Source organism: Lathyrus oleraceus, chromosome 6, assembly GCF_024323335.1.
Source record: "Lathyrus oleraceus cultivar Zhongwan6 chromosome 6, CAAS_Psat_ZW6_1.0, whole genome shotgun sequence".
Classification (NCBI taxonomy): domain Eukaryota; kingdom Viridiplantae; phylum Streptophyta; class Magnoliopsida; order Fabales; family Fabaceae; genus Lathyrus; species Lathyrus oleraceus.
The window spans coordinates 38,103,845-38,175,301 of NC_066584.1; the positions used below are offsets into that span (position 1 = coordinate 38,103,845).

At 34.0% G+C, this 71,457-nt stretch overlaps 7 protein-coding genes across 10 annotated transcripts; 2 read left to right on the top strand and 5 right to left on the bottom strand.

The window, feature by feature from the left end:
• Window positions 1-1,254: 1,254 nt before the first annotated feature.
• On the bottom strand, window positions 1,255-6,114 carry LOC127090979 (casein kinase 1-like protein HD16). Of its 2 annotated transcripts, none has more exons than XM_051029463.1 (16): window positions 5,559-6,114; window positions 5,330-5,440; window positions 4,789-4,862; window positions 4,630-4,699; window positions 4,491-4,546; window positions 4,306-4,377; window positions 3,878-3,972; window positions 3,707-3,773; window positions 3,483-3,612; window positions 3,176-3,394; window positions 2,954-3,096; window positions 2,695-2,869; window positions 2,389-2,479; window positions 2,075-2,232; window positions 1,800-1,988; window positions 1,255-1,719 (listed from the first exon to the last, which is right to left on the bottom strand). In XM_051029463.1, the coding sequence occupies exons 1-16, from the start codon at window positions 5,889-5,891 to the stop codon at window positions 1,663-1,665; spliced, it is 2,040 nt and encodes a 679-aa protein (XP_050885420.1). In that variant the 5' UTR covers window positions 5,892-6,114; the 3' UTR covers window positions 1,255-1,662. The 2 variants fall into 2 exon arrangements, with proteins under 2 accessions (XP_050885420.1, XP_050885421.1); XM_051029464.1 differs by lacking the exon at window positions 5,559-6,114 and adding an exon at window positions 4,947-5,152 and having other exon boundaries at window positions 5,330-5,428.
• Window positions 6,115-29,685: 23,571 nt separating this feature from the next.
• LOC127097737 (uncharacterized) lies at window positions 29,686-34,088 on the bottom strand. Its single transcript, XM_051036234.1, has 10 exons — window positions 33,792-34,088; window positions 33,665-33,709; window positions 32,644-32,700; window positions 32,213-32,282; window positions 31,857-31,898; window positions 31,622-31,695; window positions 30,927-30,997; window positions 30,450-30,535; window positions 30,205-30,314; window positions 29,686-29,975 (listed from the first exon to the last, which is right to left on the bottom strand). The coding sequence occupies exons 1-10, from the start codon at window positions 33,957-33,959 to the stop codon at window positions 29,913-29,915; spliced, it is 786 nt and encodes a 261-aa protein (XP_050892191.1). The 5' UTR covers window positions 33,960-34,088; the 3' UTR covers window positions 29,686-29,912.
• On the bottom strand, window positions 29,686-50,252 carry LOC127097738 (uncharacterized). Of its 2 annotated transcripts, XR_007793146.1 has the most exons (11): window positions 49,832-50,252; window positions 49,705-49,749; window positions 48,684-48,740; window positions 48,227-48,296; window positions 47,871-47,912; window positions 47,636-47,709; window positions 46,941-47,011; window positions 46,464-46,549; window positions 46,219-46,328; window positions 45,838-45,989; window positions 29,686-29,798 (listed from the first exon to the last, which is right to left on the bottom strand). XR_007793146.1 is itself a non-coding variant. In XM_051036235.1 (10 exons), the coding sequence occupies exons 1-10, from the start codon at window positions 49,997-49,999 to the stop codon at window positions 45,927-45,929; spliced, it is 786 nt and encodes a 261-aa protein (XP_050892192.1). In that variant the 5' UTR covers window positions 50,000-50,252; the 3' UTR covers window positions 45,705-45,926. The 2 variants fall into 2 exon arrangements, 1 of the variants encoding a protein (XP_050892192.1); XM_051036235.1 differs by lacking the exon at window positions 29,686-29,798 and having other exon boundaries at window positions 45,705-45,989.
• LOC127097739 (probable NADH dehydrogenase [ubiquinone] 1 alpha subcomplex subunit 12) lies at window positions 34,022-35,839 on the bottom strand. The gene is made up of 4 exons (XM_051036237.1): window positions 35,699-35,839; window positions 34,402-34,511; window positions 34,284-34,306; window positions 34,022-34,088 (listed from the first exon to the last, which is right to left on the bottom strand). Exons 1-4 carry the CDS (start codon window positions 35,832-35,834, stop codon window positions 34,022-34,024), a joined length of 336 nt encoding a protein of 111 aa, XP_050892194.1. The 5' UTR covers window positions 35,835-35,839.
• Window positions 36,607-39,304, top strand: LOC127097736 (uncharacterized). The gene is made up of 6 exons (XM_051036233.1): window positions 36,607-37,002; window positions 37,083-37,159; window positions 37,683-37,748; window positions 37,828-37,902; window positions 38,007-38,081; window positions 38,554-39,304. The coding sequence occupies exons 1-6, from the start codon at window positions 36,681-36,683 to the stop codon at window positions 38,914-38,916; spliced, it is 978 nt and encodes a 325-aa protein (XP_050892190.1). The 5' UTR covers window positions 36,607-36,680; the 3' UTR covers window positions 38,917-39,304.
• On the top strand, window positions 39,968-43,286 carry LOC127097734 (glutamate--tRNA ligase, chloroplastic/mitochondrial). Of its 2 annotated transcripts, XM_051036231.1 has the most exons (11): window positions 39,968-40,107; window positions 40,400-40,559; window positions 40,698-40,877; window positions 41,015-41,133; window positions 41,216-41,264; window positions 41,374-41,475; window positions 41,848-41,950; window positions 42,044-42,107; window positions 42,393-42,507; window positions 42,628-42,728; window positions 42,827-43,286. In XM_051036231.1, exons 3-11 carry the CDS (start codon window positions 40,710-40,712, stop codon window positions 43,206-43,208), a joined length of 1,203 nt encoding a protein of 400 aa, XP_050892188.1. In that variant the 5' UTR covers window positions 39,968-40,107; window positions 40,400-40,559; window positions 40,698-40,709; the 3' UTR covers window positions 43,209-43,286. The 2 variants fall into 2 exon arrangements, with proteins under 2 accessions (XP_050892188.1, XP_050892189.1); XM_051036232.1 differs by lacking the exons at window positions 39,968-40,107; window positions 40,400-40,559 and having other exon boundaries at window positions 40,738-40,877; window positions 41,004-41,133.
• A 16,158-nt stretch (window positions 50,253-66,410) lies between the features above and the next one.
• On the bottom strand, window positions 66,411-68,111 carry LOC127093880 (uncharacterized). Its single transcript, XM_051032776.1, has one exon. It carries the CDS (start codon window positions 68,109-68,111, stop codon window positions 66,411-66,413), a length of 1,701 nt encoding a protein of 566 aa, XP_050888733.1.
• Between the last annotated feature and the right edge of the window lie 3,346 nt (window positions 68,112-71,457).

A 71,457-nucleotide genomic window follows, 5' to 3' on the forward strand; every position in this document is an offset into this window, starting at 1 on the left:
TCCTACTATGTGATAACACATTGTCGGTAGGGGTGGTAAAACGGACCGCCCGCCCCGCCTTAAATCCGCCCAAAAAGGATGCGAGACGGGTGAGTCCACAAAGTGAAATTGGACTTAAAAATCAATACGTTGCCGATCATAAATAGGCCTTGCTGCCAAAATTGCTTCCAAAAACAGGAGACATGCAATATGTGCCATGTAATGAATGTTTTTTTTAGCAATTGCCTTCAAAATTCAAAACTTTAAAGAAATGACTCTTCATTCTATGTTATCAAAACACAGCCATTATGCACAACTAAAATACTCTCTTCCATCAGAAAAGAAGTATTAAAATACTCAAAAACATGAACTATAGCCAACTGTAAGGATTATCCTGGCTAGCACTAGTCATCCCGATCAAAACTAGCTGATATTGATTTGATATTCAAAATATCACAGCTTGAAGTTAGCTTCATAATTACAGCTCCCTAATTTCCCCCAAAAAGAATAATTAAGTATCTTAAAAGGAAAAGAGTCACTTACAAAAGCTGGCTTACCATGAATAGCTTCCCCAAGTGAAATAGGGCTGCTCCAAAACCATAATCATGGCATGACCAATATGTACAAATCTGCAAGTGACCATAGCTACTGAACTTAAGTTTCCAATGATGTAAATAAACAGCAAATGAAGTTTTCTGCCATCAAGCCAAATGGGTATACATTTCATTGATATAAAGGCATATCTAAATCAAACTACACAAACAATAGCTACAGAATCAAATACCTGACTTAGATGCTCAATAAACTCAGGTGATTACAAATCAAATAATAAGGAACAACAAATGTGTTTAACGTATCCCAACAGCTGATCTTCCAAGTCAGCCAGTTGCCCGTCAGAATCACAAGTTCAATCAGATGAACCTTGTTAACATTTAATAAGACAGACCAATGAGAAAAATCTGAAATCAAATTGCATGTAACTGGGGCAAAGCCTTTCCTCACTAGATAGTACAGATGTTAAGATAAAACAACAGCCGTTCTTTGACAACATAGTTTTATGAAACTAAATATACAAATAAAATTACAAGAGAAAAATACAAAAGTTAGTTAAGAGAGTAACATACTCCTCCCAGACTATACCATTGTTTTCCATCTTTAAAATAAGGTCCCAGACTATACCATTGTTTTTCATCTTTAAAATAAGGTCAAATTCAAGAATCTAAGAGGCCAGAAGTAGCTTTAGGTCAAAAAAGGAAAGGAGAAAAAAGGTCCAAGTACAAGGAACACACAGTTGAATTTATCCAGTGCCCATGCTGGAAAAGTATAATAGCACATTTACAAAATACCTTCAATAAACAACCTAATCTGAGTAAATATATTCTTCACATTGTAATCATTATTCAAACCCCTACAAACTTCCTATTGACTCACCCAGGTGGACAAAAAATTATCTAAAGTTGCTCGCGAGTATTTTGATACATTTGACATACGGTGCATAGATATTGTATTATATGATAAGTGATTATAGCCATAATAAGAGGTTACGCATACATCAATGCTGAAGGGCTTTGTTCAGTAAACTTGTCAGAGAGGATCACCAGTTCCAAAACTAGCAGATGTAAGAGAAGGCGGTGTGACATGAAAAGTCAAAATTATGTCAGCTGAATCTCAGAAGATGGCTCATCAAACTGTTCTTCCATAACAAATAGATGCAATATAGAGGTTCTTTGACCATTTTTCCTGCACAAACAACATATAAAAAATAAGTATTCATGATCAGAAAGGACAATGTACACAGCACAATCAACTGCAGTGTTTACCTTGACATGAGTACTAGGAAAGTCAGATGTTCGGAGTGTTTCTTGAGTTTCATCAGCCAGTTTTTTTCTTGGAATACTAAGAACAAAAGCAGCCTGGTCATATGTAGCAGCAGTTGAGGTGATGCGGTAACCGTTGTCCCATCTTCGATGAATGCCTTCACTAGGATACAAGAAATCAAGCTCCACAACCTGGAACGAATTTTAGAAAAACATCAAATATTATTTAAGCACACATTATGAAATTAATTCAATTTATTTAAATAAAATATTAGAACCTGATCTGAGAATCCAGCACCACGAGACATAACAATTGCCCATCTACTTCCAGAAGTGGCCATAGCAGTGACAAAAAATCCTTCTTTCCATTTTTTATTAATCCACTTGAATGGAAATGATTCACTGACCTTGTAAGATTGCTGCAAGTACTGGGTCCCTGAAACCAACAAACCAACAATAAAAGTGAGAGACAGTCTCACACAGGAACTAAACTCAAAACTACAAGCCAAAATATGCAAAATATCCTAAAACAATCTAGTCAACTATTGCCACCAAAACCCAATGCCTGAAGAATAGAGCTTTAAGGACTCACCTTTCGACATTACAACGAACGAGCTCCCACTATTAGATCCTGCTATGGCGCTAATGTAATAATTTTTTTCCCACTGTTCCATAATCCATTCCTATAAAAACAAAAGTGGTTATATTAGTTCTTCCACATGCATTAAGTTCCAATACAATTATAAATACATCATATCAAATGTGAAGTATTACTAAATTTTACAAACATCAAAAACATAATACCACATATTATAAATACAATTATAAACAAAATATTACAAACATCAAAGACATAATACCACATATTACTAAATTTTAAACAAAAACAAAACACAACCTTGTGAAGAAAGTAGGATGAGAGTTCATAAACTTGTGCAGTGAAACCAGTGCCGGCATCCATAATCAGTGCCCAAAGGTTAGAACAGCAACCTACACTGCTGATAAACAACCCGTCTTCATACCCCTTCTCAATGTGTTGGGACAACCGCATATCAGTAACATTGTAATGGTACCTAGAAGAAAAAGAAAAGAAAAAACTTAATATGTGATCATTTTAACATTGGCTATAAAGACTTTAATTAACTTCAGAAGAAAACCTTTGTTTCATAGGCCGGCGTGCACTGTACACACTAATCCATTGTGTTGCTGGCATTCCCACTCTAACTTTTTTCTTTGGATGCTCATCATCATCTTCTTCCATGGTCAACCGTCCTCTCTTCTGTCCAACCTGATATATAAGCTTAACAACACAAACCACAAAAATTAGCAACAAGACTCGGCCCTCATTTGTAATTTGTAAATATTGAATTATTTAGTACCTTTTGTGCACCATCGGTGTTTATGGGTCTAATGTCTGGATTTGGACCAACAATTCCATCGAAAAGTGATATGTACTTTGCATAATTTGGTTCTTCGTCAAACTTCAAATTCACTACGTACTCAATAAACTGCCGAAAAGGTGCAGGACAAAGGATACACATATTTTCTGGTGAGGTGGCCATTTTCTTCTTGCAGACAAGAAATCCTTTATTTTCTCCCTGCAGATAAAAAATTTTATTAGAATAAAGTATTTTATTTACTATTACAAGTTATAACTAATGTGGCTATATTAAAACCAAAGATAACCTGGTATCCTTGCCAAGGTAGCCGTCCACGAAGAAGGAAAATTAGTGTGTAAGCAAGAGATTCTAAATCATCCCTTCTGCTACCTGTCCTACCAAGATGAGCATGTACACTTGCATAACGAACCGTTCCCCTATAACAAGAATATGTCATGCAACATCAAAATAAACCAAAACCTGGATATTGGTAAGTAAGATCATCCTAAATTAGAAATACAAATAAGTTACCTAAATACATCTGGACGTTGATCGTACTCAACATGAAGACCAGTCGAATTATCACGCCAACGGGATGCTGTGTGGTAAAACAGATCAGATTGCATATACAAATTAAGAGAAATTAGCAAAGATCCAATAAAGTGTAAGTCCCAACTTCTCCTTGCAAGGTGGAACATTTACCTAATCCAAGATCAACCAGAAAAAGCTTTTTCTCTTCATGAGTTCCCGGACAACCGAGCAAAAAGTTCTCTGGTTTTACATCACCATGCACGTATCTGAAAAAAACATAAGCAACACAATGACATTCTTCACATCAATGAGAATCATGAGATCAATATTTTCAGACCATTGGTTTCCAACTGTTTTGGTTTTAGACCCTCAGATCCTAAAGACACATCCCAACTAATTTGAGTTGAGTTGAGTGGACCTATTTACGAATACAATAAGCTTAATCTAGGTATACATACTAACTATCATGAGTATGCAGAGTGCCCCTTCCCAAAGCAGCATAGCATGACTGGTTTAGCATGTTGGACTATGTTCAATCCGTTCCGTGAAAGAATAGACAAAAATAAATCAGAAAGAAGAATCAGGGAAAAGAAAATCACCCTCTAGAATGCATCTTCTCTAATATGGAGATAGCCTCAATTGCTATACACGCCACCATTTCAGCAGACATCCTAAAGCCACAAAATAGAAAATATAGTTACAACAAGCAATATGATATTCGGTCCAACGAAAAAACCAACCACATTGCATTGCACCCTGATTCCAGCACGAGAGATCAACTTACGTGTGTGTCTTGTTATTCCATACATCCCATAAGCTAGGGCCAAGAATATCCATGACCTGCAAAACAGTTCCACGTTACAAAAAACATCAAGAAATAAACCCCTATCCCTCCCTCAAAAAATGCCTTTCACACCACATACCATAATATAGAAATCACCTTGCCGTCCCTTGTAATGAACTCGTGGGACACCATGACTACCACCTAATACACTACATACAAACAAAAAAAAAAGAGCTTTAGCAACATACCATTATAATAAATCAGCTGAAGCTGAAAGGAAAAAATAGTCCATACTCACTTGTAAACCTGCCACTCAGAAGGAGGTCCATAATTACACCCTTTACTGCTTTTATGTTCAAACTTCAGAGCTATCTGCAAAAAAACAATGAAAAAATGAAGAATCTCAACTCAAACCCCAGCTACTTGCACACACACTAAGATCTAGTCTAAGAATACCTTATTTAAAAACAAAGCACCAATCATCTCTACTTTATCTACCCTTCATTTATTACCATTCACAAATGCATATACAAGGCAGATTCGCATCAATCAGTGTTGTCAAAATTGTCACCATGGCATTACAGAATGGCAGATTCTGTGCCAACCACCATAGGCCACAACACCATAATACTTATATGCCGGATCATGGCATCATGCACCATCTACCATGGACAACACTGACATCAATTTTCAATCATAAGCATCAATGAATAATTTTTATCATAATTTGAAAGTCCAGTCTAACCGAACATCGACATTGACAAATGATAATCCTTTATTACTCGGACTAATCTATAAGTTACCACCATCACACACAAAAAACACAAACGGTATCATACCTCAAGAGCTCCCGCTCCGGCACCGACACGGCGACCAACGTAAACTTGTCCAAACCCTCCTTTCCCAAGTTTTCTATCTACTCTATACAACGGTGAACCGCCTACTTGAACCTGTTAAAAAAATAATCAAAACAAAAATCATCATTAAAATTAATAAAAATATAAATCTCTCAAAACAAATAATAAAAACACCATGCAAAAATTGGTGGTAGCATGAAGAAAAAATTACTTTTTCAGGAATGGGAGGTGTACTTCCTTCATCTTCAGCTACCGGAGCTTTACCGGGGCTCCGACCACCGCTACCACAGTCATCATCCATAATATCCTGCTTAATATCTCTACAAAACCTAACCGGAGGCACGTGAGGTTCGTTTTCTTCGTTGTTGTTGTTTAGAAGGAAACGGTCATCGATTTGATCATCACGTGCGAAAGCGATGTTGCGGTTTCTCGCTGGTCTACCTCTTCTACCACGAGCGGTTTCGGGTTTTGTGATCGGGTTTTGATTCGGGTCCGGGTTTGGGTTTTGTTGTTTGGTTCTTCTGGTTCGGAGTTGAGGAGGCATATTAGTGTTTATGGGTTGATTTGGAGATGGAGGAGAGAGAGATGAGTATTGGTAGATTCATGGAGGTTCTAGAGGATTCTTCGCCGGAGATTATACGATCTGTGGGTGTAGAGAGTGGAAAGGAACCGACGCAGAGAGAGAGGATTATTCTGGAGATATGAAAAAATAACATCTACCAATGAATAATCAAATTATGAATTTTGCTTTCCTATATAAGTTTAATTTCATGATTTTCAATTGATATGAGAAAAATATATACTCCCTCCGTTCATAAATGTCACTTTCTTTATAAAAAAAAAAAAATATATATATATATATATATATATATATATATATATATATATATATATATATATATATATATGACACTTACAAATGAACGGAAGGAGTATATATAAATCTAAAATAATTTTAGAATTTCAATCAATTAATCACATTTATTTTATTTTTCAAAGTAATCAATTTATTAGAGTATCTAATCTATTTCGGGATTAGTTTTGACATTAAGTAGTTTTAATTGCATTTGTGGAATCAAAACGCTAGTGGTTCCTACCAAATTCAACAATAATCATCACTGCATTAATTAACGATTGGTTACCATATGTATTATCTATTAAATTCATTTATTTTTTAAATTAGGAGTAAACGATCATATCTATTTCATTTAAATTTGTCTCATAAAAACTCGTAAAAAATGAGGTGGAATGAATGGGGTGCGTATATTATTTAGAGTATGAGTCTAAAATTTTAATTTGTCATGAAAAAAAATAAGGGTAGGACAGTCTCGCGGATATTGCACCTTTTAAGTTTAAAATTTGTAACATTGTAAGTTAATATTTACGTTCGTAAAAACCATCAAAAATAGAACAGGACGGGCATATTAGAGGGTCCAAACCTAAAACCTTAGTCTTTTCTATAGAAAAGTGTGGGTAAAACAAACATGTTTGATGAGGCGAACACGTTTTGTCACCCCTAATTAAACTTAGTATACTTACATCTTCAATAATACTTGACATTTTTAACATTGCACTCTTTCATGTCAACTTAGTATACAGACATATCTCAAGCATAACGACCAAATCCTTGACATTTGTAACATTGCAAATCTTTCATGTCAACTTTCTTCCCCAAATACTTATTGCTCATGCCTTTCTTGGTTGAATTAGAGTGATTGTTTGAATTCTTGTTTGACTTCTCATCATTTTTAAGATTCTTTTTTTACTTCGCCTTTTCTTTTTCATACTTCTTGATGAATATTGCTTACAATATTTATTCAGCCACCTTCTCCATTTATGAGTTCTTCTGCTCTAGCCTCATCTCATTAGCCTCCAATAAAGCTTGAAGTTCTTCTAACTTCATCTCAGCTAGGTTGTTGTGTAACAGTTTCTTATTTTTATTATTAATAATTATTATAATAAAAATAAGAAATCGTTACATTCCCCCACTTGGTCCATAGAACTGATTATTGGCATAAATGAGTCATGGAAAACTTACTCAAGAAATAAATAATTATTAATAATAAAAAACCAATTTTAATGTGGTACATAGTTTTGGGATTTTGGTTCTGAAAAGGGTATGATTTATTTTGGTTTTAATGTAAATTGATATGACCATTTAATTGGGTGGTAATGAGTTTTAATGGCTTTAAATTCTTAATGGTAGAATCAAGCCTATAAATAGTCTTTGGTCCCCAAAGCTTTCTCTCATCGCAAAAGAAATACATCGTCTATATTGAGAGAGCAAGAGCTTGGAAGAATCAAAGGCAGTGCACTTACAACACTGCAACAATAACTGGAGGTAAAACCTCGCATATTGTTTTATTGATCTTGTTGTTCTTTTGTCCCTTTAAGATATCTCAACACCTTCTTTGCAGCTTTCCAGTGATCCATACCTGGATTACTCTAATATCTTCCTAAGATTCCAACAGCAAATGCAATGTCGGGCCTTGTGCATACTTGAGCATACATAAGACTTCCAACAACAGAAGCATATGGAATGTTCTTCATTTGTTCCCGCTCAAAATCATTCTTAGGACATTTATTCAAATTAAATCTATCGCCCTTGACAATGGGTGCAACACTTGGTGAACAATCTTTCATTCTAAATCTCTCTAAAACTTTATTGATGTAGGTTTCTTGTGATAGACCCAAGATTCCTCGAAGTCTATCTATGTGGATCTTAATGCCAATGACATAAGATGCCTCACCCATATCCTTCATATCAAAGTTTTTAGAGAGGAATTGTTTCACCTCATGTAGAAAACCTTTATCATTGGTTGCAAGTAGTATGTCATCTACATACAAAATGAGAAAACAAATTTTACTCCCACTGACCTTATGGTATATACATTGATCCATGGGGTTTTTAATAAACTCAAATGAAGATATCGTTTCATGGAATTTAAGATACCATTGACAAGAGGCTTGTTTTAAACCATATATGGATCTCTTAAGCTTGCAAACCAAATGCTCACCACTATTAGAAGAGAAACCTCCAGGTTGTTTCATATAAACCTCCTCCTCTAAATCACCATTAAGAAAGGTTATTTTCACATCCATTTGATGCGACTCAAGGTCAAAATATGCAACTAATGCCAAGATGACACGAAGAGAATCTTTCTTAGATACAGAAGAAAAAGTATTGGTGTAATCGATTCCCTCCTTTTGAGTAAATCCCTTAGCAACGAGTTTGGTCTTGTATCTCTCAATGTTGCCTAATGAATCTTTCTTGGTTTTAAAGACCCATTTACAACCAATGGCCTTTGCCCCATTAGGTAACTCTACAAGACCCCATATGTCGTTGTTTTTCATGGAATTCATTTCATCATTCATGGCATCATACCACAAATTTGACTCTTTGCAACTCATGGCTTGTCTAAAGCTCTCAGGATCATTCTCAGCTCCAACATTATAGTCAGATTCTTGTAGATACACAATGTAATCATTAGGAATAGTTGATTTTCTTGTCCTAGTAGATCTTCTTAATGTTTGATCAATATTTTCTTGTGGATCTTATTGTTCAACTAATTGTTCATCATCTTGATGACCAACTTGATTTACTAGATCATCAGTAGCTTGTGGAGTCTCGATGATTGGTTGATCAACATCCATTTGAACTTGAGGGATGTTGTAAATAGTAACCAATCTATTACTTGAAGTGTAAGGTTCATACTCTATATGATCATGCACAAAAATTGAATTTTTGATTTGATCGCTCCCACTAGTCAAATGATTTTCAAGAAACTTTGCATTTCTTGACTCCACAATCCTAGTTGTATGAGATGGACAATAAAATCTATAACCTTTAGACCTTTCAACATATCCAATGAAATACCCACTAATGGTCCTCGGATCTAGTTTCTTTTCTTGTGGGTTATAAATCCTCACCTCATACAGACATCCCCAAACGCGCATATGTCGTAAACTCGACTTCCATCCTTTAAATAACTCAAATGGTGTCTTTGGGACAGCCTCAGATGGAACCCGGTTTAGAATATACACAACCTTTTTAGTGCTTCATTCCATAACGATTTAGGAAGATTAGAGTTGCTAAGCATACTCCGCACCATGTTCAATAATGTTCGGTTTCTTCTTTCTGCAACACCATTTTGGTTCGGAGAACCGGGCATGGTGTATTGGGCAACAATCCCATGTTCTTGAAGAAACTTAGCAAATGGACCAGGTGCTTGTCCACTCTCAGTGTATCTACCATAGTATTCACCACCCCGATCTGATCTCACTATCTTTATTTGTTTTTCACACTGGTTCTCAACTTCAACCTTAAAGACTTTGAAGGCATCCAATGCTTCATATTTATTATTAAGCAAATAAATATTCATATATCATGAGTAATCATCTATGAAAGTGATGAAATATTTCTGACCATGTGCATCCATATCAGGACAGCATATGTCTGTATGGATTATTTCTAATATACTTGAACTTCTATTGGCACCTTTCTTAGACATGCTGGTCTGCTTTCCCTTAATGCAGTCAACACAAGTTTCAAAGTCAGCAAAATCTAGAGTATTAAGTACCCCATCTTTTACTAATCTTTTAATTCTCTCTATGGAGATATGTCCTAATCTCCGATTCCATAACATAGAAGAATTCTCATTAATATTACACCGCTTTGTGCCAGTTTGAACATGTATTAAACTATAAATGGATTTGATTTGTAAATTAATACGATAAAGACCATCACACAATATATCATTTCCAACACATTCCGAATTATAAAATAATTCAAACAAGGTGTCTTTAAAATTAAAGGAATATCCAAAAGGTACAAGTCTAGAAACTGAAATCAAGTTTCGTGAGAAACTTGGTACATGAAAGGTCCTTTCTAATTTCAAAACAAAAAGATTATTCAAAATTAAATTGCAAGTTCCAATAGCTTCCACATGTGAGTCCATCCTGCTTCCTGATAGGACAGTCCGCTCACTTCCTACTGGCTTCCTTAGGTTTTGCATACCTTGTAAGGAATTTGTTATATGGATTGTTGATCCAGAATCAATCTACCAGGTGTTAATATTAACATCGGTCATATCATATTCATAACAAATAAATGAGAATAAATTATCTTTCTTCTCAAGTCATTCTTTGAATCCAGGGCATTCCTTCTTCATGTGTCCTCCCTTTTTACATAAGTAACACTTTGCTTCTTTCTTGATATCACCTTGCGGTGGTATTTTGAATTTCCCTTTCTGATTGGCTTGTGACTTGTCAGTTTTGAAAGCTTTGTTCTTCCCGCGAGTGCTTGTCAGCAATGCACTCTCACTCTGTTCCATTACATGCCTTTCTTCTTCCCGAACACACATGGTCATTAATTCATTGATTTACCATTTGTCTTTATGTGTATTGTAGGAGATCTTGAAAGGCCCATACTCAGACGGAAGAGAGTTCAGAATATAGTGCACCAGGAAGGAGTCAGACATATCAACCTCAAGTTTCTTAAGTTGAGCTGAACTGTCACGCATTTTCATTATGTGCTCACGCGCACCTTTCACAATGGTGAGTCGGTAGGAGGAAAATTTCATAATTAATGTGCTTGCTAAAGCTTTTTCAGAAGTGACGAACTGATCGTCAATGGCTTTCAGCAAATCACAGACATTCTCATGCTGATCGACAGAACCACGTATTCCACCCGTGACCTTAGTCTTAATGAACATCACACTGAGCCGGTTGGATCTCTCCCACCGCTCATATAATGCGATTGCAGCTGGAGTACTTTCATCTGTAATTGCAGGTGGTTCGTCTTTCCTAATAGCATAATCTATGCCCATCCATCCTAGATGGAGGAGAATTCTTTCCTTCCACACCTTATAGTTATCTCCTTTGAGCTCGGGAATATCACATCGGATATCAGAAAAATTAGCAGGTTGAGAAGCTAAAAAGATAAAAAAAAATTGATGTCAAAATTTGAGGCATAAATATTATCCAAATTGTATGTATTATAAATATAAACATACTATAAAATAAATCTTGCAACATAAAAATTACTTGTGGGCTAAATTTTAATGTAATAAGATTTAAAAAAAATGCGATTGATTTTTCAAACCTCACACTTTATGTGCATGATATAATTTTGTTTTTCTATCCAAAGTTAATACTTTATGATAAAACTATCAAATTATGTACCAATTCATAATTCCCGTGGGCAAGTTATGAAAATATTTTGACATTTTATCCTAATTAATCATACAAATATAATAAAAATTCTTGTAGGATAAAATTCATTATACCACGTATAATTAATTACAATTTTATGTCTAATAATTTATGTGATCTCAAAACTTTAAGAAAATAATCTCAATTAATTTAAGGATGATGTGGCTAATCCAAATTAATCAAAATTATAATGATCACTATACATAGTAACTCAATTATATGAGAGAACAAAAATAAATAAATAAGATCTCTTATACAATTGCTTAACAAAATAATAACATTATAAATAAATTTTAAATTATGCACAAATTTAATTCAAAGATTAAATAATAAGGCATAATAATCAGTAAAAATGAAATCATTGGATATGAACAGAATTAAAATATATGTTTAACAAAGCAGCGCAGCGGTAACATTCATGAATGTCATGGATGAGTAGTTTGATACAAAATGTTAGAATAATATATTTAAGCTCTTGCTCTCTCAATATAGATGGTCTATTTCTTTTGCGATAAGAGAAAGCTTTGGGGACCAAAGACTATTTATAGGCTTGATTCTACCATCAAGAATTTAAAACCATTAAAACTCATTACCATAAATAAAATTTAAGGATCATGTAGAGAACATGGGACTTAGGTCCTCCTTATGATTGTATACATACAGTTTATTAATAAAACTCTTATATTGTGATGTTTTCTCATTTTCATGCGCACATCAGTTTGAGAAAATATGTTACATCTGGACCAAGAGTAAACATTGATTTACTCATCAAGTTAGTTACCATATTACAGATATATACTTGAAAATAGACATGTTGTAATACATAGACGAGACTACTCGCTTTAAGAGGGATTATCTCTATGATTCACATATTTGTTTATTGAGTAAGTTTTCTATGACTCATTTATGCCAATAATCAGTTCTATGGATCCAGTGGAAGAATGTAACGATTTCTTATTTTTATTATAATAATTATTAATAATAAAAAAACCAATTTTAATATGGTCCATAGTTTTGGGATTTTGGTTCTGAAAAGGGTATGATTTATTTTGGTTTTAATGTAAATTGATATGTCCATTTAATTGGATGGTAATGAGTTTTAATGGCTTTAAATTTTTGATGGTAGAATCAAGCCTATAAATAGTCTTTGATCCCCAAAACTTTCTCTCATCACAAAAGAAATACACCATCTATATTGAGAGAGCAAGAGCTTCGAAGAATCAAAGGCAGTGCACTCACAATACTGCAATAATGGTTGGAGGTAAAACCTCTAATTCTATTTCCGCATATTGTTTTATTGATCTTGTTGTTTTTTTTTGTTATCAGGAACATATGATCAATATATATATTATTCTAACATGTTGAACTCTTCGATATACACTATAATGTAATCAAAATTAGCAGTCGGAGGTCTCAACACTTTCTCAATCTTCTACAAATCATTGATTGATTCACCACATGCATTCATATGGTTCACAAGTGATATTAATCTCGAGAATAAATCAGCAACAATTTCATTTTCTTTCATTTATGTTATCTCAAACTGCTTTCTCAGCGTCTTCAACTTCACCCTCTTTAGTTTTTCATCTTCACCGTACAAGTTCTTCAACTTTTTCCACGCTCCTTTGGGCATCTCTTCTTCAATAATCTTCTCAAACACGTTATGATTCACACACTGATGAATCAAGAAAGGAGTTTTTCCATTTTTCTTCCTTTGCTCATTGTGCACAGTCTTCTGAACATCATTTGCATTCGCTTCCAACACAGGTACTCCTTCACTCGCGATTTCAACCATATTTTGAAATTTGAAGATAACCTTCATTTGCACAATCCACCTCTCGTAGTTCTCGCCTTATAAAACTGGTAGATTCGCTGGAAATTACATTGATGTTGTGTTACAGTTTTCCATTACAGATTCTCTCTAAATCGCAACCGAGCTCGTTAATACTAATTTATTGAAACAATTATGATTTTCAAGAAGAAGAAAAAGAAGAAAAAGAAGAAGAACAACAACAACAACAATAATAATAATAATAATAATAATAATAATAATAATAATAATAATAATAATAATAATAATAAATGAGAGAATATAAAGAAACTATATCATGAAAAGGGGATTTTATTAAAGGCAAAGTTGTTTACTTTGATTTAATATGTTACATCTCTCTCTCTCTCTCTCTCTCTCTCTCTCTCTATATATATATATATATATATATATATATATATATATATATATATATATATATATATATATATATATATATATATATATATATATATATATATATATATATATATATATATATATATATATATATATATATATATATATGAGAGAGAGAGAGAGAGAGAGAGAGAGAATTCACAAATTGTAGTATTCGACTCAATGGAATATTTGCTTACATATTTTGACACACATATTGTATTCGACTTTGTCAAATACAACAATGTCAAATACAACTTTTCTACTAAAACATTGAATTACATCTTCTAACATTATTGACACATCTAAACTTACATAGTAGCCTAAGTTTTGTAAGAATATTTGTTTAAGAAAACTTATGAAAACAACTTATGACATTGTTCATAAGGTGTTTTCAGTCTATTTTTAATAAGTTCTTCAAAGTAACTAAATTTTGTATTTTTAATTCAAAGTACAATATACAACATAACAATAGTAATAATAAAATTATTCGTATTGTTTAAATAGCTCAGCCAAATAGACTTAAAAGATATTTTTTATGGTCTGATACATTTTTAACTAAAGAGACTTATAAAAAAAGCTTAGGCATTTCCTGTTTAAAAACTATATGATCTAGCATAGACCTATGTAGGTTAGGTCGGGAACCTATGTTTGTTGATATATCATATTCCCATTAATAGTTGATATTTTATACCTTGAAATAAACTAATTTGATATAATATCAAATAACTTTTTTAATTCTATAAAATTGTATATAATTGATTTACTTGATAACCTCTCTCAATTCAATGATCATATTAATTTAATTTATCATTTACAAAGAGTTATTGAAAAGTGTAAGTTTGTTAATTTAACATTTGGTTTCAACAAATTATGACTATATTTTTGTAATAAAAACTAAAATTGTATTGACAACAATAATGATAGTTGAACTCAAGTTTTCGTGGAATATGAATCAATTCCTTATCAAGTAGATCAATCTTCGGTAGTTAGATATGATATCACTTGATTCAAAAACATATATATTGATTAAAATGTATATATGTTGATTATTAGGTGAATCATAAGAACAATCATTAAATACTGATTCACGTGAGGTTAATTTTTATACACCTTAAGATTTATTTAAAAATATTCAATGGTATAGATGACTTAAAAAAAAAAAAAAGAACACATGTATATTTTCTCATATAATTCCTATTTTACCCTTTTTCTCTTGTACTTATCCCCTCATATTTTGTTCAATTTCCCAATGTTTTTTAGCCTAAACCGATCCATCCACTGCCTTCTCTGCCTAGCCTGATAATTTCAAATAAAGTGACAAATCCTTGGCTATGACAGAAGTTACTTTTTATCATTTTTCTCAACATCCTAAAAATACAATTGTACTCTAAACACAGCGTAAACTTCATTTTGGTACTTAAAACCCTTAATTCTATGATGACTTAGTATTGTTGGGAATCCCCCAAAATCTATGGATAATTTCAATCAATATTTATGAATAAGATTGTTATTATCCACACAATAGCAATGAAAAAAGAAGAACAATTGAGAAAGCAAGAGTGTAAAAAACGATGAAGGAGAAGAGTAATAAAATTCTGCAGAGTTTCTCTCTGTCCACAAACTGTGGAAAACTTCTTATTCACTTTGCAACTGCAAAATACTGTGTATACAATGTTATGAATACTATATTCACTTCATTACAAAAATAAGGGTCACTCTCTTTATTTTTAGATTTAGGTTAACTTGGACCTCAAGCCAAAACCCAAAACTATAAAAATCCAAAATAGCCAACACTACTAAAATAGGCATAAGTCGAAATCCTGTGTGAAGGAACATGCTTCAACACACTAACACAACTTAACATACTAGGTGGTTCGACACTTTCTTACTCTGTCGAGCAACCTGCTTTGACACAAGAAATTACAATTCAACAAGTATTCCTTGAAACATATGTTTTGTATAATAAAAAATATTCATTTATGTTAACAAATTATTGTGTGTTGTTAGAATCAATTCCATCGCCTTCTTTGATTATTAATTCGAAGAAATAGTCAATTTAGCGTAGTTTTGTTTTAGACTCATATATCCAAAAAGTATGTCTCAAAAGGTTACCACTAGATTAATTGATGGGAGATGGTGAGATGATGACATCAAAAGGGCTATGTGACGGTTCATATGAAGACTTAGATTTCAAAAATAGGAAGAAGAAAAAAAAAGAATTGTGATCAAGTGTGTATGATGTATAATAAAAATTTTGAGCTAGATTTATCTAAAAGTTCTTCCTATTAGTTCATCCATGAGGAGTTCTTTGAGGTCTTCACCCTCAAGATCACCTGATTATTATTGTTGATTAATATTGTTTAATTTTAATTTTATTTATTTCTCTATTTATAACTAGTTACATTTATAAATAATTAATATTTTGAAGTCGTTATCGTAGTTAGATAAACATTGTAAGTGAGTTTGTGCGATTTTAGATCTTTCATTAATATATCATTCTATTTTTATGTAATTCAAACATAACCTACGTTTTTCTTACATATTTGTTTTGTGACACTTATAAATAAGTACCATTAATTTTGTTTTTGTGTTAAAATGTAACTTTAAGGGTAGGATAACATGTGTTGATTCTTTAGATGTCTTTTCATCTTTTTGAAATTTCTAATAGATAGTTATAACTAATATTGTATTTATTTGTATTATTGTTTAATAGTAGTAGTTAGCTACTTATCTAATAGGAAGTGACTGTGGATTATCCATCCCTAGTCTCAAGGAAGAACTCTATTAATATTTGGAGTTTCAGTTTCACCCCTATATTATAAATAGCCATCACTTTGGCAATTACAAAATATAAAACAATCATCCCTTTTAATTTCGTTATTGATCAAGTGTGATTTTTAGACTATATTTTGAATCATACTCTTCAAATCAATTTGATTCGTATACTCTTTAAAAGGTTTTTTTAAACATGTACTCTTAGAAAGTTAATTCAAATATCTACGGCTTCTATGTACAATCCAAATTTCAATGTGTTTATCATCCATGCTTAAATTAGTGATCCATTTAATTTTTATGTTTTGAATTTCTAACTCAATCTTTATCTAACGTTTTGGTCATAAATTGAGTTACACGACTCTTTTTTAAGTAAAACTAAAGCCATTAAATTCCTCACATCTATATCTACATTTCATATGAAGGCGCTAATACATGATTATGAGTTGGCACATGGAACCACTAAAATATCACACACTAGTTAAGTCTAAGCAAAAAAACTTGCATTATGTAATGCACGCCCAGAAAAAGACATTGTCTCGCTTAAGTGAATATTATGTATTTTGCGGAACTCATTATATTTATAAAAAAAATCTTTTTTTTTTTGCAATATCTCCATGTGAAATTTGCTTTAAATTCGATCATTTATTTTATTGTAATATATTAATTCTGAATCAAGTATCATTATATTGATAATTTATTATCTAACATATCACATCAATTAAAATCTGACATGACACTCTTCAAAACTTAACAATTTAAAATTTATAATATTCAATTAACCCTAATTTGTAATGTTTCATTCTTGACTTTTAAAAATATATATATATATGTTATATATTTCACAATTCATAATATTATATTTTACTCCACAAAATACAAATAAGATATTTTTGATAAAAAGATTGCATTCATAACTATAAGTTTTAAAATCATAGTACAAAAAGCCTTATTATAATACCTAAAATAAAAAGGTCAAATAATACTTTCAAATTTTTATATAACAAAATATAATTTGTGTAAAAAATATAATGGTTATTAAATACTATAAAATGAACCTAAAATATATTATATTACATTTTATTCCACAAAAGTGTAAATAAAATATTTTGAGTAGAAAAAGTTCATTCATACTTTTCAATTTTAAAAACGGTATAAAAAACACTTTATTGCAATGCCTAAAATAAAATAGTCAAACAATTAGATTATTTGATCCATAAAATATGAGAGAGAGAGAGAGAGAGAGAGAGAGAGAGAGAGAGAGAGAGAGAGAGAGAGAGAGAGAGAGAGAGAGAGAGAGAGAGAGAGAGAGAGAGAGAGAGAGAGAGAGAGAGAGAGAGATTAATTGTTATGCATTATCAGTGTAAAAAATTTTACACTTTCAATGCATCACAATCATCCGTTTATATATATTTAATTGATATACACTGAAAGGGTAAAGATTTTTTACACCGTCAGTTAGTCACAACCACTGATATATTTAAAATGTTTCTCTCTCTCTCTCTCTCTCTCTCTCTCTCTCTCTAAGTAAAAAGCTAATTTAACAATTAGATTATATTCAATTCAAAAACTATGATTTAGAGTAAACTAACTTAACCTCTTAGAGTAAGTTATATATATATATATATAGATAGATAGATAGAGAGAGAGAGAGAGAGAGAGAGATTAATTGTTATGCATTATCAGTGTAAAAAATTTTACACTTTCAATGCATCACAATCATCCGTTTGTATTACTTTTTAAATGTTTAAAATAAAAGTAAAACATTTTAAATATATCAGTGGTTGTGACTAACTGACGGTGTAAAAAATCTTTACCCTTTCAGTGTATATCAATTAAATATATATATATATATATATATATATATATATATATATATATATATATATATATATATATATATATATATATATATATATATATATATATATATATATATATATATATATATATATATATATTTATGTGGGAACGTTTAAAAAAATGAGTGAGATTAAAACATTACTAAGTAAGTCATGTGTCCTTTTTTTCTCATCAAATTTTCTCTCTCCTTCATTATTAAAATAAATTACTAAAATTAAAAAATTATAGTTTTGACTTTCCAAATCCTCTCCCCCCTCCCCATTTATTTAAATCTAATGGTTCAGATTCATTTATCATGTTTTCATCTAAAAATATTATTCTCATAATATATAATTATTGTTAAACTTTACAAAAATGAAGAATTTTTTTCGAGACGTTAAAGAAAATGAAAAATGAAACATAAAATGATTAGATGTGACACTTTTTTAAATATAATGATCCAACACTACTACAAAACATATTTATTATAATATATTATTTTCTCGACTATTCAATCAACCGAAGTAATAAGTGATGTTTGGGCGTCTGCATTTTTTTATTAAAAGACTTTTCACTACTATCCATAATAATAATTATGGTCATATGTTAAGGCTTACATGCTTCAAATCATAGCACCAACAATTTTCCATTTTTTTCTATACAAAAAAGGGTGTGCCCCTTTATTTCTATAGTTATACAAAAATTAAAAAAAAAATCACTCCGATTGTATTTGTCAATCGTGGTTATATATTCCCTAAAATTAATATGTTTCATTACGGTTGGTCTTTACAACCGTGGTGAAATGCGTTTCTTTGAAATTAAAATATATCAGGTTTAGTTTATTTTCTTCATAATACAAGATCCCCAATGAATGAATAGGCAAAAGTGATAGTGAAACGGAGGAAATCGAGTCTAAACTTCATCACCTCTCATTTATTTCACGGAACGTCCAAACTTCAAAAAGCTAACGCATAAAAATATCATTTATTGGTCTCTTCCTTTTCTTTCATTTATGGTATGTTATCTATTTCATCACCTTTATCACCATTCATGTTGAGTTTTAGAATTTGGTGTTATTATTGTGAATGAAATTGGATACCAAAACCATGTTAGTATGTAATGTGTTTATGAACCTCTAGTATGTTGAGCAAGCATATGTGAGAGTCTTGTTGTATATATGTGCATGTATTATATAACTGTATTAGTATGTTGTGTGTGTAGCATTAGTGTGTATTATTAATCTGGATCCAACATGTATGCCATAATGTGAACGAACTTGTGAATCATGTAAATGTCTTATGAATATACAAATGATGCAAGTGTGTTATGTGTCGTGTATATATAATATGAGTTTGTGAATTATGTAAGTATGTTAAGAAGATGTGAATTGAAAAACATGTTGTGAATTGTAAAATATATTCATGTGTTATGATAATATGAATTGTGTCAAGATGTCCAATGTGTTAATATGTGAATTATAATAGTTTAGTCCATGGCCGACGATCGCACTTCATTGTATAGAGTGATTTAGACTTACAATAATAGAAAGACATGTGTTAGGACATATAATGTTGATTATGTGGTTATCATATAAAAATAACATGCAAGCCTAATGATGAGGAACACATATTGTTTAAACTTGATGATGATGATGACGATGATGGTATACTTGTTAGATCACAAGGGTATATTGAGGATGAAATTTATAAGCAACTTAGTGTGTAATTTCCAAATATCGGGGGCTACCATGCAATTCTTATGTACATTAGTGTCACTTATATGGATTTTAGTCATGTATATCGAGTATATGAGAAATTGAATGTATATTCATCCAGAGTGAACATGGTAAAAAGTTCTTGACATATGTTCGGAGTTAAATGATACCAAGTAAAATAGAAGTGTCATGTGTTCATGCATATAACTTGAAATAAATGTGCATTATATGAAAGTGTTAAGCATTAACTGGTAAATATAATTATGTGATTAACTACATGTGTTTTTTCTACTTGTTGCTATGATTCATTTATTCACTTATTTGTTATTTGTATTTGTCGTTTGTGAAAAGATTGTCATTTGTTAATAAGTACTCTGGTTGGTGATACCAGTGACAAATGTGTATGTTGTATTTTTATTGAGTCTTGAACATAATTTAATTTTGTAAAATTATTCTCCAAATGTATTATTTTGTAATCTATGATTTTTGAAGACAAAAGTCAACTTTCTCTAAATTTTGCAAATAATTTTAGAAACAATAAGGTTTGATTACTTTGATTCCAAGAGATTTTAAATGAGAATTTTTAGTTTATTGTTTTGTGAAAATGTATAATATGACAATGTGAGTCTTATATTTGATAATAATTTTTGATACTTTATTTGGAGTTGTTGCATACTTTTACTCAAAACTAGTGTATTTTGTGTTATATTTTAAATTGAGACTTAGAATGTTACACTAGTGGTATCAATATAAGGTTTGTTTAATCATATCGTGTGAGTCATGTGTTAATCAAGTTTAAATCTTATGATAAATATGTTTACTTATATGTTGTATTGATGATATACTACTACAAAACTATATTTGTTGTGTTATATAGTTTTAGTTTTTTATATGAGAAGTTAAGCGACTTACAAAATAATATTATGATTGGGGTGAAATTACTAAATTTTAGTGAGTCTTCTTATCCTATATGGGTTAACTCGGCTCTATAGAGCTTTCTAGTCGATTCCTAACTCAAGTCTTCATCTTCATTACGTATGTATCACTCACACACCGTAACTAATATTTAATTAACTAAGGGATATTCACAATGTATGGAAACATGTCACTTGAGTTCTCATAACTCAATAAATCACTATTCTGATTCACAAAACATCGATTCTCGTCCGACCTACATCTAGGTCAAGCTCGGTTCACGTGTGCTTGTATGGTTCGACTTTCTTGGTGGATATCGGGCCCTCTGTGGGATTCAAACACTGTTCAAGCGACCGTCACTCGTATGAGACTCAACCCCACTTTGAGTATCTTTCAACGTATGAAACTCGAACCCACTTAGGTTTCCATCTTCCCCCCATGTTCGCCATGGTTGAGACTCAAACCCAATTGAAGCACAAATCATTGGTGCCACATCCCCAATCTTTACTTTACTTAAGCATCTCAATTGGGATGTGCACGATCATAAATAATTCCAAGTACGTGATTAGTTATCATCAATAATAGGACTTTCAGAGCAAAGCTCCTTGCCAAATGTCAAACCCATTTTTCATGGTATTCATTAAATACTAGGTGATACATTAATCAATCTCATATTATTCATCAAAATATCGGATGATTATATCTCACACATTCAAATGTATTCCACATGTTCCATACAATGCATATTGATTCATTAATCAGACGAATACTTGTTTGCGATACACATCGAGGTACCTTTGCGTCCAAGCATCGCAACCTAAGTCATTTTCATAACCTAAGTTATATTTCTAGTTCATTCTTCTAGTTATGCTCCCGGGTTTCCTCACTCATTATCATAGATTTTAATCCATTATTGTTCATTCAATGTAAGCATATTACAACATAAGTCATAAGGCACACATAAGAAAAGGAAAGTATATTCCATTCACCATAAATAAACATATAAGTAATTATCATCAAGCATCATAATCATAAATATATTTAATCAAGCTTTCCAACGCATTCAACAACGTCTCATTCCGAGTTATGGAACTTTATATACATTATTTTCAATATTGTTGAATTTATTATATCAATAGATTTTACTTAGCGTGAATCTCCCTCGTTTAGTGAAAATGATAGAAAAAAATTAAAAAACTCTTCTTTAGACTTACCTCGTTTCACCTCTAACCATTCAAACCATACCCAATTATGTCATAACATACACGAGCCTTCATATCATGAAACTAACGTTATTTTAAGCTACGAATCTTATTTTATGGTGGGAACAAGAAAACAAGTTATATTCATAAATCAGGGAACTCTCACTTAGCGAAGTCATAGAGAAGGCTTAGCAATACGAGGCATAAATTTCCTTTTTGCAAAATTTGGTCTTCTCGCTTAGCGATGACATAGCGAACTCCAATCGAGCTCTCACTTAGCAAGACATCCCTCTCGCTTAGGGACCATGACAGAAAATATCTCTATCAGGGAAATTGGGTTGCTCTCTTAGCAATCAGTTCCTTCGCTTAGCGAAACTTGCAGAATATAGACAAACAAAAACTTAACAAGAAGGGGAAACAATCATCATAATTCATATTGACATGTCCACATAGCATTTCAACATTACCTTAATCATGCCATTATACATAGACTTCTCATATTTTACTAATTATCATAAAAGCATGATATTTCTTCATGTTGAGATAAATCATTGGAATAACTTCCCAACACTTCCGACCATACTTCATTTCGAGTTGTAGAACTCAAGATACATCAATTTCAGTAACAACACAATTTTGTTCCAGTCTAATGTTTTCACTAAGTGAGCCAGAGTGTGCTAAGCGAGTGTGATAACAACTTTCACAAAAACTAGGGTGCTAACACCCCTTTTATCAACCCAACCCATCACCCATTCATCCCTAATATGTATTAGCATACTTGGGGAACCAAAGCAAAGGCAAGTTTAATAATCACACCACTAACAAATTTTAGGGAAAGTATCATAAACTTTCCCCCAAGTCCTAATTAAGGACTCACCACGAGATGATGCAGAATATGAGACGAATGATGGTGATGATAATGACTGCCATGGCTCATTCTCCTTCCTCCCATTCTTTTCCTCTTCTTTTTCCTTCTTCTGTTTCTTTCTTTTCTTTTCTTTTCTTCTTATGCTTTTCCTTTTTTCTTTATTTTTTATTACTACCACCATACACACACACACACACGCGTGCGTGCATGCGGACACACATACACACACACACACACACAAAGATATATATATATATATATGTGTGTGTGTGTGTGTGTGTGTGTGTGTGTGTGTGTGTGTGTTACATTATGAAATATTTAATATTGGTGAAAATATTATTTGAGAAATAAGAAATTATTTTCAAGACATGCATTACATTATGAAATATAATAATTTATTTTCAATATTTTTTTATTAAAATGAATTTTATTTTTCTTTGTAGTATGTAAGTGATGGACATACCCTATCAGCGTGACATCACTTGACATGAGCATTTTGTGATAGAGAGAAAACTTGAATATTTTTTATAAAATATTTATAAACTCTTTAATTAATAATTTAATTATTAGTCTCTATCAAATGGTGTCGCATCTCAAAAAATACGATGCTTCGTGATGGTCGCGGAAAAAAATGATTCGAACATAGTCGCCATCGAACTTTATTGATTTCGAAAAAGGAAATAAAAAATATCGATAAAACCCCTTAAAAGAAAAAAAAATGGTCGTCGCAACCAAGTTCGGGTTCGGGAGTCGATTATGCAAGGGGAAGATATTAACACCCCTCACGCCCGTTGTACTCAACGAGAACCTTTTAGTTAAATCCACGATTGAATGTTAGCTTATGTTAAATGTTTTTATTGAAAGTGCAAAATAAAAGAGGTCGCAAAAATGTTTTTATTAGGGTGCTTGAAAAGATTGTGAGTCTTGTTCCTACGTATCCTCGAGTACAATGAGGAATTTAAAACGACGTAGTTCTGGGTAAGACAAAAGATATTTTTGGTATTTTTTATTATAGTGTTTGACGAGACGTGAATCTCGGTCCTACTTATCTCTAGGTGTGATGAAGAAGTCAAAGCTACATAGTTCTTGGTAGCCAAGAGTGTTGGTTAATTAAATTTAGAGGACAAATGTTTAGGTCACATTCTAACGGTTAAATATTGGCTTGTTTGCTCGCGGATGGGAGACTTAGCGTTTGTTTGTTTTGCGATATAAGGAATTTTGTTTGATCGCACTCTATCAGTTTAAACATTTAGTTGTATAATCGTGCATGAGAGGCTTAAGCGCTAGTTTATGTACGCATTAGAATGGACCAAACAATGTTCGTTTTTGAAAAGGTTTCGATTGCACATGGGCGAGAAAAGATCGGTTTGATTGGTTGAGTGTGTTTTAATAAACAAATTCTTATATCGTATTCTAACAGTTAAACACGGGCTTGCATGCTTGCGGGGGAGACTTAAGCGATAGTTTGTATACACATTGAAAAGATTAAACAATGTTCTTTTGAAAAAATAGAGTTTAATGACTAAAGTTTGTTGGATTAAACATGTGTCTAGATTGCATTCTAATAGTAAAATATGACTTGCTTACTCGCAGCGAAGGCTTAAGCACTTGTTTGTACGCGTTAGAAAGGATTAGAAAAATGCTCTCTTGTGAAAGGTTTTTGATCGCACGGGGCGAGAGGATGAGTTTGACGTGTTGAAGTGTTTTAAGGAAAATAATGAATGCTTAATGAGAACGAGATGTGCGTGGTCGAATAACAGTTATGTAGCGGTGGTTTTTAGCGAATCGTGACTCGTATGGGGTGGAGGACAATCTTGTTCTGCATGTAGTCGAGTGTGGATGAGTTGTTTTGCTGAGAGAGAAGAAGAGGGTCAGTGGTGTAAAGGAATTCTCATTTGAGGGAGTAATGAAGTTTTTCTTTCACTGAAAACGTGAAAATGTGGGAGTATCAGTAAAAATCAAGAAAACTCCACACCAGAAAGAAATATTATCAAAATGTATTTTTTTTTCAAGTTCCGTGTGACCCTTCTCTTCAACGGAGAGAGTTTTTTTATTTCTTGGGCCATGTGGCACGCTCTTATTTGAGGGAGATAAAATTTGATGAAAAACAGAAAAAGGAAACAATCATATGCTAGATAACACGTGACTGGTGCTAGAGAGAGGGACTTTAGGAATGAGGCGCGTGGCATGCTCCTAATGACTACTATAATTAATTTTTATTTCTTAATTTTATTGGCTCTATTTTGTTTGATTTTGATTGGATAAGAAATATGTACAAGGATAGTTATTACGAGTCTTTCATCATTTTGAATTTGATGGTCTGGATGGAAACAAATAAACACAACTAATTTAAAATGCTAAGGTTGCCTCTTCTAAATGTTTAAAAAGATAAAATCAAATTAAATCAAATCAAATAACTAAAATTCACATCTTTGACAAAAGCCTGATTAATTCTATTTAATTTTTTCGAACACTTAAACAAAAGAATAAAAATAAAATGACTGAATATGAGTAAAAATCGAACGCAAAAGTGTCTGGAAAAATTAAACTGAATGCATTAAAACTATGACCGTTAAATAAACTTCTCGAAAACATACAAGTTTTTATTAAATTTTGAAGTAAAAAACATTCGGTTGAAAAGGCTCAAGCTGATCAAAATGTGACGAAAAAAAGAGTCGAAAAATAAAATTAGCATAATAGGTTAAACTATGCAAAACGTAGATTAATAAAACTGACGTATGCATGCCTGATCTTTAAGTTTTTTCATCCGTTAATTTTACGTATATTTGAGAAACGATTCAACTGGTCTGTCTGTAGATCTAAACATTTATTCTAGCCAATATTTTAGGCATTATGCATGATGAAATGCATGTTATGCTACACAGATGATGCAAAGTAAAGTAAATTCGGATGCATAAAAGTTTTAAAATTCCCTGACAAAATTGGGGTATGACAGTTGCCCCTATTTAATTACCTTGAACCATAAGGTATGAATGACAACGATCTTCATACATACATGGTAGAAGATTATTAAATACGAAAAGACCTCGAATTTTATCCTTCGTTATGCAGATATGCAATGTAGAGATGAAATGCAGAGAGACAATGCAATGCAATTTAGGAGAAAATATAGTGAATCAATGTAGTGAAGCAGTCATTTAAAGAAAGTGAAACAATCAAGACTTTCTGATAATCGTCAGAGCGGTATCTTATATGATATAACCGAGACTTTCCAAAGCTGGAATGAAATCCTAATTGTATCTAAGATACTTCGAGGACACTAAAGTGATGTCTTAAATAAAGCGCATGAGACTCCCTGAGGATCAATGAAACAGTACCTTATATGAATAATCGAGGCTTTTCAAAGATGGAATGAAATCCCAATTGTATATAAGATTCTCCGAGGACACTATATCAATAACGAAATGAACGCTTATGAGATTCCCTAAGGATCAATGAAGTAGTATTTTATATGATATAATTGAGACTTTCCAAAAAAGATGGAACGGAACCCCAATCGTATTTAAGATTCTCCAAGGATAGTAGAGCAATATCTCGAATAACGCGCATGAGACTCTCTGAGGATCAACAAAGCAGTATCTTATATGATATAATCGAAGTTTTCCAAAGATGGAACAAAATCTCAATTGTATATGAGATTCCCTGAGGATACTAGAAAAGAGAAAATAAAAGCTTAAGAGACTCCTTGAGGATCAACGAAGCAGTATCTTATATGATATAATTGAGATATTCCAACAATGGAATGATACCTTAATCGTATCTAAGATTCTTTAAGGATACTAGAGTAGTAACAAAACAAACACTTATGAGATTTCCTGAGGATTAAGAATCAGTATCTTATATGATATAATCGAGATATTCCAATAATGGAATGAGACCTCAATCGTATCTAAAATTCTCAGAGTATATTAGAGCAGTAATAAAATGAACACTTATGAGGTTCCCTAAGGATCAACGAAGTAGTATATTATATGATATAATCAAAATTTTCTAAAGATGAAACGAAATCTCAATCGTATCTAAGATTCTTCGAGGATACTAGAGTAGTATCTCAAATGTGTATATGTTGGTAAAAATAGTTCAGAAAAGACTCCCTTTGGAGGAGGTTTACTGACAAAGTTCTGCAGGGGGAAAACTCATAAGAGACTTTTTAGGGTAACCTCTGCTTGGGGAGCGACAATAGCGAAAATGCTAGGGAATATCATTATCAACCATAATGCTGAAGAATGACTTGTTGGGAAATAATTTCCATGAGCACGTGCGCGATAATAACTTTTTTCAAAGAAATATTTCTGGTTTGAAAGAGGACTGACCTGGATACTTATGATTGGCCCTGAATCCTGAATTGTGTTATGTATGATGTTTTGTAATGTATTCCACTTTGGGGGGAAGTACCGTGCATGAATGATGCATGGAGATGCACGTAGGATGCAATTGTTGGGGATTTTGTTAGGTGCATGCAGGAATGCGAATGATTTTTTTGTTCATTTTTGAAAGCTTTCCGATTCGGAGAGAATTCTATGCATGTATGCATATAATTGATAGGATTGTATTATTGAAACTTCCCATTGCAGCGAGAGTGTTATGCATGAAATGATGTATGTGGGAATGCAAATGGGTAATTGGCTTTTATATGGCTGTTTTTTTGGTTTCCAATGAAATTGGACTTTGAAGGTGAACTTCCATACGAGAACTTGATTTGAAGGATAAATTACCAGACGAAAACTTGTGAAAAGGATTAGGCTGTTAGACAGGAACTAACTTTGTTTTTGTGTCTGTTAGACGAGAACTGACTTTAAGATAGACTACCAGATGAGAATTGAATGTTTTTTGTTTGTCATATGGGATTTGACTTTTAAAATAGGTGACCATACGGGAACTGGTTATGGAAGACTGACTACCAGACAGGAACTGATTTAAAAGCTGTCTACCAGACATGAACTGGTATTTGTAAATGATTTGCTAGACGAGAACTGGGCCTTGATATGATTTTCCAGACGAGAATTGTACTTTGAAATAATTTTTCAGACGGAAACTAGGCTTTGAATTGACAATCGATGTTGAGCTTTGAGTGTCAGATCTTGTGTTACAAGGCTTTTTGATGCCAGATTCATGTTATAGGGTTATGCCCAATGAATGAGATGATATGCATGACTTTATGCTAGATCAAAGTGACATGAATAATGCATGAGAATGATTTAGGCAATGTCTTAAAGGTTCCAAAATGTCCATGTGTGAGTAATGGATGGAAGGGTTCCCTTGCAGTAAGACTTCTTGTCTGTTAAAGGTTATGAGATGGGGTGTTAGCATGATTCTTCGACACTTGTCTCAAACTCGACGGTTGCTGATGTACTACAAATTTTGCTTGAGAAACTTGAAAGTACGGAGAAGACTTGCCCAGTGTAGCTTATCTTGCCCAACCTGTTGGGTCTTTGAAGAAATTTACCTTGAAATGAGTTTGGAAGAAGTTGTACCATGATTTGTCTTGGAGATGGCTTGCTCCAGAATTTCAAGTCATGAAAGAATTTGTCCTTGATTAACTGACTCTTTGAGTATTTGGCTTTGATGTGCTCTTGAGGTAGCTTGCCCCGATATGAATGTTGAAGCTATTTAACTCATATTGATTGAGCTTTTAAGGGATTTTCCCTTAGTCAATAGAACCTCTAAGTGATATTCCTCTGATTGATAGAGTTCTGAGATGGTCTGCTATGGACCAACCGATTCATGAATGATTTGCCCCCCGATCAACATAATGAAACAATTGAGGTAGCATAACCGTTCACTCAAATCAACCAACACACTATCATTTTCTCCAAAGAACTACGTATCTTTGAATTCCTCATCGCACCCAAAGATACGTAGGAGCGAGATTCAACGTCTCGTCAAACACTATTACAAAAAATAGAAAAAAAAAATATTTTTCTTGCTAAGAACTATGTAGCTTTGAATTTCTCGTCATACCTGATGATACATAGGAGAAAGACTTGCAATCTTGTTAAACACCCTAATAAAAAACCTATTTTTGAGTCCTTTCTTTTTTTCTTTTAAACACTTTTAATAATAAGAAGAAATCAAATAACTTATGCTAATACTTATTCACAAAACTAACTAAATGGTTCCCGTTGAATACAATTGATGTGAGAAGTGCTAATACCTTCCCCTCACATAATCAACTCCCAAATCCGAATTTATTTGTGACGACCATTTTCTTTTTCTTCGAGGGTTTTATCGATATTTTCCATTTCCTTTTAGAATATATAAACATCGACAACCTCTATGTTGTATTTCGAACGTTCTTTACATCCAGGTATTTTTTGCGCTGCGACAATAAGAACAAATTGTTTTGTTGAGCTAAACTCTTTTTCCCTCTGCACTTTCCATGGAGCAATGGTTTTTAAAAAATTGAAGAAAATATAGATTCTATTTGTTGGGTGTTAAAAAGTTCTCTATTTTATTGTTTGAAAATAACAGAACGGAAGTATTTATAATTTTTTTATTCCAATATCATTCTGATTGAATTACTATGAATAAATTAATTATAATTATATGTTATTAAAATAGAGGTTGTGCTATTTTAGACTATTAAAAGAAATTTATGATGACATATTTTTTCTTACTCTTTGAAACGATGGGAGATGACATTAATTGTAATAGTAGCAAAAATTAGAGTGTACAAAGAGACTGAATTTCAGGCAACAATTTGCACCATTATATCCTTACATCCTATAAACAACAAATAAATCTCAAAGATTACAACATTACAAGGATACAAAGAAGGGACCATATCAGCATGATGGCAGACCAATTACCTATTTACTATTAACATATTCGAGAAGGTGCCGATCCAGCTCAAAATGTCGAGAAAGTAGTCCCTGCAGCCCATAATCCATATGATACATTGTTAAACAAAAGATCAGAGATGCAATTAATGGAGTAATGCTCAAGTTTGTTTGGGTAATGAACAATCATAAGAAACTAGGAGGCAAACACCAAGTCCCAACATTGCTCTAAACATTCTACCCAAAAGAAAGGTATCAAAATTCAAACCGTCCCACCCCATGCCCGACAATCTTAAAACAAAATCCTACTTCGAAAAGATACCTTTGTAATTGTAGGGTTGAAAAATGTTGTTTCGGAACCCAACTCTGGAAAGCGGGAAACCTCAGCGGCATTCTCGAATAAGATATATGTTGGGAGCTGACCCATGCTTCCTGACAATCAAAAGATTTCATATAAGTTGAATATTTCCACAACAATAATAACTAAAGAAACTAAGACTAGTAAAACAGTAAACAATTACTTTAAAATAGGAAATAAGGAAAATTAAATTATATATATAAAAGTACCACTAAGAGATACTCCAAATTTTTCAGCTGCATTGGGAAAGAGTCCAAGATCAACTATTCCAAATGATAAAAGTTTGGTTGAATATCTGTTAGAGACATGAACACACAGGACATTCTCAAATGCAGTTTATCACAGTAAAAAACAATGCTTGTCTCCATCAACTCGGAAGATGAAAATGTCAAAGCAAGTAGCAACTATGTATTACAAATTTAATAAAAGGCATGGTAACCAAATTTGTTTTCTAGTTTGAATTTAAAAAACTCAAAATAGAAAACACAAAGATGTTTCGACAAACCAATCAGATTCTGAACGACAACTTCTTTTATATCTATTACATTAAAGGCATAAAAGCTATTCGTATCAGGTGAGGAAGTAAAAAAACCCGGGTTTGCCCAATAAACAGAAACTCTTGCACTAATTTTGTTTTTATTTGAAGGATGCGTCAATAATCAAAATAAAGACAAGAAGAAGCATACGTAATTGAGAGCTCAGGAAACTGTTGACTTGATCGAATGCAAGCAGATGAATAAGAAGCACTGAATTCCACCTGAAACTCATGGAAAGAGAGAAGAATAAATAAAACAAATGGAGAAAGAAAGAAATCTAAGATATAAGCAATGATAATTACCACTCAAGCTTATAAGGAGCCTCTAACCTCAAAACTGCTAAAGCAGAAGAGCAAAAAAGTGTCACTCTTGACAAGAAAACAAGATTGATGTTGGCATGGATGAGAATATTACAATAGGATTATGAATGATTAAATCAGAGAAAAAATAAGGACAGCTCCAATTGTTAAAAAGATGGCAGAGTTTTGTCTGAGGTTGTTTAGGTATGTGTGGAGATGGACCATAGATGAACTATTGCAGAGATGTAGTCCAACTAGAAAATAATCCAACAATTAGAGAGGAGAGAGGGGGAGAGACTAAATAATTATAGCCAAACTATTAAGAAAAATTGAAGTTAAATTTGTTAGATACGATTCATGATTGAGTATTATGATGTTGTTAGATCTTTGTAGTTGACCCACAACGTAAAAAAAAAAAACACATTAGTTGTTATTGTATGTATAAATAGAGTTATTGGTCAACCTTATGTTCCCTTGAGGTTACAATCACAGGTACTTGTTTAGTGAGAGAATCAGAAAGGAATGCCATTCAAATTCAATTCTTACCAGCCAAAATTTTGTAGTGTTTCCCTCTGTTAGCAGGCTTTCCAACAACAATGGTGTTAGCTTACTACAAGTACCTGGAAGAATTAATAAAGTAGAAGCAGAATTTTATCAGATGATCAAATTATAATAAAGCATGGAGTTTTCGTAGTTTTCCTTACATCTTCAACCGCGAAGCTTGAAAAACAATATAACAAAAATTCATAAGGGAAAATCAGCTAAATCCAACTATCAATACCTAGTCCTTGAGATGAAGGTTGTTGTGTCAGCACATGTATAACTGCAATACAGAACATAACCATAAATATTCATATATATTACTTGAGTGGTTGAATCACATTGTCTGTAATTAACTTTCAGCAGATATCCAACGCACATCACGAACTTATTGCCAAAATAGGGTGCAAGCAAAATCAATTTTACAATTTTGAAAATGGCATTTTTATATCAAATGCTATTTTTTCTATAACAAAAGAATTTATTCCGTGAATGATAATGCACACTTCTGAATAATTGCAGGAAAAAGCAAAATGGTATAATTGCAGACAATATATTCAATGCTTTAAAAGATTAAAAATAGATAAAACTACCCACCTAAAAATACAAGAATATACCAAACGGCTATGCGGCGATCCATTGTAAAGGTAAGGACAAAAAGACAAATCTGGACATATTAAAACAAGATATAAAAGCTGAGAAGCGCCATGTAGACTTACAGTAAGAGAATAAATGAAACCAATGCGAAAACAGGATTTAAACTTGATCAAAACTGTCCAATTGCCAATAACAAAAGTCAGTAAGATCACAATGCATAACCCATAGTCAACAGACATCAATTTATGATAAAAATACCATAGCTGCATATCACAAATTCAAGTTCAATTTTTTTAAAACTAACAAAAACTAAAAACTCCAAACTTTATCATACAAATAGAAAAAAAGGTAAGGGGAGACTGAGAAATGACTTGTGCATCGAAGAAAGAAGCCGTAAAAAGTTTTGCAAATGCATCAATGTGATCAATCACCTTGGCAATGAAAAGTGCATCAGCTATGAAGGCTTCCCATGTCTCTTCTCTAATACCCTGCAACAAAGAAAACTGAGAAAATCAAATACACGCACGTAAATGTCCAAGGTTGCATGTCGGCAGCATGCGAGAGCAGATGTGGAATCATATTCATATGAATTGAAAATCTAGCCAAATTAGGATGGCTTATACATGCAAGAAATTGACAATCTAGCCAAATCAGAGTGACAGATACATGCACCACATGCGACAAAACTGGTTAATTTTTAACTCAAGAATGCGGGTCGATTTTTTTAAAAAGTAAAATGGAAGCAAAGAACTTCTACCTCTGTGTCATTCATATTTAATATAAAAAAACCTGTCAAATCTGCCGGAATACATCCGAGAGAAGAAGGGATCTTCCCCGCAGCAACCATACCAAGAGCCCAGGATCTAACGAGAGATTTCCCTCTCCCTAAGTTTAAGGTGCCAAAAACCATTCAGCCAGGCCAGGGTGCACGACGGAAATCTCACCCAGCTTTTTCATAGTAACACTAAACTCATAGTTTACAGGTATAACTGCAACAATAACCAAAGCCTTTTTCTACTATATGGAGTCAACTACATAATGCCATGATATCCAATTATAAATTGTTTCAAGACAAACCTTTACCACTAAATCAAAATCTTTGTTTAATGGTTTGATCTATAGTTTTCTGCAGCCTTCCTTTTTCTATTTATTGGACTATATATATCATTAAGATTCAAAGAATTCGACATCAATGTCAAATTCCTAAAATTGAAAGAATTTTTTTATAAGTAACGATGCGCCGGTGGCCTTAATTCTACCAATTTCACCACCAACTCAAACATACACAAAATTGACATATCAACATATATTAAAAACAAAAAGAAACTTCTAATATTAATATGAAAACATAATCTATACACTTGTAGAGATTGATTTAATGCAAAATATCATTCTGTGTGCAGTGAATTCAAGATTAGGTAACAAAATGGATCTGATTTGAACAGAACGTACCTTGATGAAAGCCAAAACAGCGAAAGCTAACAGCGTTTGTATTTCCTGAAAATGAAATTCAACTAGTTAATAAGAGAAGGAATAAATAAGCGATTAACGAGATAGATGGAAGAGAAAAGAGAGTTACGCGACGGATGAGAATTTGAATGAGGTGAGGCGCTAAAACTTGGGATGCGGAGCAGCGAAGGACAATATAGGAGAAAAAGGTTAAGAAATGGAAGAGATAGTGAGGTTCTGAAACCGTTTGATTCAGCAACTTCAACACTGAAAAACTGCTGCTACTTTCTTTTCCCATTTCGTTGCCTCAGATCTGAATTCGGTGATTTCTTGTTCTTGCTTTCAGTCGGAGCTTACTTGCTAACCAGAATTCTTGGCGTTGCATAGAAATGTTACTTTTTTTTTGTGTTGCACTATGGGCCAGGCTCTGCAAGTATATTATGGAGCATTTCACTTACCGCGAGTTAAAACCGAAACCCTTCCATATTTTCATAATTTTCTCAAATTTTCAAATTGTTTATGGATAAATTTATGATAAAAATTCAAATTTTTGATAATTTATTTTGAATTGTTGTTAAGAATTTTTTATTGTTTTTTATTGTCTTTATGGTCAAGACCATACCTTTTTGGTCTCAGTAAAAGAAGCTGCAACAAATTCATTGCAAATATTATGTTGGAGCTTCATATTTTCTTAGCATGTGATACTATCAAGGTAACAGATAGGAAATAATCAAATTTACTTCATCACCGGTGTGATCAGTTATGAAGTGGAGCCAGCCATGCCATTCAGCAGGAACCTGAGAAGCGTTATATCTAGTCTTCTCTGCATATTCAACCCATCTGTGCCTTCCTGTCAAATTATAACAATAATGTGTCATGCAATATTACATCTTCAAAGTTCCAATCTCCAAATAATGTCGACCTAAGTTTGAGTCTTGACAATATATCATAGAAAATGGAAGATTTGACTACTACAAAGTCAATCACACTACAAGCAGAAAAGTAAAGTGTTATACTCATTGATTGGAAAATCAATAGGACACAAACAACCTCATCTAGGAAATGCACAAAAAAGTTCTATGATTTTGGTTTTGTTTGACATATATTTGCAGAGGAGACCTCTGTTGCCTCCCAAGGTGCCCTCTGTTGCATCCCAAAGTCTCTTTGGTGTCATGGACATGGAGGCAGGTTTGGTAATTTACTCTCCCTCAACTGTAGAGTTTTTTTTTTTACGTTACTTTGGATGATACTCAATTGTTTAGGCTCTGATTTCAGTTTTTCCAACCTCTAAATCTAATGGCCTTCACACATGAAGCTTGGGTTGAACTTGAAACTCAAATTCTTCCTCCTTGTCTATAACTTATTGTCGGTTAGGTTTGAAAAGAGTTTTAGGCTTGTGGTGCTTGCAAGTTGCACCATTCATCAGACCCCACAAGCAACCTTGAGTAATAAGGTTCAGTAGCTTCCTCTGTTTTCAAAATGTGCCCCATCACCTCGCTTAAATATGGAGAAACTGTTTACATCTCTATCTTTCTTGACCAGATAGTAATTAATGTGTTGTGATACTGATTGATTACTTGTCAGGTTATAGTGTAAAACTGGGAGAAAAAAATAACAAAACTTTCTAACTGTTTTATGTGCTGAGTATTTTGATTTCTGACTCTGTTAGAGTGTGGTCGATGGCTGAGAGCCAAAATCCCACCTTACCGGCCGCTTTGCGCCGCCATTATAGTGGATTATGGCAGAAAAACCCTCAATATCGGCTGTTTCACTCTATTCCCTCTTACTAGTATTTATAAACATCAGAGTCTGACCTTAATAACTTAAGAGTTTACCTATTATATTATCTTCATTATGTGATAATGAGATAGCAATGTGTAACAAGCAGAATTATTGATGTTAACAGTTGCTAACAAAGTGACCTCGGCATGTCTTGGGTTCAAGCAACTAGTTTTCATTGAATTTAGCCATATCTGTTTATCAGACGAAAATAACGGACACACATACAAATAGAGACAGAGAGAGAAGGGCACTGACCATACTGTGTGTTTTCAGTTTTCTCGTAATACTTGTTACCATATTTATCAACACCAACGAGTGTTGGCCCAATATTGTGGATCTTGGTTTGCCTGCATAAATTCAAAAAACAATTAGAGTGGAAGAGGAAAAACATGATATCACAAGAGAATTCAAAAAGCAATTAGTGAAGATGCAAGAGCATAAGAAATAACATATGTGAGATATATACGACACTGAGTAAAAAAAATTAGGAGATCATCATAATTTATTTTGTATTGATATTATAACAAAATTTGCATTATATACATATATATATATATATATATATATATATATATATATATATATATATATATATATATATATATATATATATATATATATATATATATATATATATATATATATATATATATATATATTACTCACCACTACTTACCGAATTTTTCAAATATTTAAAAAATTTGATATATATATAATTTTTTAAAATATTTGATATGTAATATAAATTATCAGATTTTAAAAATAATATGGTATACATTCATCAAATATTTGAAAAAAGATAGTCCTTCATACAATTATCAGAAAGCAATATTTTTTTTCAAAAAATTTAAAATTTATAATATTTCATCGTATAAAATAAAAAATCCAGAATATTTTAGACTATCTGATATTTCTACCTACAAACACAAAAAATACGGTTTAATTCCAAAAAAAACCCTACTAGGAAAAACTTTTAAAAATTCCAAAAATATTAATGAAAGAGAAAATGGTAAAAATAGTTGAGATGTGGGGGTGCCGGGTGAAGTTGGAGAGTGGCAGGATAAATTCTCTAGTAGCAATAGACTAGTGGGCCTTGTGAACCAAAGCCAAGCCCAATCCAACAAAGATCAGTACTAACATTTTTTATTTTCCAATTTCCACTTCCAATTCCAAGTAGTTGCAGTAGTACCGAGTAGTACTGATTTCCACTTCCAATTCCAAGTGCGAACTCGAAGCAATGGATAGAGAATGGGGTTCAAAACCGGGAAGCGGCGGAGCCGCGACGGCGCAAAACGAAGCAATAGACCGCCGCGAGCGTCTCCGACGACTAGCACTCGAAACAATAGATCTAGCAAAAGATCCATATTTCATGCGCAATCATCTCGGTAGCTACGAGTGCAAACTCTGTTTAACTCTCCACAACAACGAAGGAAACTACCTCGCACATACTCAAGGCAAACGCCATCAAACCAATCTCGCTAAGCGTGCTGCTCGTGAAGCTAAAGATGCTCCCACTCAACCTCAACCTCATAAGCGGAAGCTTAACCTTAAGAAAACTGGTATGGAACCCTTAATTCTTGTTTATTTTGTTTATTTGGTAATTGGAATGATTAATTGGATATATTTTGTTTGTTTACAGTTAAAATTGGTCGTCCTGGGTACCGTGTAACTAAACAATTTGATCCTGACACTAAGCAAAGATCACTCCTTTTTCAGGTTTTTCTTGTTTTCTTAACCAAAAATATATTCTTTCAAGTTTAAATGTATGTTGAATTATAGGCAAAAAATGCTTAAATAACTTATTTGGTACAATTAAATAGCCAAGAGGATTGTAAAAGCAATTTGGCTTAAATTATACATATAAGCTATGAAGCACCGGCTGAAAATAATAGGCGTGTCCGTGTCGGCGACACTTGTGATTAGGTTCAATTGATTCATTTTTTAAAATTATTATCGGTGTTAGTGTCGGTGTTGTGTCCATGTTTGTGTCTGTGCTTCATAGCATATATGTTAGAACCTTTTAGTTCTTAGATTTTAATGGTTATATAGTTCTAACCAATTTTGGGAAAACTTGGAGGATTAGGAATAATGATAATATACAAAAAGCTATAGGAATAAGAGGATTGTGAATGGAAGTGTTAGACAGAAAATTAGGGCAGCGTAGTAGTATTGTTCTAACATTGTTATATACTATAGATTGATAGTAATATAATTTCTTTGAAAATTTCTATTGATGCAGATTGAATATCCTGAGATTGAAGACCTTGCAAAGCCTAGGCATCGATTTATGTCCTCCTATGAGCAGGTAAACTGTTAAGGCAAAGTTGTCAAATTATTTGTTGCATGTAGGCCATCTTTTAACCTTTCCGTTTTTGTGTATATAGAGGGTGCAACCATTTGATAAAAGATATCAGTATCTCTTGTTTGCAGCTGAACCATATGAAACAATTTCTTTCAAGGTAAATAATTGCTCTAGTTTATTATTTATCGTGTTTAAGTCCTTGAATACGTTTGTTGAGCTGTGGAAGTTTATTTGTTTGTACTTGTTAATCTACATTTTCAGGTCCCTAGCACAGAGATTGACAAGTCCACGCCAAAGTTTTTCTCGCATTGGGACCCAGATTCCAAGATGTTTACGGTCGGTACATTTAATCCTCTTAAATATCCATGATGTAAAAGTTTGTCCATCCAAGTGTACATATGTTGTGTAATTGTGAAAGTTAATAATTCATGCATATGTATCATCCAAGCAAAACCAAAAAAATTTCAAAAGAAAAAGAATGCTCACTGTGTTCTTGAAGAACTTTTTTGTAGATAAAACATCTTTTTATGATTTTTTTTTCTTGATATCAAAATATGCTAATTAAAACGCACTTAATCTTTAGTCATCATAGAACCAGTTTGGCCGGTTATATCAAAATCTTTGCATTTTAATTGTTTTCCCTTGTGCAAACTAATGATTCAAGCAAGCAGTTAATTGTGGAACTACGATGAGTATTTCCATCCTTTCATGCATTCTCTTTGTTCCTTTTGGTTGTGACATGCATGCATTGTTGATATTTTATTTCCACTAGCAGCTACTGAATCCAGAACTGTTGCTATGTCTGCAGCTGCAGTTGTATTTTAAAATCAAACCACTAGAGGTAACCAAACCACAGCCACCTGCATCTACTCCCAATGGCACCACAGCACCCGGTGTTCCTCCAAGGCCAATGCCCCCAGCATCACAAGCTCCATTACCACCACCACCTCCTCCCCAAGGGCTGCCTCCTGGCGCACCTTTGGGAAATCCTCCTCGAGCCCCTCCACCTCCAATGTCAGGATCAATGCCTCCACCACCTCCTATGTCTGCAAATGGTCCAAGACTTGTACCCGGTGCAATGCCGCCTCTTCCACCTCCAGCTCCCCTTGGCGCTCGACCTCCATCAATGCCACCTCCGCAAGGTTTTCCAGGCCAACAAATGCAGAGCTAGGGCATCTGTTTGCCTCCGCCAATTGCACATGACCTACCCAGTCCGCATGGCAGTATGCTGATCAGTATCGTGTGTTAAATAGTTGTAGTTGGACGCGCCTTATCCTCTGGGTCTCAGTATATTTGTTATGTCAGATGCTAGTTTTCATAAACAATACCCCAAATTGGCAATACATTGTTTATTGCATCTCATTTTTGCAACTTACAAATTTATACATTTGATTTGCAGTATCAAGTTGTTTGGTATTTAATGTTTATGTTGACCATCTTTCACTAAACGTGGTTCTCCAATCCCAAGGTATAGATGGAAATGTTTTGGTTTGTACCGTAGCACAAGAACATCCATAGGCATCCGTGATAATTAATGTAATAACATTGTTGCTTTATCATTATTTGCTTACTTAAATATTTTGTGCATCATCTTCATCAACCAAAGTTGTTTTGAACTTCAATTGTATTAGTATGTCGATTTGAAGGAAAGGGTAAAACTGTGAATCAAATATTGTCAATATGATCAGAGATCAGTTCTAGACTTCGTCGTCAAAAGATTTCATTATAAAAGCACCAAAGTTACATGAATAGATGTTCATGTTTTTTACCTCTAACATGTGTACACATGAAAAAACATAAATTGTTACGTGTAAAAGAATATCTTTGTACAAAGAATATGCTGAGAATATGCTGAGAGGAATCTGAGAATATGTTGAAGAGATTGAAAAGGGTTTTTTCCCACTCTTCCAAGCAATCTTCACCTTCCCTCAAGAACTAATGATGCTCGAAAAAGAAAGATCCTCAGGAATGTACCGACTCTCCTCCTACTTCATCTCAAGAATGGTAGCTGACCTACCAATGGAGCTAGTCCTCCCAACAGTCTTCCTTCTCATAACATATTTCATGGCAGGACTCAAAGCAACAGCACTAAACTTCTTCGAAACACTTTTCTCGCTCTTACTGAATGTGTTGGTTGCACAAGGACTAGGACTTGCACTTGGTGCTGCTGTACTTGATCAAAAATCAGCAACAACACTTGCATCGGTGTTGATGCTAGTTTTCTTACTTGCTGGTGGATTCTATGTTCAGAATGTTCCAAAGTTCATAGATTGGGTGAAGTATATTTCTATTAGCTACTATACATATCAGCTATTTATTGGATCACAGTTTCACAGTGGAGACACATACCCTTGCTCTGAAGGTCAGTGTCCTATTGAAGAGTTTCCTCCTATAAAACAAGTAGGGTTTGATTTGAATGGACAATGGATGGCTGCAATGGCTCTAGTAATAATGCTGATTGGTTATAGACTTATAGCTTATTTTGCTCTTATGAGGATTGGAATCACAAAGAAATAGGCTTAGTTTATTTTGATTTTGATGTATCCTATATAGATTTATGTGCAAGTAATCTATATGTAGTTTTTCAATATATATATTTAACGTTATAAAATCATATTTGTTGCTTGAAATAATATTATCAATTCTTATAACAGAACAAGAGGCTAAGTTGAAAGCTATGCTTAGGCTTTAATTGGAACTAAATTGAGTTAATTACCCAAAGATAGGCAATCTGAGAGGAATTCTTTGTACAAAGAATATGCTGAGAAACTTCTTCAATCCGGTCAAGTTTATGGTTGCTTTTGTTCTAATGAGGTATTTTCAATCTCTTCAACAACCTCTCAAACTTATTATGGAATTGAATGAAAATCTTTTTTGTTATGTCATCTTGTATAATTTTTTATTGAAGTGTTCTCAAGTTTCATTGTTACTTTTTGTTTGTCTTTGATATAGGAACTAGAGAAAATGAAGGAGGATGCTAAACTAAAGCAATTGCCTCCGGTATACACAGGTAAATGGGCCTATGCAACAGATAAGGAAGTAGAAGAAGAGCTGGCAAAAGGAACTCCATATACATTCAGACTTCGTGTCCCGAAAGGAAGTTTAAAAATTACCGACTTGATACGAGGAGAGGTGAGTTCTTTCCTCCCCTCTAGCCTACCTATTCGCCATGCTACCTTGCATAACCTGAACAATTTGCAAATGAATATAAATTTTTTTTTCAAATTATGTTGACTAGCTATTAACTTTCTTTGGTAGTGTCTTTGAAGGTTAGTTGGAATTTGGATACACTTGGAGATTTTGTGATAATGAGGAGTAATGGTCAGCCAGTTTATAACTTTTGTGTGACTGTTGATGATGCTACCATGGCTATTTCCCATGTTATCAGGTAATGATTTATTTTCAGATTCAACCAATCTGTTTGATGACATATTTTCACTATCTTATTCCATAAAATATTTTTAATTCAGAGCAGAGGAGCATTTACCGAACACTCTAAGGCAGGCATTAATATATAAGGTACGGCGCAAACCATAGAGTATATATGCTTTTTGTCGTATCGGTTTATGCAATAATCTTGTTCACTGATTTTGGTTTGTTCCACATCTGTGCATGAATTTGTTTACAGGCACTAGAATTTCCCATGCCTAATTTTGCACACGTTTCCTTGATTTTAGCTCCTGATAGAAGTAAATTATCAAAACGACATGGAGCAACATCTTTCGGTCAGGTAAAGTTCATCCATCATTTCCAGATTACATATTTCTTAAAGTTTTATGAGGTCTCACTTGCCTCTTTCTTCCTCCGTTTAACTTTAGGGTTAAATATATTTTTAGTCCCTATAAAATTCACAAATTTTCAAAATTGGTCCCTACATAAATTGTCCAATTTTAGTCCTTACAAGGTTAAAAACACTTTTTTGTCGTAAAAAGTTATTAATATAAGGACTAAACTTGAAAATTTTATGCAGGAAGTAAGCTTAAAAAGTCGTTTAGGGGCTGAAAACATATTTATCAGTTAATTTTACATTGTAAGTTCTAATAAAGCTTCTGCTTTTTAAGGGGTGATTAGCTCTAAAACTTCAATATCTTCTGTGTTGCAGTACAGGGAAATGGGATACCTACCTGAGGCGATGACGAATTACCTAGCATTATTAGGTTGGGGTGATGGGACCGAAAATGAGTTCTTCACCCTTGATAAACTTGGTTAGTGAATTTTCTGTTTGAACTCCACTTTTCTGATTTTCTATTCATATAGTTTCACAACTTACTTTAAAATGCTTTTCGGGTGTCAATCAGTTGAAAGATTCACTATTGAACATGTGAATAAAAGTGGTGCTGTTTTTGATTCCACAAAGTTAAGGTAAGTCTTCTTGTATTTTCCATACTTTATATGGATAACTCTTATGTGTTGTTTCTCATCGTTATCCTATATCAAGATAAAATCGGTAAAAAAATCTTACAGTTGCTTATCACAGGTAATAGGATGAATGCTACATTTATTTGCTTACGATCTCTGTGTCCATTATTCATGAATTGAATTCAAGTGCTTTCTACTGTTATGATTCCTTATCAGGTTTTACTGTGATTAGTAACAATAAAATTGTAATTCACGACCTTGTAATTTTCTTTATACCTTTTTAATTAGATGGATGAATGGTCAACATTTAAGAGCACGTCCATCAGAGGACTTGAACAAACTTATCGCAGAGCGCTGGAAGACATCTGGCATGCTAACAATATCAGAAGGGCCCTTTGTTGATGTGAGATCCAAATCCATGCTTTCTTGATTCAGTTTCCTTATAAAAGAATCGGTTTTGTTTCATATTTCATTCCGAGGCATTGTGGTTTATTTAGTATTGTGTTGTCACTTTTTCTAACAGGATTCAATTCAACTACTTAAGGATGGAATTGACTTGATAACTGATGCAGACACTGCACTTTCGAATTTGCTTTCTTATCCTCTACATTCTACTTTACAAAGGTGGTGTTCATATTCTTCTATTTAGATAGTCCTAATTGTATAATTGACCTTATCCTTTTATTGATTATGCCGATTTTCTACGTGTTGCATAATTGCAGCCATGAAGCAGAATCTGTCATACAAGATAATCTTTCCGAGTTTTGTGCCAGTTTCTTGGCTGCCTACGATAGCGGTGATCTGTTACGTGCGCTCGAAGAAGGCCAAGCTGGCTGGAAAAATTGGGTCAAAGGCTTCGGCAAATCACTTAAGCGCAAGGGAAAATCACTCTTCATGCCCCTTCGGCTTCTGCTGACTGGAAAACTTCACGGTCCAGATATCGGAGCTACTGTTGTATTGCTTTATAAAGCTGGGACTAGTGATATCATAGCTTCTGAAGTTGGTTTTGTGACAATTGATGAACGAGTTAAAGTTCTTAGGCAAATTAATTGGGAAACATTGTCCAAAGAACATGCTGTGAAAGAAACTGCTTCGACTGTCTAATTGAGAATTCACCTTCAAGGTCTACCTCATAACAATATGGTTTTGTACTAGTTCAATTTATTCAGAGGCTTTTTTTCATTTTTGTTTTTCGACTTTTTTTTTTACAACCAAAGTCTAATTTTGTAATTTTATTGAGAGATGTTGAGTTTTTTTTTTATTTACTTTATTTCGGAGATGCATCTCATCTTAGGAATGATTCCGTAGTTAAATCTTTGGAGTGACACATCAATTTCAGAATGCTTGATCTTTATTGAAGACAAAGATTAATATGGATGAATCTATAGGTGGCACCCCTTGGAATTTTGTGCATTTGATTTTTTTTCAATGTTGTTCAATCTCTCGAAATCTTACATCCTTTTCATAAAATAATCCCGCCAAGTATGGACTTTTGTGGTCGAATGAGCCGTCCACCCCGGTGATGTACCTGATATAGGGTATCTCGATTTCAAGTAAACTTGAACAAAATGACTTGATTTTGAAAGTCACCCAATACACATGATACAATCATTTGGATTTTGGAGTGGGGTGGTGCGCAGTGGGAAAAAGGTTTCTGAAAAACCGTAGCGTGTCAGGTCAACATACATATTATCATACGCACATGCTATCAAGTGACCCATTTCAGAGAAGCGAATCCATTTTGCCTCCGTGCCGGACCGCTCAAGCAAGGAACAAGAGATTCATAAACCGCATCGAAATTTTCTTTCTTTTTGTACAATCGTGTGTATGATTCTTTATGCATCTTCAACTCTTGGATAAGTTGATGTCGAACAAGTGTATGACTATCTTCTCTTTTACCGAGTAAAGTCTAAACGACTCGGTGACTGCAATTACCGTCCCCAACGATCCGCTCGATATATTTGTGCATAAAAACCGGCATCTCGTCGATGAATGAAATCTTCGGTGGAAGCGGCGTCGGAGGTGATTTGCTAATGCGAGCACCTTTGATAACACTTTTTTTGAGATTTTGGAGTCGGTGAGTCGGAAAAAACTTTGTCAACATGTTCAAAATATGAAGGAGACCGTGTAGTCGAATTGTCATTTGGTGTAGCCTTCATTTTCTTTGAAGCACCTTTTGTTTATACGGGTTGAGAGGGCGGTTTCATGTTGGTGGTTTCAAGATAGACAATCTTCCTCAATTATTCTTTGATGTGGAGTTTCATGTTGTCATCGACTTTCAAAAATCTCTCTTGTATTACTTCTTATTCGGTCAAAATAAAGATATTCGATTTATCGTCATCCATGCCTCCATCATCATCAAACTAAGTCTCTTCCAAATGCAAAGGTGATGTAAATTTCAAAATGTCGTCCATAATTTTAGAGATGCATCTCTGGAATATCTATTGAACTGTTAAATAATTAAGGTCTTTCTTAAAATATTCCGGAGATGCATCTTCGGAATAGATATTATCTAATATATATGCGCTTTTCAGAATGGTCTTACTTAAGTGTACTAAAGGGAAATGAGATACCTACCTGAGGCGATGACGAATTACCTAGCATTATTAGGTTGGGGTGATGGGACCGAAAATGAGTTCTTCACCCTTGATAAACTTGGTTAGTGAATTTTCTGTTTGAACTCCACTTTTCTGATTTTCTATTCATATAGTTTCACAACTTACTTTAAAATGCTTTTCGGGTGTCAAACAGTTGAAAGATTCACTATTGAACGTGTGAATAAAAGTGGTGCTGTTTTTGATTCCACAAAGTTAAGGTAAGTCTTCTTGTATTTTCCATACTTTATATGGATAACTCTTATGTGTTGTTTCTCATCGTTATCCTATATCAAGATAAAATCGGTAAAAAAATCTTACAGTTGCTTATCACAGGTAATAGGATGAATGACAAGGTTCTCATATTTGTCGCTCATAGAGGCGAATGCATACGTTGAATCCCCAGGGTTGCTTATCACAGGCGAATGCATACGTTGAATCCCCAGAATTGTTTATCACAGGCGAATGCATACGTTGAATCCCCAGAGTTGCTTATCACAGGTAATAGGATGAATGACAAGGTTCTCATATTTGTCGCTCATAGAGGCGAATGCATACGTTGAATCCCCAGCGATGGGATCCTTGTCACCCACAAAATTATAAAATATATATAATTTTATTTCCATGAACTCAGTTCACTGTACTTATATCACTTTGAAAACAATGGAACATAGAAAACTTCTAAAACAATGGAATGCAAAAGTTAGGCAAGAAAAATAGGTTTTAATTCAAAATTGAGAGTAAGAGAAAGACAAAATGAGAGGAAGAGGGAGACAATGGAAGAGTAAATAGAAAGGGAGGAAGAGAAGAGAAAGAAAAAATTGAAGAAAATATAGATTCCATTTGTTGGGTGTTAAAAAATTCTCTATTTTATTGTTTGAAAATAACAGAACGGAAGTATTTATAATTTTTTTATTCCAATATCATTCTGATTGAATTACTATGAATAAATTAATTATAATTATATGTTATTAAAATAGAGGTTGCGCTATTTTAGACTATTAAAAGAAATTTATGATGACATATTTTTTCTTACTCTTTGAAACGATGGGAGATGACATTAATTGTAATAGTAGCAAAAATTAGAGTGTACAAAGAGACTGAATTTCAGGCAACAATTTGCACCATTATATCCTTACATCCTATAAACAACAAATAAATCTCAAAGATTACAACATTACAAGGATACAAAGAAGGGACCATATCAGCATGATGGCAGACCAATTACCTATTTACTATTAACATATTCGAGAAGGTGCCGATCCAGCTCAAAATGTCGAGAAAGTAGTCCCTGCAGCCCATAATCCATATGATACATTGTTAAACAAAAGATCAGAGATGCAATTAATGGAGTAATGCTCAAGTTTGTTTGGGTAATGAACAATCATAAGAAACTAGGAGGCAAACACCAAGTCCCAACATTGCTCTAAACATTCTACCCAAAAGAAAGGTATCAAAATTCAAACCGTCCCACCCCATGCCCGACAATCTTAAAACAAAATCCTACTTCGAAAAGATACCTTTGTAATTGTAGGGTTGAAAAATGTTGTTTCGGAACCCAACTCTGGAAAGCGGGAAACCTCAGCGGCATTCTCGAATAAGATATATGTTGGGAGCTGACCCATGCTTCCTGACAATCAAAAGATTTCATATAAGTTGAATATTTCCACAACAATAATAACTAAAGAAACTAAGACTAGTAAAACAGTAAACAATTACTTTAAAATAGGAAATAAGGAAAATTAAATTATATATATAAAAGTACCACTAAGAGATACTCCAAATTTTTCAGCTGCATTGGGAAAGAGTCCAAGATCAACTATTCCAAATGATAAAAGTTTGGTTGAATATCTGTTAGAGACATGAACACACAGGACATTCTCAAATGCAGTTTATCACAGTAAAAAACAATGCTTGTCTCCATCAACTCGGAAGATGAAAATGTCAAAGCAAGTAGCAACTATGTATTACAAATTTAATAAAAGGCATGGTAACCAAATTTGTTTTCTAGTTTGAATTTAAAAAACTCAAAATAGAAAACACAAAGATGTTTCGACAAACCAATCAGATTCTGAACGACAACTTCTTTTATATCTATTACATTAAAGGCATAAAAGCTATTCGTATCAGGTGAGGAAGTAAAAAAACCCGGGTTTGCCCAATAAACAGAAACTCTTGCACTAATTTTGTTTTTATTTGAAGGATGCGTCAATAATCAAAATAAAGACAAGAAGAAGCATACGTAATTGAGAGCTCAGGAAACTGTTGACTTGATCGAATGCAAGCAGATGAATAAGAAGCACTGAATTCCACCTGAAACTCATGGAAAGAGAGAAGAATAAATAAAACAAATGGAGAAAGAAAGAAATCTAAGATATAAGCAATGATAATTACCACTCAAGCTTATAAGGAGCCTCTAACCTCAAAACTGCTAAAGCAGAAGAGCAAAAAAGTGTCACTCTTGACAAGAAAACAAGATTGATGTTGGCATGGATGAGAATATTACAATAGGATTATGAATGATTAAATCAGAGAAAAAATAAGGACAGCTCCAATTGTTAAAAAGATGGCAGAGTTTTGTCTGAGGTTGTTTAGGTATGTGTGGAGATGGACCATAGATGAACTATTGCAGAGATGTAGTCCAACTAGAAAATAATCCAACAATTAGAGAGGAGAGAGGGGGAGAGACTAAATAATTATAGCCAAACTATTAAGAAAAATTGAAGTTAAATTTGTTAGATACGATTCATGATTGAGTATTATGATGTTGTTAGATCTTTGTAGTTGACCCACAACGTAAAAAAAAAAAACACATTAGTTGTTATTGTATGTATAAATAGAGTTATTGGTCAACCTTATGTTCCCTTGAGGTTACAATCACAGGTACTTGTTTAGTGAGAGAATCAGAAAGGAATGCCATTCAAATTCAATTCTTACCAGCCAAAATTTTGTAGTGTTTCCCTCTGTTAGCAGGCTTTCCAACAACAATGGTGTTAGCTTACTACAAGTACCTGGAAGAATTAATAAAGTAGAAGCAGAATTTTATCAGATGATCAAATTATAATAAAGCATGGAGTTTTCGTAGTTTTCCTTACATCTTCAACCGCGAAGCTTGAAAAACAATATAACAAAAATTCATAAGGGAAAATCAGCTAAATCCAACTATCAATACCTAGTCCTTGAGATGAAGGTTGTTGTGTCAGCACATGTATAACTGCAATACAGAACATAACCATAAATATTCATATATATTACTTGAGTGGTTGAATCACATTGTCTGTAATTAACTTTCAGCAGATATCCAACGCACATCACGAACTTATTGCCAAAATAGGGTGCAAGCAAAATCAATTTTACAATTTTGAAAATGGCATTTTTATATCAAATGCTATTTTTTCTATAACAAAAGAATTTATTCCGTGAATGATAATGCACACTTCTGAATAATTGCAGGAAAAAGCAAAATGGTATAATTGCAGACAATATATTCAATGCTTTAAAAGATTAAAAATAGATAAAACTACCCACCTAAAAATACAAGAATATACCAAACGGCTATGCGGCGATCCATTGTAAAGGTAAGGACAAAAAGACAAATCTGGACATATTAAAACAAGATATAAAAGCTGAGAAGCGCCATGTAGACTTACAGTAAGAGAATAAATGAAACCAATGCGAAAACAGGACTTAATTTAACACATCAAATACATTCATAACTTGATCAAAACTGTCCAATTGCCAATAACAAAAGTCAGTAAGATCACAATGCATAACCTATAGTCAACAGACATCAATTTATGATAAAAATACCATAGCTGCATATCACAAATTCAAGTTCAATTTTTTTAAAACTAACAAAAACTAAAAATTCCAAACTTTATCATACAAATAGAAAAAAAAGGGTAAGGGGAGACTGAGAAATGACTTGTGAATTGAAGAAGGAAGCCGTAAAAAGTTTTGCAAATGCATCAATGTGATTAATCACCTTGGCAATGAAAAGTGCATCAGCTATGAAGGCTTCCCATGTCTCTTCTCTAATACCCTGCAACAAAGAAAACTGAGAAAATCAAATACACGCACGTAAATGTCCAAGGTTGCATGTCGGCAGCATGCGAGAGCAGATGTGGAATCATATTCATATGAATTGAAAATCTAGCCAAATTAGGATGGCTTATACATGCAAGAAATTGACAATCTAGCCAAATCAGAGTGACAGATACATGCACCACATACGACAAAACTGGTTAATTTTTAACTCAAGAATGCGGGTCGATTTTTTTAAAAAGTTAAATGGAAGCAAAGAACTTCTACCTCTGTGTCATTCATATTTAATATAAAAAAACCTGTCAAATCTGCCGGAATACATCCGAGAGAAGAAGGGATCTTCCCCGCAGCAACCATACCAAGAGCCCAGGATCTAACGAGAGATTTCCCTCTCCCTAAATTTAAGGTGCCAAAAACCATTCAGCCAGGCCAGGGTGCACGACGGAAATCTCACCCAGCTTTTTCATAGTAACACTAAACTCATAGTTTACAGGTATAACTGCAACAATAACCAAAGCCTTTTTCTACTATATGGAGTCAACTACATAATGCCATGATATCCAATTATAAATTGTTTCAAGACAAACCTTTACCACTAAATCAAAATCTTTGTTTAATGGTTTGATCTATAGTTTTCTGCAGCCTTCCTTTTTCTATTTATTGGACTATATATATCATTAAGATTCAAAGAATTCGACATCAATGTCAAATTCCTAAAATTGAAAGAATTTTTTTATAAGTAACGATGCGCCGGTGGCCTTAATTCTACCAATTTCACCACCAACTCAAACATACACAAAATTGACATATCAACATATATTAAAAACAAAAAGAAACTTCTAATATTAATATGAAAACATAATCTATACACTTGTAGAGATTGATTTAATGCAAAATATCATTCTGTGTGCAGTGAATTCAAGATTAGGTAACAAAATGGATCTGATTTGAACAGAACGTACCTTGATGAAAGCCAAAACAGCGAAAGCTAACAGCGTTTGTATTTCCTGAAAATGAAATTCAACTAGTTAATAAGAGAAGGAATAAATAAGCGATTAACGAGATAGATGGAAGAGAAAAGAGAGTTACGCGACGGATGAGAATTTGAATGAGGTGAGGCGCTAAAACTTGGGATGCGGAGCAGCGAAGGACAATATAGGAGAAAAAGGTTAAGAAATGGAAGAGATAGTGAGGTTCTGAAACCGTTTGATTCAGCAACTTCAACACTGAAAAACTGCTGCTACTTTCTTTTCCCATTTCGTTGCCTCAGATCTGAATTCGGTGATTTCTTGTTCTTGCTTTCAGTCGGAGCTTACTTGCTCGTTGGCCGTTGCTAACCAGAATTCTTGGCGTTGCATAGAAATGTTACTTTTTTTTTGTGTTGCACTATGGGCCAGGCTCTGCAAGTATATTATGGAGCATTTCACTTACCGCGAGTTAAAACCGAAACCCTTCCATATTTTCATAATTTTCTCAAATTTTCAAATTGTTTATGGATAAATTTATGATAACAATAAATTGTAATTTAGCTTTATGTTTTATATTATATACTTTAAATTATTTTCAGGAGAGTGGTCCGAAGAAAGAACTCAATGTAAATGGACATGGGAACAAGCTTATGGGATGGGTTCCTCTGTGTCTCTCATCTGGAAGATGTTTCTTTTCTGCTTCACCTTCAGATTAAGGGTGAGTTCTAAACCCATTGAGGTGTCACTGAAAAAGATGTTGTTAGTCTTTTTATTGGTTACTTGGGATTTCCATTTGATGAGGCAACAAGATAGGTCCATTCTTGCGGGGGGTGCTTATTATAAGTTGGATTGGATACACGAGTTATTTACACTTCATCGATCCACTTCTAGATGGGAATGTGCTACCAGAGCCTATATGATGATGCTGGTAGGTTGCATCATTTTTGCTGACAAGACTTTTACGCTTGTCGAGGTACGATATTTGTTACTATTTATAGAGTTGGATGGATATGAGAGATATAGTTGGGAGCAGATGCGTTGGTCACAATCTATAGATATCTCTTAGGTGCTTCCATATTTACTTGCAAGCAGCTATGCAAATATGCTACTATATTACACGTATTTATTTTTATTTAGTTTGTTTATTTTTATTTAGTAATACTATTAATTTTGTAACAGTGTTGGATTCATGAGTATTGTCTCACTATTGAAAGAAAAGTAGATAATTAGAAAGAAATTAATGATTGTGGACTTTCTCGAGTTATGATATGGTTGTATGAGCAAGGAACACTAAAGGTGGATGAGTTGAGACCTGTATTAGACGAGCTAACACCTAATGATGTAATATGGCGCCCATTCGAGGATCATATAGTGGTGTGTCCATTTGACGATATATGTCTCTATAGGGGGTGTCTGAAGTGGGGTGACATAGTTTTTCCATACATGCTTGACAGATTTATACATTAGTTTGGATTCGGGCAGTATGTTCCATGTAATGCCTCATACTACTTTCAGGATTACCAACTGAACCCACAAACCAACACAAGTCTTTTCAGCATGCTTTGTCCTCACTCTGACGCTTTCCTGGAAACTTCCCAAAAAGTCATCCATCCAAATACTACTCCAAGTTAAGCACACTTAACTATGATTTTCTTATTTGTTAGGCTACCGAAAATAAGATGTATCTTGTTGGTATAGGTAGTATCAATCAATCCTTATAAGCCTTTTTTCAACCACGCAGCCTCAAACATGCACAACCACTGGATCCTCTCATTCCGATGTGAATTCGGACGATCCATCCCCACTCTCTTCGGCCTCGGGTGTTACAACCACTTCCCACCCTCTTCGGCCTCGAGTGTTACATGTCCACCAACATCCATGGAAATAAATGGTGGGTGGCCCGATAGAGGATACCATAGTAGGTGGCTCACTTGATCTTAAAAGAGACTCTGATACCATTTTAAGAAATATGATTGGGCTTAACTCAACCTTAAAAGAATGTTTGGTAGAGTGAGGAATGCCTCCACTTATAAACACATGTCCAAGCCATATATCATCCGATGTGGGACTCTTAACAATAACAACTTCAAATTGAACTTCTCAAATAAAGTATTAAACTTTAACATCATAATTCGACACCAACTTAAAACATAACAAAAGCACTATGTTCCCGATGTTACAAGATCAAAGCACTAAACAACAAAATATAATAGAACGATAAACAAACGAAGGTAAGCTCCAAGAACCTATCTTTCACTCACAACAATAAAACTATACTCCTGATTATCTGCAAGATATCCATGGTGGACAATATAAAGCAAAAGATGTAAAAATAAACTTCAATATAAAACGACGTAAAGAATGAAAGGGTAGATAAACACACACACGCACACACACACGCACACACACACATACACACACACACACACACACATACATACACACACACATCACACACTTAATACATAGACCACACCATTATAATCTCATAGGTTTTCCATCATAATATATACATATGCATGCAATGTGACTCACAATATCGATATTATACATATGGTACCAATCAATGACGGTTATTCATATGAACCAGGTCCTAACATCTGAACCCCGAGCCCCCTCATCTGAGCTTCAGACAAGTCACTCGTCCCTTCATCTGAACCCGTGACTCACCTCTTTCAAACACAATGAGAACATATGATGTATGACATACGATAATGCAACGACAATAACACAACAATGCTTGCAACGACAATAACACAACAATGCTTACAATAGTTCTCACTCTGAACTATGCACAACAAGTATTTTACAACACTTCACATGATTATAGTTGCACTTCACAACATATATTCACACATCGAATAAACATCCATATAACACTCAATCATATTAATTTAATAAAATGAATCGATTCTCATCAAACAGAAACACATAATCCCAAACATTATATGACAGTATTCGTTAACTGTCAAAATAACAAATTGTCATAAAATAACTTGAAAATGATTCATTTATGCGTTGTCACCCTCGTTGGGTGACCTACAGCTCGTTAGGAGAGCTCTCGCAAGGCGAGCTCTTCTCTCGCTGGGCACAGAACCCAGAACCCTTCACTCTACATATCTCGCTGGGTGAAGTTCATCCTCGTTATGCGAGATCGCTCAGACAAGAAACCCCAAAACACAATTTTCCACCATTTGAGCCATATCAAAGCTCCGATTTCGATCGCAATCGATCTCAAATGCACGGAATTCAATCATACATGTTAATACAATATTAAAAATAATCAATTAGGCATATATTAATATATATTACATCGATTTGATTCAAAATCATCATCACCTTCAACGATTGGAACATAACTCACAAGGACACCAAATTTCATAATTCAATCAGATAGATTCACACAAAATTGACATGAAATCAGTATACGAATTTCACACTACAAGGAACATTCAAAACATATTCATCATAGTTTGTAATACATACACATCATCAATTGGGAAAAAGAAAATAAAACTTAGAGGAGGGTGGGGATCCCTCTCCACCATTCATCAATTACACCAATATACGAAGTAGTCCCCCTACCCGATTTTCCAACAATCTCTAAGCTTTGACGATGGTGATTTTCTTTCCAAAACTCTTGTCTTTGCTCTTTCTCACTTTTCCTCTTTCCTCTCAATTCCAAAGTGTTTTCACGTTCTGTAAAAAGTTTTAACTCTTACATTTTCTATTTAAACCAAAACCTAATTCCTTTTAATTGTGCTAATCCTTCTTACCCTGAAATTACTGTCATATTCCCTATATTACCCTTGTTCCTCTTACTAACTCTAATTTATTTTATTTTAATTTTAAATCTAAATTTCCTCCCAATAACATTATTTTTAATCATTCCTCTCCAATTAAATTAATTAAATTAATCCAATTAATTTCTACTATTTCCTTAACTCTCTCCAATACCCACTAAGACACATATATTCACCAATTATCCAAATAAAAGCATATAAATTAATTTAAATAATTAAATAGAAAAAAACTAAATTCAATTAAATTATAGAAAAAAATTAATAATTGAATTGAATTCGGGGTGTTACAACTCTCCCCCACTTATAGAATTTTCGCCCTCGAAAATTGCCACAATAAAATAACTCCGGATAAGACTCTCTCATCCGACTCTCCAGCTCCCACGTCACACTTCCACTAGCAAGTCCTCCCCAAACAACCTTCACCAAAATGATCTCTTTACCTCTCAGTTGTCTCACTTCTTGGTCATCGATTCACACTGGTAATGCCTTCACAATTAAGTTATCTCTCACTTGCACATCATTCATTTGAACCATATTTGAACCATATTTGAAACATATTTCTAAAGTTGAGACATATGAAATACACTATGAAGATTTGAAAGAGACGGTGGTAAAGAAACATTGTTGGCCACTTCTCTTACTCACTTCATAATCTGATAAGGACCAATGAAACATGGTGTGAGATTTCTAGATTCTGTTGAAAAATCTCAGGTCCAAGCACAACACTTTGACCAAAATCATACCAACATAAAGGTGTCATAAACCTCTTACCATACAAAGCCTCAAACAGTGTCATTCCGATACTAGAATGGAAACTTTTGTTGTAAGTGAAATCAACCAATGGTAAGTAATTATTCAAATTACCTCCTTGCTCCAAAACACAAACTCTCAGCAAATCCTCTAAAGACTGGATAATCCTCCATGTTTGACCATCCGTGTGCGGATGATAAGCAGAACTCAGCTCCAGCTTGGTACCCATGGCTTCCTACAAACTCCCCCAGAACCTCAACATGAATCTCATATCTCTATCCGAAATAATACTCAAAGGAATAACATGCAAGCTAACAACCTTATCAATATACACTTCAACCAAATTCTGCAATGAATAATTGATATTAATTCGAATGAAATGAGCCGATTTAGTCAACATATCCGCTATAAACCAAACTTAACCATTCCCTTTAGAAGTATTAGGAAAACTCGCCACCAAATCCATGTAAATACCATCCTACTTCTATTCAGGAATATCCAATGGTTTCATCAAACCCAACAGTTTCTGATGTTTAATCTTTGACTTCTAGAAAGTCAAACACGCATAAACGAACTCTCGCGTCCACAAAAACATTAGCTAATCAATAAATCCCATATCTGATTTCTGACCTTCTCTAATTTCTTCGAGAATACCACTAGTCAGCTTCAACATACCCAACTTCACATCGTTAGGAGTCCTTTCACACAACAAACTCAGATCTTTAAAAATCTTGATTAACTCTAATTCTCAAACCATGAGCATCGACACATGCAATGACTTTCTACTCAAAGCATCAACTACAATATTGGCTTTGCTTGGATGATAACTCAAACCAAAGTCATAATCCTTCATAAACTTGAGCCAGCTCCTCTGCCTCATATTCAACTCATTTTGATTGAACAAGTACTTCAAACTCTTGTGGTCACTGAACACCTCAAATCTGGAACCAGACAAATAATGCCTCCAAATTTTTAATGCAAACACCACGTTTGCTAACTCTAGATAATGCGAAGGATAATTCCTCTCATGAACTTTCAATTGTCTAGAAGCATAAGCCACAACCTGACCATTCTAGATCATCACACCACCTAGACTTATCTTCAAAGCATCACAATACACAACAAAGGATTCACTTGGACTTGGAAAAATCAAAACTTGAGTAGACATCAACTTTCTATTGAGTTCCTGAAAACTCTCTGCACACTTCACATCTCAAACATAAGCTTGACCCTTTCGAGTCAACTAATTTAAAGGTAATGCCAACTTCAAAAATCCTTCAATAAACCTTTTGTAATAACCATCCAAACCCATAAATTTTTTGATCACAGTAACAAACTTCAGAGCTTCCCATTGCAACACAACATTGACCTTCGATGGATCAACAACAATACCACCACTAGAAATCACATGCTCGAGAAAACTCAACTCTCGTAAACATAACTCACACTTGGATAACTTCGCATATAATTTCTTTTATTTCAAGGTGTACAACACCACCTTCAGATGCTCCACGTTCTCTTCATCAGACTTAGAATATATCAAAATATCGTCTATGAACACAACCACAAACTGATCTAAATAACAACGGAAAATCCTATTCATATACTCCATAAACACACCTAGCACGTTAGACACACCAAACGACATCACAAAATACTCATAGTGACCATATCTTATTCTGAATGCAATCTTCGAAATATATTCGGGTTTCAGTCGAATCTGATGATCATTCGATTGCAAATCAATCTTACTTAATATGCAAGAACCAACCAACTGATCCATTAAATCATCGATTATCGAAAGAGGATATTTGTTTTTTATTTTCACTTTATTTGGTTGTCAATAATCAACACACAACCTCATACTTCCATCTTTCTTCTTGGCTAGCAACACCGGCTCTCCCCACGGTGAAACGCTCGATCGAACAAACTTTTTCTCTAGCAAATCTTCTAATAATTTCTTCAACTCACTCAGTTCTGAAGCAGACATTATGTATGGAGTCATCGACATAGGACTAGTACCTGGTACTAAGTCTATATCAAACTTCACCTCACGCTCTGGTAGAAATTCACTAATATCGTCTGATAACACCTATGGAAAATTACACATAACTGGAGGCTCCACAATTGTAGATTTACTGTCGATTCTCAAAGAAGAAAATATCACAATAAACATCAGCTCTCCACTTTCTCCATTATCAGGGAACACCACGACCTTGTCGAAGCATTTGATATGAACATGGTTAAACTCCAGCCAATTCATTACCAAAATAACATGAAGGTGAGAAAAACACAAGAAGGGGAGTTGAATTATGTTGGATTTTCTCAAGCTTTTTCAGCTTCTACTTCTGATTGAACTTGATCAGAGTCTGAACCTTCAGTTTAGAGTCTGAATCAGAGTCACTCAAAGTCTTAACTCTTGTATTTCTTTATCAGATTCTCACAATCTGACTCAGATGTAAATAAATGATAGCAGCAGAATAATTTTCAGAAGCAAGTAAAGTAAAAGCACAAGACACAAGAAATTTATCCTAGTTCATCTCATAAACTAAGACTAGTCTAGTCCCCTTGCACTTCCAAGGGATTTCCATTATAACCAAATCTGATTACAAATTCTCAAGCCTATAAGCAAGAGACCTTCTTTGCTTACACACACAGGTATAAGACTTCCTTGCTCAAACATACAAGTTTGAGACTTCCTTTCTCAAGCACACAAGTTAAGTACTTCCTTGTTATAACACACAAGCTAAAGACTTCCTTGCTCAAACACACAGGTCTGAGACTTCCTTGCTCAAGAACGCAAGCTTGCACCAAAGCACCTTTATGCAAGATGAATTATTTGTTTAAGCTCAGACACCAAGGAAGAGATTTTCCTTAAGTCTTCACATGATTAAAGGTTATGAGTCTATCATAGTTACATCGGTTGATGAGCTTTTTCTTCTGAGGTAGACTTTCTTCAGACTTCACTCTTCAGAGGCTAATCACATCATAGTCCACTTCTTGGCTTCTAAAGCTTCATAGTCTGGGCCACCAGAGGATGACTTTCTTTAGCGTTGACTTCTTCAAAGTTTGGATCTCCATCAGAGGCAGAGTCTTCAAAAGTGGTCTTCAGATCCAGAGTTTGAACTTCAGATGCAAATTCCTTAAGCATGTTTTCATATGTTCTTAATGATTATATTCCTGCAAACTTAAACATATGTTAGAAAGCCAAATTGTTCTTTAAATACTTTGTTATCATTAAAACCCAAAGGATATGATATTAACCAATTTTTTCCCAACAATCTCCCCCATTTTAATGATGACAAACATAAGTATTTAAGAACAATGGTTGTTCAATTAATTAACATTCTGACTTCAAGGTATGAGTTTTGTAAGCTCCCCTTGAGTCTGATAATCCTAAGGGTGAGGTTTGTAAGCTTCCCCTAAGTTAGATAGTTCTGAGGGTGAGGTTTGTAAACCCCCCTAAGTCCTAGCCAAGTTAATTAAATTCCTTTAACAACACAATAATATTAATCTTTAGAAATTGATCATAGTATAATTTAGGTTCTTAAATACTATTTATCTCTCCCCCTTTTGTCATCAACAAAAAGATAAGAAAAGATAAGATACTGAAGAAAAATAAATGTCTGGGAAATAATTAGATTTGAGTAAAAATAATCAATAGTCAGGCTTTTGTTCTCCCCTTGTCATTAGTTAAAAAATGTGCAAGAAAGAAAATATGATGACAATAAATGACTTAAGTGGTTGGAAGAAGCTCTGCAACTCACGAGATATTCCAACCTGCTTCTTGGCCAATAAGACATGATAGTTAAACCTTGGAAAGGGAGTTCGAAGACCAACCATGCATCTTTCTCTTGATTCCATTGGTGCACATTAAACCAAACCTATCTCATTTATTTCCATATCTTATATAAAATCCATATTTAGACCACACATAAAATCCATTATTCTTTATTCTATTAAACCTTATTCTTGATCATAATGAGCCTCTCAGACGAAAATCCCAAGAAGGGTATTGCTGAAGAAGTGAAGAGGTCTATGAAGAATCAGATAAATGAGAAGAATGCTGGAACTACTGTTGGGGCATCCATAGTTGGAAGGACTACAAAGACCACAATGAAGCAAAGCAAGAGAAACCCTAAGAAGGAAGTTATTGACATATCTTAAGATGAGTGGGATGAGGACTGGAAGAACCACCTCACTTCACTGGGATGGGATTGTAGAAAGAAGTAGCTTCTTATATTGTCCTTCTGTTTTCATAATCATGTAGTTATTTCGTTAAATAAAAGCATATCTTTGTCCCAATAGTTTTAACTGAACTTCTTTTCAACCACCAAAGTCATGTGCGTGTAATGTATTTAAAGAAAGTGCACATTTTTAAACTAACTAAAGTCCAAGAATATTTCCAAAACATGCTATTTATTTTATCAGATAAAGATTTCCCATAACTAATATAGCTCAAAGATAGAGCATAACAAAAACAAAAATCATAAAAGATAAGAAACCAAGTTTAGAGGACTTCTCATATTTGTAACACATAAGTGGATATAAGATAATAAAAGCTAAACCATACAAGTCACTTATATGCCATCATAAACATTTATTCGAGTTCTAAGTATCAAAAGCTAGCATACTTCAGAGGCTTCCATACATCAGAAGTTGGTTTAGAGCTTTTGATCTTAGAAGCTTCTGATCATATCAGTCTATGATCCTCCATTCATAAGTAAGCATTAATCATCCATGAAATGCATGTTCAAATTCTTTTTAATGAAATCAAATCTATCAATTGTAAGAGGCTTGGTAAATATATAAGCCCATTGATAATTTGTATCAATAAACTGTATATCTATTACACCTTTCTAAACATAGTATCTAATAAAATGATTTTTTATTTCTATGTGCTTAGTTCTAGAATGTTGAATTAGATTTTTAGTTAGGAAGATGGAAATAGTATTATAACATAAGATGAGAATATTATTTCCATAAATCTGGTAATCTTCCAATTGATATTTCATCGAAAGGAGTTATACAACACTTAGCAGCTGAGATGTATTCTGCTTCTGTTGTGAATAAAGCAATAGTTGTTTATCTTTTGCTAGCCATGGATATTAGGTTTTCACATATAAATTGACAATTTCCATTGGTGGATTTCCTTTCAATTATATCCCCAACATAGTCAGCATCACATAATCCAAATATCTTATAATCTAGGGATTTTTTATAAAGCAACCCAAAACTAGTTGTTCCCTTCAGATACCTAAAGATTCTCTTAACAACAGTTAAGTGAGTCTCCCCAGGATCTGACTGGAATCTTGCACACATACACACACTGAACAAAATATCTGGCCTAGAAGTTGTTAAGTACAGTAAGGAATCAATCATATAGCTTCTAACAGACTTTTGAGATTTCTTCTTCCTTATTCAGATTGCATGTTTGATATATATGAATGTTCATGAATTTTCAACCTTCAAGCTTGAACTTCTTCAGAAGGTCTTTTGTATATTTAGAATGATGAACATAGACTCCATCTTTGCTTTGGTTGATATGAATTCCAAGGAAGAACTTCAATTCCCCCATCATGCTCATATCAAATTCAGGATGCATAGTCTTAGAAAATTATTTGCAAAGAGATGCATTAGTAGAATAAAAAATTATGTCATCAACATAAACTTGAACAATCAAGATTTACTTATTCAGAGTCTTTCTAAACAGTGTTGTGTCAACTTGACCTTTTTGAAAGCCATTTTCTAACAGGAAAATACTTAGTCTCTCATACCAGGCTCTTGGAGCTTGTTTGAGTCCATAAAGTGATTTCTTAAGTTTAAAAACAAAATTTGGATGGACTGAGTCCTCAAACCCAGGAGGTTGTTTGACATACACTTCTCCAGAAATGGCTCTATTTAAGAAGACACTCTTGATATCCATTTGATATAAAACAATATCATGATTAATAGCATAAGAGAGAAGAAGCATAATTGCCTCTAACCTTGCAACTGGTGCAAAAGTTTCATAGAAACATATACCTTCTTGTTAACTGTAGGCTTAATTTACCAGTCTATCTTTGTTTATTGAAATTCTAGTTATCAGACTTTGGATGTCACACTGGTTGTTATGACATCCAATTCTGCACAGACAGGGATTATGCAGAACTTAACAGTAAGTGCAGTAAATAACACAAGTAATTGTTCACCCAGTTCAGTCCAACATGACCTACGTCTGGGGGCTACCAAGCCAGGGAGGAAATCCACTATTAGTAGTATCAATTCAAAGCTAAACTCACCCGTTTACAACTTATCACTTAATCCCTACCCAATGCAATTTCAATCTTACACTAAGATCAGAGTTCCTACTCACTCCCCCTCAATCACCTCAGTGATATTAAAGATACTTTGAAGTCACACTTCAAAAACAACTCTTGATTATGCTTCACAGCTTAAATCAAGATACACAGCACTCACGCTTAAAAGCTTTGAGTGACACAACACTTACAACTCAATGAACACCCTATGCCAAAGCAATCATCTACTTGATAATGGCTTGGCTTACAAGATACGTCTAATACTAGACTTACAAACATACAACAGTGAAGTATGATGGACACACTTAATCTTCACGCTTCAAAATCCCTGAAACTGAATGAAGGAACGCCTTCCTTTTATATTGCAGTCTCCTGGGCTTTTGCACCTGTATTCTCCTGAATTTAAGGTCACTCAAGTTCCCATAAATTCAACATTTAGGTTACTAACAAATAGGCTATTTGTTAGGTTCATTGAATGTAGCTTGGTTGTTGATTTCCTGGATTTTCTCTCAACTGTTGAATCCCTAAAGAATAGCCTGAGAAAAAGCTGAAACAGAAAACTGAACAACCTACAATTTAGCATATGCTGTCAGGCATGAATGTCACGACATTCAGCTTGACATCAAGGTCCATATGCTGAGTCTGTTTTTCCAGAAAACAGACTGTACAATTTTGCTGACCTGTACATGATCAAAATGATCATACTACAGTAACAGCTTACATTAATAAATGTCAAAGTGTCCAACTTAACATTTACACATTTGGCCTTAAGTTAGTTCTGTTATTCTCTTGAAGAACAAACTAAGTTACATGCTGAAGTATAACAGAACACCACTCTGTCTAATCTTCAGCAGCTGCTTTCAATGATGAATGTCATAACATCCAGTTTGACATTCAGTCAGTAGGCCTTATGCCAGGTCTGGTTCTTCCTTGATAACCAGACTGCACTTAAATACTAAGTTCTAACAGAACTCCTGCTGTTCTATTCCTTAGTATCTGTTGACAGGTATGAATGTCACAGCATCCAGTTTGACATTCAATAAATCCTGTGTTAGCTAGTCCTGCAGTAACTACAATGTAGTTACACGTACATGTCATGACATCAGTCAAGACATTAGTACCCATCTAGTGTTTTACCATATAATGCAGCCAATTAAACACCTACATTTATTACCACCTTTCCTTGCTCATTCACCTTGTTTCTGAACACCCATCTTTTTCCAATGATGTTCTTCTGATGAGGTATGGGTACCAGATCTCACACATCATTCCTTTTAAACTGGTTCAGTCCTTCTTGCATTGTAACAATCTATCCATCATCTGATAAGGCTTCGTTAAGAAAAGTTGGTTCAATCATGGAGATAAGTCCCATCTGAGAGTGTTCCTCTATGAATGTAGATCTTGTTTTCATAGAACTATCTTTGTTGTTAATGATTAACTTTTCTAGATAAGAGGACTTGTACTTGAAGGTCTTTTTGGATTGTGAAGCTTCTTGAGACTCACAAGGAGCTTCTTCACAAATTTCTTCCTTTGGTTGTGTTTTAGAAGTTTGGTTTGGTTATGTATCAACAACTTCTGGTGTAGCTTTAGAACCCCTGACTTCTGAATAACCAACTTCTGAAGGGATAACAACTTCTAATCCACCAGCTTCTAAAGAGTCTTCTGATATGTGAAACTCTGAAAAAATTTCAACTAGCTCTGACATTTTACTGTTACGCTCTTTCTCATCAAATTTGATATGTATAGACTCTTCAACCATTCTGGTTTTAGAGTCTAAAGAGTCTTCTGATATGTGAAACTCTAAAAAAATTTCAACTAGCTCTGACATTTTACTGTTAGGCTCTTTGTCATCAAATTTGATATGTATAGACTCTTCAACCATTCTGGTTTTAGAGTTATACACCTTGTATGACTTAGAGCGTTTAGAGTATCCTAAAAAGATACCCTTTTGAGCTTTGGCATTAAATTTCTTCAGATCAACTTTATTGTTTAAGATGTAACATGTATATCCAAACTGATGAAAATAAGAGATGTTAGGTTTTCTTCCTTTGAACAACTCATATGAAGTTTTGTTTATAATATGTATGATGTAAATCATGTTTTGAACATAACATGTTGTGTTTACAACTTCTTCCTACAAGTACTTTGGCAAATTATTTCACGAATCATGGTTCTGGCCATTTCCTGTAAGGATATGTTCTTCCTTACTACAACTCCATTTTACTGTGGAGTTCTAGGAGAAGATAACTCATGGAGGATTCCATATTTGTCACAAATTTTTTCAAAGGGTTCATTTTCAAATTCTCCAACTTGATCACTCCTTACTTTTAAATTTTTTGAACCTTTTTCATTATGTACTTGTATGCAAAAGACACTAAATACATCATATGATTCATCCTTAGTCCTAAGGAATTTAAACCAAGTCCACCTACTAAAGTCATCAACTATGACAAGTCAATATTTATTCCCATTGATTGATGCAATGCTAACATGACCAAACAAATCAACGTGAATCAGTTATAAAGGTCTAGAGGTAGAGACAAAGTTCTTTGTTTTGAAAGAGGTTTTATTAATTTTCCCAATTTGGCATGCTCCACAAAGAGCATCTGAATGATAGTTAAGATATGGCACCCCCTTAACATGTTTTAGCTTGCTAAGCTTGAAGATCAATCTCCAGTTAGCATGACATAACCTTCTGTGCCAGACCCACTTTTCATCATTCACTGATAGAAGACAAAGTACCTTCTAATCAACTAGTTCATAAAAATTTATTTTGTAAACATTGCCTTTCCTTTTACCCTTGAACACTAGGGATTTATCAGTTTTGTTCATGATTGAGCAAATGTTTTTATTAAAAATTACTTCATAACCATTATCACAAAATTGACTTAGGCTAACTATGTTTTGTTTAAGTCTATATACTAACCAAACATTATTGATAGAGATAGAGGAGTTACCAATAGTACTTATACAAATGATCTCCCCCTTTTGATTTCCTCCAAATCCCACAATTCATACCTCCTTAAGAGTGAGGGTTTGGAACATACGCCTTTCTCCTATCATATATTGTGAGCAACCACTGTCTAGGTGCCATGATTATTGCTTTGCTTATCCCTTGAAGCATATCTGTAGAAAAAATGATTTCAGGTTTAGGTACCCATAATATTATGGGTCCTTTAGGATTAGTTCCGACATGTTTTCTCTTATTTTGTACATTTTCTATCATATGGAATGGTTTAGAGTTTTTCAATACTTTTGTTTATAATTTTGTTGTCTTGAATAAATCTTGACCTTAAGTTCTGAACCTTTCAGAACCTTGTGACCTGATGTTTTGGGTTTTGGTTTCTTTAGAACCTTTGATTCAAAAGTTTTAGATTCTGATTGATTCAGAACTTTTTCATTATTAGAAACAGGTACAAAATAACTATCTAGCCCTTTTTGAGTATATTTATAAGAGGAAGGGATTGATGGCTTGATCAAGGTTTCAGTCCTTAGATTAAAGGAGTTTTTACTGTATCCCAGACCTTCTCCTCTGCTTCTTCTTACACCATAGATGATGGATGCAAGTTTGGTCCTTTTGATACGATATGAGATAAGTTCTTGAAAAGCTATTTCATGCCCATCAAGGGTTTTATTAGACATATCTTTAACATGAGCAATATGTTCTCTTTCAAGAACTTCATTTTGTTTTGAACAAACTTTATTTCTTCTTTCAAGAGATCATATTGCTTTGTTAATATTTTCATATGTCTTACCTTTTGTTGACATCTACGCATAAGATCTTGGATGAATATAATCAAATTAATGCAAGATAGTTTAGAAAATACACCATCTTTAGATTTTGAACCACAGACTGAGTCAAATTCTGCTTCAGAAGATGTAAAAGCCATCAAAGCTAGATTGACATGTTCTTCATCTTTCTCAAAATCTTCTTCATTGTTGAGTTCATCTTATATTTCCATGAGAATTTTCTTAGATCTATTTTTGAAGCCATTCTTCTGGAATTCTCCCTTCTCCGCCTTATCCTTTTGCAACTTTGAACACTCAGCAATGAAGTGACTAGACTTTTTGCAGTTGAAGCAGCCCTTCTGATAATCCTTATTATCTATTGAACTTGATCCTTAAAATCCACTTCTTCTACTAGAGAATATTTTCTTCTTGTTGGCCAAGTATTGAAATATTTTAATGATAAAATCCATCTCCTCATTATCTGAGTCTTCTTCAGAACCTTTTGATTGAGAGGTTTCTTCATATTTGCAGATTTTGGGAGCCTTTGTAGAAGATTTTAAAGCAAGATATTTTAGTTTCTTGGTAGGATCATCTCCATTAAGTTCCATCTCATGACTTAGGAGATTGTTAATAAGTCTTTCAAGACTCAATATGGTTAAGTCTTTATCCTCCTGGATAGTTGTTACCTTGGGTCTGAATTTGACAAGAAGACTCCTAAGAATATTATTGACATGGTCAGAGGTAATGTAGCTCTTGTTTAGAACTTGAAGTCCACACATAAGAATTTGAAACCTAGAAAACATGGTTGCAATTTCTTCATCCTCCTTCATTCTGAACAACTCATATTGTTGAACTATAAGGTTAACCTTAGCTTCCTGAACTTGTTGATTCCCTTCATATGTAGCACATAGGGATTTAAATATGGTTTAAGAAGTAGATTTATCAATGATTTTGATGTACTCAGAATGAGGTAGAGCATCAACCAAGATGCCCCTGACTCTATGATGTTTTCTATAGATATTTTTCTGAGCAGGTGTGAGAGATTTTATGTCAGATACCATACTAACAATATTGACTTGAATGTCAATGCCATCTTCCAAGATATCTCATAACTCATCATTAAGACCTATGATGTGAGTATACATCTTGCTCTTCCACCATTCAAATTCAGTAGAGTCTCCATTGAATGTTGGAGGTATAGCCATATAATTGTTCTTTTCAGATGTACTTTGATCATGACTATTATAACCACGAGGAGTAGCCTCGCTTTAACCAATTCCAGATTCATTAGCCATGAAAAAGTATGTATTTTTCTCAGTATCTTTTCTGTACCATTTCTAAGTGTTTAGGAGATACCGTGATCTGATGCCAACTGAAGGTGAGAAAAACACAAGAAAGGGGGGTTGGATTGTGTTGGCTTTTCTTAACCTTTTTCAGCTTCAGCTTATGATTGAACTTTATCAGAGTCTGAACCTTCAGTTCAGAGTCTGAATCAGAGTCACTCTGAGTCTGAACTCTTGTATTTCTTTATCATATTCAGAAATAGAAATCTGACTCAAATGTAAAAAATGATAGTAGCAGAATAATATTCAGAAGCAAGTAAAGTAAAAGCACAAGACACAAGAAGTTTATCATGGTTCCTCTCATAACTTGAGAGTAGTCCAGTCCCCTTGCACTTCCAAGGGATTTCCACTATAACCAAATATGATTACAAATTCTCAAGCCTACAAGCAAGAGACTTCCTTTACTTACACACGCAGGTATAAGACTTTCGTGCTCAAACACACAAGTTTGAGACTTCCTTGCTCAAACACACAAGCTCAAGACTTCCTTACTCTAGTACATAAGCTAAAGACTTCCTTGCTCAAATACATAGGTATGAGACTTCTTTGCTCGAACACGCAAGCTTAAGACATCAAATGCTCAAGCACTAGAGCAAGAGACTTCTGACTCTAAACAAACTGTTAAAAGTTTGGGTAAAAACTACACTTGATATATAATCAGAGGTGTAGATACAATACAACTTAGAAAGACTCTAAGACTTAAGAACTTCTAAAACATACAAGTGTTAAGATGTTCTAAGTCTAACAAATATGATAGAGTACATTCTCTTTGATTGTCAATGTTCAAAGTCTTGATGGAATGCCTCGAATCTATCTTTCCATTGTTGAGCAACTTCTCTAGCATCTTTTACTTCTTGACATTTCTCGGCCCAAGTCGTAGGTGTGACTCGAGAAGCTTCAAGGGATTTTTCCTTAAGTCGGCGCTCGTGCTCGGCTTGGGTCTCAGCATTATGGAGGGAGATAGTGAGATCGTGTATCTTAGCCTCCAATATCTCTCTAACTTCTTTTTTCTCTTCTGTAGCTCGTAGCCACCATCGCTTATTCTTTTGGCACTCTTTCTCAACTTGTGTCAACTGCTCTTTAATGGTTTCTAGGCAGTGGTCAGCTTGTCCCATGCCTACTTTCACTTTCTTTCTCTTGCGTTCTTCCTTGTCGACCTTTTCCTCAGTCGCTTCTAGCTGAGCCTTCTTCCTCTCTAGTTCCCACTTTATTTCATTTCTTTCATTTGAAATTTGCTGGAAGCTGGTATGTAGCTCTTCATTTTCTCGTCCAAGTCTTGCTATAGTAGCTCTCAACGCTTCCACTTCTTCCATGGAGACAGGGATGGGTTCTGGTGGTGGAGGTTGAGTTGGAGGATTGAGGATGAATGGTAGCTTAATCTCTTGACTTCTTCTGGTGACCCATTGATGATAGGATTCTCTATCCCCTATGACACCCTTTCCTTTGTCTTGTCCTCTGAAGCGAACTTTTTCCCAGGCTCGGATAACCCTTTTCAGCATAACGAGATCCTCCATATCATGGAACACAAAACCTTCTAACAAATGGTCATCCGGCTTGTATGTGATAGGATAACCCAACTGCCTCACTGCTAAAATAGGGTTGTAGTTAATGCACCCTTTTGACCCTATTAATGGTACATTTGGAAATTCTCCACAACTAGTAATCGTATCTCTCACATTCAAACCATGAGGATACCAAATAATGGTATTTTCAGTGAGTCCTACTAGCTTTTGAGACCACTCATATCCATCCATACTTTCAATTGTATCAACATCTTTGAACACATGAGAGACAAACCATTGGTAAAGGAGTGGTATGCAACATAACATCAGTCTTCCCTTCTTCTCAAAGCGTAAGTGCAAGGTGTGATAAACATCTGCTAGGAGTGCGGGCACTGGATCTTCATTCTTAACCTTGACGGCCCAAAACACGCTGATAGCTGCTGTATCAATTAACTTCTCCATATTAGGAAATAACACCAATCCAAAAATAAGTAAAGCCATAATAGTATCATGGGCTTCCCACTTCTGGGCTTCAACAAAGGTTTGAGTAGTTTTCTCCAGGTACTCTTGTGGAATTCCTTGTATCTTCCCCCAAATTTTGATGTTAGGGGTTAGATCTTTGACTGGGATGTCTAATACTTCTGCCAACTCTTCGGGTTTAGGGATTTGACCTAACCCCTTGTATGGTCCCTTCTTCTGCTTAGGAGAGTCCAATATTCTTATGAATTCTTCCAAAGTTGGGGCCAACTGGAAATCTCTAAAGAGGAAACTTCTGAGTGGTGGATCATAAAACTGGGCTAGTGCGGTAATAGCATCCTTCTGTACTGGTACAGACAACAAGTGTAAAATCTTCCCATATTTGAGTGTAAATGCGTCTCGACGGATATTAGTCAACCCATCTCTGAATGCAATGAACCCCTTCACACACGGTACCTTGGCTTTGATTTGGAATGTTTTTCTCTTTCCTGACTCCATTTGTTCTTGAATGCTTAATTATCTGAAAATTTTGAAAATCCATGAAAATAAAAAGTATGTAAATGATTTTGCTATGCTCATAATGAATGCAACATGATGTTTATGCAATGACAGGGATCCAAGTTTCACATATATCACCAGGTTCAACTTAGCAGCGGTTCTATGTCTTTTACCCCACACATCAAGGATTGCTCCTAAGGTTATCCATTTTCATGCTAAGAACTTAGAGTCATGGACCAAATTCAGTCTTTCATCGCAATAATGGGCTAGCCACATTGAAATGGAAGTTCTGAATCGGTCTACTGTAAGTGGGATCTTCGTATTGTTCGAACAGGGTGTAGACCCTTCGGTTCAATACTACACGATCGCCAATCATGAAGACGGACTTCAGTTTAAGATGAGGTTCCCAGAGTCATAGACCATGTTCAACGTTTCCTCATAATAGTGGGCTAGCCATATTGTGATGGAAATTCTGAACAGATCTACTCTAGGTGGAGTTCTCGTATTGTCCCAATGAGGTGTACACCCCTCGGTTCAATACTACACAACTCCGGGTTCTAAGTTCTTCTCAAAGCTGGGGTACGGAGCTTATCTCACAACATATGTCAAGCACCATAAATCACCCAACACAATAGCAGAATAAATTACATAGCATAACAATACATCCAGACATACAGAAGCAAATAAAAGCGGCATTTTAACGTCCATAGAAAATTGACTAAGTTAGGCTTGACTCTCTCTTGCTTGGAGCAATTGTCCCCAGCAGAGTCGCCATCTGTCGCATCTCGAAAAATACGATTCCTCGCGATAGTCGCGGAAAAATTAAATTCGAACAGAGTCGCCACCGAACTTTATTTATCCCAATGAAGGAATATGAAAATATCGATAAAACCTTTAAGAAAATAGAATAATGGTCGTCGCAACCATATTCGGGTTCGGGAGTCGATTACGCAAGGGGAATGTATTAGCACCCCTCACGTCCGTTGTACTTAACGGGAACCTTTTAGTCTAATTTGCTATTTGAATGTTAGTTAAATGTTATTTGTTGTCTTCGAGTAATTAGAATTAATGATAGATATGGGTGAAGACCTCAGAAAGGGGAAAGGGGAGGTTTTTTTATTAATGTGCTCGCCAAGATCTCGCAATCTCGTGCCTACGTATCCTTATGGTGCAATAAGGAAGTCAGAGCATTCGTAGTTCGGGCTACTACGAATATTTGGTGTGTCTTGCTTGATGAACGACTGTGTAGGTCGGCGTTCTAACGGCTAAACGTTGGCTTGTCTACTCTCGGTGGAGGCTCTAGCACTGGTTTGTTGTGCACATTAGAAGGGATTGACAATGTTCTTTTGAAATAAGGTTTTGGTCACGCGGGGGTGACAAGTTGAATTGATGTGTTTGGGTTTGATTTGTTTCGATCGCGCGGGGCGAGAAGTTAGATTTGATGTGTTAAGGTGTTTTGAAGAACGACGAAAGATTGAGCAATATGGTGTACACCAATCGTCCAATTCTTTCGAAGAATAATAAGGCGACCGCCTTCTACTCCTTTTTCGTTCGAATTATTTTGAAAGTTTGCTTGTGGATGTCGAATATGCACGGTAGTGAGGCGTACGCCTCCTACCTGCTTATTCAAAGAATAATGAGGCGTGCGCCACTTATTCCTTTATCCAGATTTATTTAAAATGTATTAATCGGAAGTCGATAATTTGTGCAATATGGCGAGCGTCAATTATTCAAATAATCGAGAGATTGTGAGGTGAACGCATCCCATCTTTTATCATCCGAGGTTTAAATTGTAAAAAGAAATTCCCTTAGATGTTGTATTCGATTTGCGAAGATAGTTTGAATTTTGAATTGGTAAGTTTTGAAAAATCGATGATTTGAGCAATGTGGCGTACGCCAATTATTCAAATAATCAAGGAATGGCGAGGCGAACGCCTCCCATTCTCAATTGAAGTTTAAGTTAAAGTTTATTTTGTGAGTTTGTGTTTGATCTAAGAGGTGATTTGAATTTATATGATTGCGGTTTTAATTGGATGACGAAAACTCGAGCAATGTGGCGTACGCCAATTATTCGAATAATCGAAAGATAGTGAGGCGAACGCCTCCCATCCTCTTTTCCATCCAAAGTTTTAATTTATAAAAAAATATTTTTAAGTATTATAGTAATTTAGGGAGAGAACTTGACTTTGCAAGTTTTTTAGGATTTTGATTGAATGACGAAAATTCGAGCAATATGGCGAACGCCAATTATTCGAACAATCGAGAGATAGTGAAACGGATGCTTACTATTCTCTTTTTCATCTAAGAATTGATTATAATAAATAAAAATTCTTAGAAGTATATTGATTTGAGAAATTATTTGAATTTTCATCAATACGGATTTAATCGAAAAAAATCGTTTGTCCAAGATTAGCTAATTGATTAAATAAAACACAATTAATTAATTAGTCAAATTAATCAAAAGTCAACCAACATAATTAGTCATTGAAAATAGATTTAGATTAATTAATTACCATAATTGAAATTTAATTAATAAACTCATTAACTAGCCAAAACCTAGTTAGCTCTAAAAAAAAAATTTCAATCGACAAAGAGGTTACCGCCACCTCTTCACCCTGCCACGCGTATGATAATGGATACTATTTGTGCACGTTAATGCATAATGGGAACCTTGGGCTGAATAGAAACTAAACAAATGAGATCCACCAAGTCATAATATAATAATAAATATTAAAAACATTAAAAGAGAAAAAGTTGTGGTATCGAAAACATGCACTCTGCCAAATCCAAAGTCACACGTTATTATGCATAGACTTAAATGATTCAAAATTATTATTAATTATTATTATAAACAATAAAAGAAAATGGATACAGACTTATTCAACCACATAATTTTCAATTTAATGGCACTATCATCTTATTGATACATATTAATAATTAATTTTAAAGAAAGAGAAAATGAACAGACTGAGTAATACGTTAAAGTAAAACACATTATGGCCAAAAGAAATGTTCTTTTCTCTCTCTCTCTCTCTCTCACTCAATATCTATCTTCCTCTCTCTCAAACTCCATTGAAGAGCTTCAAAGTTCAAAACATTAAATCTCATATCAGCAAATATAACAAATAATAATCCCTCCCTTGTTTCGTCAATACCGGTTCTCGATTTCAAGCAACAAAGCAAAAAGAACGTCATACCCAAACCGATAAGCAATGTTAAACCCGGAGAAAACACAAACCCCACAACAAAATTCGCAAGTCATTGTGAAGCTACTTCCATATCTACAATAGTCTTATTCAATTTCAAGCAATCATGCATAAAAAACAGTCAACAAGTTAAACAAGCA

Bases quoted from the DNA above. Each gene is read 5' to 3' on its own strand.
- LOC127090979 (XM_051029463.1), bottom strand. From the start codon at position 5,891: ATGCCTCCTCAACTCCGAACCAGAAGAACCAAACAACAAAACCCAAAC. The intron at 4,700-4,788 runs GTGAGTATGGAC...GTTTGTATGTAG, and splicing joins TCTGAGTGGCAGGTTTACAA to TGTATTAGGTGGTAGTCATG. The intron at 3,097-3,175 runs GTACTAAATAAT...TGTGTTGTTAAG, and splicing joins ACACCGATGGTGCACAAAAG to CTTATATATCAGGTTGGACA.
- LOC127097737 (XM_051036234.1), bottom strand. From the start codon at position 33,959: ATGGGAAAAGAAAGTAGCAGCAGTTTTTCAGTGTTGAAGTTGCTGAAT. The intron at 32,283-32,643 runs GTGATTGATCAC...TAATATGTCCAG, and splicing joins ATGCACTTTTCATTGCCAAG to ATTTGTCTTTTTGTCCTTAC. The intron at 30,315-30,449 runs GTACTTTTATAT...TTTGATTGTCAG, and splicing joins ATTTGGAGTATCTCTTAGTG to GAAGCATGGGTCAGCTCCCA.
- LOC127097739 (XM_051036237.1), bottom strand. From the start codon at position 35,834: ATGTTTTTCCTCTTCCACTCTAATTGTTTTTTGAATTTATGCAGGCAA. The intron at 34,512-35,698 runs GTCAGTGCCCTT...ATAATTTGACAG, and splicing joins AACTGAAAACACACAGTATG to GAAGGCACAGATGGGTTGAA. The intron at 34,307-34,401 runs GTAAATTTGATT...AATTTGTTGCAG, and splicing joins CTGATCACACCGGTGATGAA to CTTCTTTTACTGAGACCAAA.
- LOC127097736 (XM_051036233.1), top strand. From the start codon at position 36,681: ATGGATAGAGAATGGGGTTCAAAACCGGGAAGCGGCGGAGCCGCGACG. The intron at 37,160-37,682 runs GTTTTTCTTGTT...CTATTGATGCAG, and splicing joins AAAGATCACTCCTTTTTCAG to ATTGAATATCCTGAGATTGA. The intron at 37,903-38,006 runs GTAAATAATTGC...CTACATTTTCAG, and splicing joins ATGAAACAATTTCTTTCAAG to GTCCCTAGCACAGAGATTGA.
- LOC127097734 (XM_051036231.1), top strand. From the start codon at position 40,710: ATGAAGGAGGATGCTAAACTAAAGCAATTGCCTCCGGTATACACAGGT. The intron at 41,134-41,215 runs GTAATGATTTAT...TTTTTAATTCAG, and splicing joins GCTATTTCCCATGTTATCAG to AGCAGAGGAGCATTTACCGA. The intron at 42,108-42,392 runs GTAAGTCTTCTT...CTTTTTAATTAG, and splicing joins TTTGATTCCACAAAGTTAAG to ATGGATGAATGGTCAACATT.
- LOC127097738 (XM_051036235.1), bottom strand. From the start codon at position 49,999: ATGGGAAAAGAAAGTAGCAGCAGTTTTTCAGTGTTGAAGTTGCTGAAT. The intron at 49,750-49,831 runs GTAACTCTCTTT...TTTCATTTTCAG, and splicing joins TTCAAATTCTCATCCGTCGC to GAAATACAAACGCTGTTAGC. The intron at 47,913-48,226 runs GTGGGTAGTTTT...TCTGTATTGCAG, and splicing joins GTATATTCTTGTATTTTTAG to TTATACATGTGCTGACACAA.
- LOC127093880 (XM_051032776.1), bottom strand. From the start codon at position 68,111: ATGGAGTCAGGAAAGAGAAAAACATTCCAAATCAAAGCCAAGGTACCG.